This window comes from Narcine bancroftii, unplaced genomic scaffold, assembly GCF_036971445.1.
Source record: "Narcine bancroftii isolate sNarBan1 unplaced genomic scaffold, sNarBan1.hap1 Scaffold_229, whole genome shotgun sequence".
Classification (NCBI taxonomy): domain Eukaryota; kingdom Metazoa; phylum Chordata; class Chondrichthyes; order Torpediniformes; family Narcinidae; genus Narcine; species Narcine bancroftii.
In genome coordinates, this window is record NW_027211964.1 from 35,088 (window position 1) to 107,176 (window position 72,089).

Below are 72,089 nucleotides of genomic sequence, written 5' to 3' on the forward strand. Positions count from 1 at the left end.
CTCAGCATACTGGGTCCCCTTCCCCCCCTTAGCCTTCAGGGTCCCAGACCCGTCCCCCCTCAGCCTTTTGGGTCCCCGTCCCCCCTGAGCCTTCTGGGTCCCCGTCCCCCCTGAGCCTTCTGGGTCCCCGTCCCCCCTGAGCCTTCTGGGTCCCCGTCCCCCCTGAGCCTTCTGGGTCCCCGTCCCCCCTGAGCCTTCTGGGTCCCCGTCCCCCCTGAGCCTTCTGGGTCCCCGTCCCCCCGAGCCTTCTGGGTCCCCATCCCCCCTCAGCCTTCTGGGTCGCCGTCCCCCCTCAGCCGTCTGGGTCCCCGTCCTCCCTCAGCCTTCTGGATCCCCGTCCCTGCTCAGCCTTCTGGGTCCCCGTCCCCGCTCAGCCTTGTGGGTCCCCGTCCCCCCTCAGCCTTCTGGGTCCCCGTCCCCCCTCAGCCTTCTGGGTCCCCGTCCCCCCTCAGCCTTCTGGGTCCCCGTCCCCCCTCAGCCTTCTGGGTCCCCGTCGCCCCTCAGCCTTATGGGTCCCCGTCCCCCCTCAGCCTTCTGTGTCCCAGTCCCCCCTCAGCCTTCTGGGTCCCGGTCCCCGTCCCCCCTCAGCCTTCTGGGTCCCGGTCCCCGTCCACCCTCAGCCTTCTGGGTCCCTGTCCCCGTTCCTCCTCAGCCTTGTGGGTCCCGGTCCCCGTCACACCTCAGCCTTCTGGGTCCCCGTCCCCCATCAGCCTTCTGGGTCGCCGTCCCCCCTCAGCCTTCTGGGTCCCCGTCCCCCCTCAGCCTTCTGGGTCCCCGTCCCCCCTCAGCCGTCTGGTTCCCCGTCCCCCCTCAGCCTTCTGGGTCCCCGTCCCTGCCCTGCTCAGCCTTCTGGGTCCCTGTCCCTGCTCAGCCTTCTGAGTCCATGTCCCCACTCAGCCTTCTGGGTCCCCGTCCCCCCTCAGCCTTCTGGGTCCCCGTCGCCCCTCAGCCTAATGGGTCCCCGTCCCCCCTCAGCCTTCTGTGTCCCAGTCCCCCCTCAGCCTTCTGGGTCCCGGTCCCCGTCCCCCCTCAGCCTTCTGGGTCCCGGTCCCCGTCCACCCTCAGCCTTCTGGGTCCCGGTCCCCGTTCCTCCTCAGCCTTGTGGGTCCCGGTCCCCGTCACCCCTCAGCCTTCTGGGTCCCCGTCCCCCATCAGCCTTCTGGGTCGCCGTCCCCCCTCAGCCTTCTGGGTCCCCGTCCCCCCTCAGCCGTCTGGTTCCCCGTCCCCCCTCAGCCTTCTGGGTCCCCGTCCCTGTCCCTGCTCAGCCTTCTGGGTCCCTGTCCCTGCTCAGCCTTCTGGGTCCCCGTCCCCCCTGAGCCTTCTGGGTCCCCGTCCCCCCTCAGCCTTCTGGGACCCGTCCCCCCTCAGCCTTCTGGGTCCCCGTCCCCGCTGAGCCTTCTGGATCCCCGTCCCCCCTCAGCCTTCTGGGTCCCCCCCTCAGCCTTCTGGGTCCCCGTCCCCCAACAGCCTTCTGAGTCCATGTCCCCCCTCAGCCTTCTGGGTCCCCGTCCCCCCTCAGCCTTCTGGGTCCACGTCCCCCCTCAGCCTTCTGGGTTCCCGTCCCCCCTCAGGCTTCTGGGTCCCCGTCCCCCCTCAGCCTTCTGGGTCCCCGTCACCCCTCAGCCTTCTGGGTCCCGGTCCCCGTCCCCCCTCAGCCTTCTGGGTCCCGGTCCCCGTCCCCCCTCAGCCTTCTGTGTCCCGGTCCCCGTCCCCCCTCAGCCTTGTGGGTCCCCGTCCCCCCTCAGCCTTGTGGGTCCCCGTCGCCCCTCAGCCTTGTGGGTCCCCGTCCCCCCTCAGCCTTGTGGGTCCCCGTCCCCCCTCAGCCTTGTGGGTCCCCGTCCCCCCTCAGCCTTCTGGGTCCCCGTCCCCCCTCAACCTTCTGGGTCCCGGTCCCCCCTCAGCCTTCTGGGTCCCCGTCCCCCCTCAGCCTTGTGGGTCCCCGTCCCCCCTCAGCCTTGTGGGTCCCCGTCCCCCCTCAGCCTTCTGGGTCCCCGTCCCCCCTCAGCCTTCTGGGTCCCGTCCCCCCTCAGCCTTCTGGGTCCCCGTCCCCCCTCAGCCTCGCGGGCCCCGCCCCCCCCACCTCAGGCTCGCCGCCCCCGACCCCCCTTCAGCCTCGCCGCCCCCGACCCCCCCACCTCAGGCCCGCGGCCACCGCCCCCCCCACCTCAGGCTCCCGGGCCCCGACCCCCCCTCAGCCTCGCGGGCCCCGCCCCCCCCACCTCAGGCTCGCGGGCCCCGACCCCCTCTCAGGCTCGCGGGCCCCGATCCCCCCTTCAGCCTCGCGGCCCCCGACCCCCCTTCAGCCTCGCCGCCCCCGACCCCCCCACCTCAGGCCCGCGGCCCCGCCCCCCCCACCTCAGGCTCCCGGGCCCCGACCCCCCCCTCAGCCTCGCGGGCCTCGACCCGCCCCTCCCCAGCCTCAGCCTCGCGGGCCCCGCCCCCCTCAGCTTCGCGGGCCCCGACCCCCTCCCCAGCCTCGCGGGCCCCGACCCCCCTCAGCCTCACGGACCCCGACCCCGCTCAACCTCGCGGGCCCCGACCCCCCCTTCAGCCTCTCGGGCCGCGACCCCCCCCCCCTCAGCCTCGCGGGTCCCCGACTACCACACACCCTAACGCCACCCCGACCCAAACTCCCTCACGGTTCCCCGGCCCCACCTCACAACCATCTCCCCGCCCGTTCCCCTCCGAGCTCCGGCCGCCCCAGACCCAAAGGGCGACCCGTGGAAACTCCCTCCTCCCTGGTCTCGCTCCCAAAATGCCCCGATTCCCGCCCGTGAAGCACCGACACGAACCTCTCCCGCTCGCGACCAACTGCTCCAAAGGCGGGAAAGATCAACAACATGGCGGCCCCCAGCGGTCGCTCTCGCGAGAGCTTGAGCCACCCCTCCACGGGATCTCTTCGCCAGCCCAGTCCCACTGGGGAAGGGGCCGAGAGCTGCCTCGGGCCTCCAGTCCATCTCCCCTTCAGGCTGCACATTTCCACACCAGGACCTGCCCCACATTCCCCCCCAAGATTCCAGTCCATCCCACCTCCACCACCTTGGCCCAAAACTCATTCCACGCTCCCACCCCCCTCTGAGGGAAGAAAATCCCCCTTCAATCTCAATCCATGTCCTCCTCTTTGAATCTCTCCCAATCTCCTTGGAAACAGCCTGTCCCCATGGACACGATCCGTCCCCCCTCACAATTTTCAAATCTTCCTCAATCTTCTACGCTCCAGGGAATAAAGTCCCAGCCTGTCCAACCTTCCCCTGGAACTCAAACCCCGAAAGCCAGACCACCTTCTTGTCCCTCTCCTCGACGCGCTGTCTCATTCCTATCCTTCCTCTCCTCCGGCCACCCAAACGGCACACAATGTTCCCAAGTTAGCCTCGCCCAGGCCTTGTCCAACTTCCTCGTGGCCTCCCACCTCCTGCACTCAATCCTCTCATTTCTGAAGGCCTAAATACCAGAAGCTTTCTTCACTCCCCCCCACCCCCCCAATCTCTACATGGGACTCCACTTTCAGGCAGTTCTGTACCACAGTTCCTCAATCCCTTTCTTTGACAACATTCCTCAATGGTCTGCCATTTAACATTCAAACTCTTACGTTTTAAGAATCAATTGCAGAGATCCATGGATGTGGGAAGTCAGGAGGGTTAGGGACTGGGTGCAGGTCGATGAGACTGGCAGAATGATATTTCACCATGGATGAGAAGGGCCGAAGGGTCCCTTTTCTTTGCTGTGGGGTTTCTAGGGTAGAGTTCACACCATTCTCAGGAAGGAGGATGAGCAGACAGATGTCATGGTCCACGGGTAGGAAAGGTGATGAGATCCTGCCAGGAGAGATGAGGGAGTTAAGTGCGAAGGTGAAGGGCACAACCAAGGGGTCTCTGTCTGTCTGTGTGCGTGTGTCACTACGTCTGTGTGTTTCTCTCTATGTCTCTGTGTGTCTCTCTGTGTCTGTGTGTGATTCTCTGTGTCTGTGTGTGATTCTCTGTGTCTGTGTGTGATTCTCTGTGTCTGTGTGTCTCTCTCTCTGTCTGTCTATCGGTCTGTGTGTGTATCTGTGACTGTGTGATTCTCTGTGTCTGTGTGTCTCTCTGTGTCTGTGTGTGTCTCTCTGTGTCTGTGTGTGTCTCTCTGTGTCTGTGTGTCTCTGTGTCTGAGTGTCTCTCTGTCTGTGTTTCTCTCTGTGTCTGTGTCTCTCTCTGTGTCTATCTCTCTCTCTGCGTCTCTCTGTGTGTATCTCACTCTGTGTGTGTGTGTCTCTGTGTCTGTTTGTGTGTCTCTGTCTGTGTGTGTCTCTCTCTCCCTGTGTCACAATGTGTGTCTCTCTGTGTCTGTATGTGTGTGTCTCTCTCTCTCTGTCTGTGTCTCTTTCTGTGTCTCTGTATCTGTGTGTGTCCGTGTGTGTGTCTCTCTGTCTGTGTCTCTCTCTCTCTGTTTGTGTGTGTCTCTCTCTCTCTGTCACTGTCTGTGTGTCTCTCTGTCTGTGTCTCTGTGTGTGTCTCTATATCTGTGTGTCTATGTCTCTGTGTGTGTCTCTCTCTATCTATGTCTGTGTGTATGTATCTGTGTGTGTGTGTCTGTCTCTCTGTGTCGTGTGTTTGTCTCTGTCTCTGGCTGTGTGTGTGTGTCTGTCTCTTTGTGTCGTGTGTGTGTCTCTCTCTGTCTCTATGTGTGCCTCTCTGTCTCTTTCTGTGTGCGTGTCTCTCTCTCTGTCTGTGTGTGTGTCTCTCTATCTGTCTGTCTGTGTCTGTCTGTGTGTGTCTCTGTCTGTGTGTGTCTCTGTCTGTGTGTGTCTCTGTCTGTGTGTGTCTCTGTCTGTGTGTGTCTCTGTCTGTCTCTCTCTCGCTGTCAGTGTTTCTCTCTCTGTCTCAGTCTGTGTGTGTTTCTCTGTGTGTCTGTGTGTGTGTATCTGTCTCTCTGTGTCTGTGTGTGTGTGTCTGTCTGTCTGGGTATGTGTGTGTCGCTCTCTCTCGGTGTCTCTAATATATGCTTATTCATTACCCACCATTATCCATCCCTACTGGTGTTGCGGGCTTTGTTCCCCAAGGCGTCCGTATTGGCTGCCCGTAGACCATCTCCGCCCCAATGCATTCCTCGTTGTCACCTGCATTAAAATCAAGATGACATCAGCACCTTTTTGGACACTTTTAGCTGTGATTCCTCAGTTCTTCTGGCCAGTTTTGTGTTTCGTTCACACATTCCTGCTTCCTGGGGTTCACGGCACTCGTGGAAGATCGCCAGTTCCTGAAACAATTCTTCATTCATCTTATTTGAAACATTTTTACATTTAATTTAACATATGCATTAAAAAAACTTAAATTTCTTATTTGAAAATAAGATAAAATTAATGCATAGTGATTTAAAAAGTAACCCCTCCCACAGCTGCCCAATAGAAAACAATAAAGAGAGAAAACATCTAGATAGTATTTATAAAAATTGACCAAAACTCTCAAATAAAATCATGGTTTTCTTGGTTTTAGGAGTCAGAAAGTTCGTGTTGGGTGGTTAAAACTTAATTCCGACAATTGGTAAATACACATCCCAAATCTTCAAAAGAGAAATTCAAATTTGTTCCGTGAATTCGATGCAATTATTTCAAGTGGGAATCAACGGCCTATTTCAGTGTGGCCATCGACCCATTCCCAAATACGCATCGGACTTCCAAGTTACTGCCACACATTTTAACCCTATAACAATTACAGCACAGAAACAGGTCACTTGGCCCTTCTTGTCTGCACTGAACTAAATACTCTCCTCTCGTACCACCTCTCTGCATTCCCCTCCCCTCCAATTTTCCCTGAAATGACAAAATGGACCCTGCCGCCACTATTTCTCCCGGAAGCTCACTCCACTCAGCCACCACTCTGAGTAAAGAAGTTCCCCCTCATGTTACTTCCAAACTTTTACCTCCTGATTCAATCTCTGCTCCCGCAATGAAAAAAGTCTATCCACATCAATTTGTTCTATCCTCCTAGTAATTTTAAAGACCTCGATCAAATCCCCTCTCAACCATCTACAATCCATAGAATAAAGACTTCATTTGCTGAATCTTTCTTTGTAATCTAGTTGCTGATATCCAGGTAACATTGACTTAAATCTTCTCTGCACCCTCTCTACTTTGTTGATAGCTTTCCTCTCATTTGGTGACCAGAACTGCACACAGTACTCTCAACAGGGCCTCACCAATATCTTGTCTAGTCTCAACCTCACTGCCCGACTCCCGTATTCTAAGCTATGGTTGATCAAGGCCAGCTATTTGAACAGATTCTTTTCGAGGTACTCTCTGATTACCCACCAATAATTTACCTATTTTGTCCGGCTCACCTGGTTGGCTTTTGAAGCCGTTTTTAAACAAAGGAACATTAGATTACCTCCATTCCTCTGGCACCTCACCCGTGGATAAACAGGTTTTAAATATTTCTGTCAGAGCCCTTGCAATTTCTACTCTTCTTTCCCTCAAGGCCAAGGGAATATCATGTCAGACCTCCATCCACCATCAGACAAAAATCAGCCATCACAAGGTGAAGGCAGGACAGTAGTCCCACCTCTCCAGCACGAGTCACCCCAGGATCAAGTCAGCACTGACTGCAAGAAGTTTCTACATCCTCTTGGTGTCTGTGTGGATTTCCTCCCACACTCCACAGCTCAAGGGGGCCGTAAGTTCATTGGCGATTTGGGAAGCTCAAGACCATGGGGTGGAAGTGCACATTCTGGACCTGGGGGAATCAATTCAATTCAACAGCACGGATGAACCTTTGGGCACGACCTGATCTTTTTCTGGTTTCAAACTCATTATTTTTGAAAATTGTATGTGCACCTCTAATACAACACGACTGCTGCAAAACAGGCTTCTTGATGCATATCCATGACAAGAACTCGGGAGAATCTGATTTGGTTACTAGACTTTTGAACAGAACAGTGTCTGGACATTTTATCCCTAAACTGAAACTTTATAGACATACAGAACAAAATGAGGGCAAAACAAGCTTGTGTCTCACCAATACCACAATTCACGGACACTTTTTAAGTTCTCAAGGGTGGCAGAAAACACAAAGAACAGACAAACTCCTTCCACACTGTCACTTTGAGAGCTTTGGACTCACCATGCTATAAATATTGCCAAGCCATCACTCTCTCTCCAAATCAATGACCAACAGTACTGGCTGAGTGATAGATTTGAGACATTTTACCCGCGATGTAGCAATCAGGCACAAGGAAAAGTGCTGCTTCCATTGTAAAGTATTTAGGAATCTCAGACCACAAACAACCTTCACCCCGAAAAACAAGCAATTCTCCACAATAAAACTAGGTTTCCTTCCTGTCTGCAAGCATCTGCTCTCTTGAGTCTGAATGGCACAACTGGGGAAACCGTTTCAAACCCATGACCTGAAACAGCATATTCTCTTCCCCTAATTGGAGCTGTCTTGAATTGGCCACCACTGCCCGAGCAAGAATGAACTGGGAGATCTCACACTTGCTCCTTCACAGGTGAGACCTCCCTGTTCATTGGAGCTCCATATTATCCATCTTGCTCTATTTTGTTAACCTTAATCAAGTCTCCTCTCATTCTCCAACACTCCCATGAAAAATAAAAATAATGTATCCTGTAGTTCGCGAGTCCGGACACCAGGTGGTGGTATTATACCTAGATCTCTCTCTCTCTCTCTCTCTCTCCCTCTCGCTTCATGCATGCAGTACTCGGTGTGAACAGGCGGTGGCAGCACTTTACAGCCCTTGCAATCTGCAGCTTGGACAGGAGATGGTTGCTTTGTACCTCGTGGGCTCTTGCACCAAGATTGAAGATTTGGAGATTTCCCATTGATTGGCAGAGAATATACACGACATCACATCCAACCCTTAGATTCCCTTTTTCCTGTGGACACGACCGAATTCCCACAAATGGTTTGGGAAATCAATGTTCCCGGGTACACGTCCTATAGAAAAGACAGAAACTTGGGAAGAGGGGGTGGGGTAGCTCTGTTGGTAAGAAATGAAATTCAGGCGTTTGAAAGGAAAGACATTGAAACAGGTGGGTAGAGTCTGTTTGGATAGAATTAAGAAATTGTAAAGGCGTGAGGAGCATAATGGGGGTCATTTACAGGCCTCCGAAAAGTAGCTCAGATATCGGTGGCAGTATAAATCAGGAATTAAGAGTGGCATGTCAAAGTGGTAGCAATACGGTAGTTATGGGGGACTTCAACATGAAGGTGGACTGGGATAATCAGACGGGGGCAGGAACACAAGACAGTGAGTTTATTGAATGTCTACGAGATACTTTCTTGGAGCAGCTAGTGGAGGAACCTACCAGGGGGAAGTCGATTCTGGACTTGGTGCTGTGCAGCGACGCAGAGTTAATAAGTGACCTCGATGTAGGGGAGCCATAGGGAATAGTGACCATGGTATGGTTACTTTTGAGCTGCAATTAGAAAGGGAAAAGGAAAGGAAGTCGGAAGCATCTGTACTGCAGTTAAATAAAGGGGATTATGCAGCTATGAGGGAGGAGCTAGCCAAAATAAAATGGAAAGTTACACTAGCTGGGAGGACAACTGGGGAAAATGGCAGGTATTTTTGGACATTTTTTACAGGATTCAAGACAAATTTATTCCAAAGTGGAGGAAAGGCTCTAGGAGATGCAAATGGCAGCCGTGGCTAACTAATGAAATCAAGTGCACTATCAAATCCAAAGGGAGTAAGTATAAGAGAGCGAAGCGGAGTGGGAAGCTAGAGGATTGGGAAACCTTCAAAGAGCATCAGAGGGTAACTAAGAAAGTCATAAGAGAGGGGAAAATGAAGTACGAGAGGAAATTAGCAAATAATATAATGGAGGATAGCAAAAGCTTTTTTAAATATGTGAAGAGGAAGAAATTGGTTCGGTTTAAAATTGGTCCATTAAGAATGGAAAAGGCTGGAATTATTACCGGAAACAAGGAGTTGGCTGAGGAATTTAACAAATACTTTGCATCTGTCTTCACCAAGGAGGATATAAGTCAAGAGACTTGGGGATCTTTACTGGGGTAGTAGGGGATCTAATGGATATCCGGATCTAGAAGCAGGAGGTTGTGAGTAAATTGTTGGGACTGAGGGCTGATAAATCCCCAGGGCCTGATGGGCTGCATCCCAGAAGTTGCTATGGGAATTGTGGAGGCACTGGTCGACATTTTCCAAAGTTCCATAGATTCGGGGGAGGTCCCTGAGGATTGGAGAGTGGCTGATGTGGTGCCGATTTTTAAGAAGGGAGGGAGGGAGAAAACGGGAAATTATAGACTGGTCAGCCTGAATTCAGTGGTGGGGAAGATATTGGAATCTATCATAAAAGGAGTAATAGCAGAACACTTAGGCAGAAATAATAGTATAAGGGCTAGTCAGCATGGATTCCTTAAGGGTAAGTCATGCTTGACTAACCTTCTGGAATTTTTCGAGGATGTGACAAAGTGGGTGGACTTGGGAGAGCCAGTGGATGTGGTGTATTTGGACTTCCAGAAGGCCTTTAATAAGGTACCACACGGGAGACTAGTGGGCAAGATCAGGGAGCATGGTATTGGAGGTAAGGTGCTGACATGGATAGGAAATTGGTTAAGAAATAGGAAATAAAGGGTTGGAGTAAGCGGGTCTTTTTCAGGATGGCAGCATGTGACGAGTGGAGTGCCGCAGGGATCGGTATTGGGTCCTCAGTTGTTTGTAATTTATGTAAATGATTTGGATGAGCGGATTATTAATAACATGAGCAGATTTGCAGATGACACTAAACTGGGTGGCGGTGTGGGGTGTGAGGAGGATGTCAGGAAAATGCAGAGGGACTTGGACTGGTTGGGGGTGTGGGCTGCTGAATGGAAGATGACGTTCAATGTGAGCAAATGTGAGGTTATCCATTTTGGGGGCAATAATAGGAAAGGTGAGTATTATTTAAATGGAGACAGGCTAGGGAATGGGAAGGAGCAAATGGATCTGGGTGTACTTGTTCACCGGTCACTGAAGGCTAACATGCACATTCAGAAAGCTGTGAAGAAGGAAAATGGCATGTTGGCTTTCATAAAGAGGGGATTGGAGTATAGGAACAGAGACGCCCTTCTGCAGTTCTGCAGGGCCCTGGTGAGACCCCACCTGGAGTATTGTGTCCAGTTCTGGTCTCCAATTTTGAGGAAGGACATACTAGCTATAGAGGATGTGCAGAGCAGATTTACAAGGTTAGTTCCAGGGATGGCGGGGTTGACATATGCTGAAAGGCTAGAAAATTGGACTTGTATCCGATGGAGTTTAGAAGGATGAGGGGGGACATGATTGAGGTATACAAAATTATCAGGGGCACAGACAGGGTGAAGTCGGATTACTTGTTCCCAGTGATGGGGGAGACGAGGACTAGAGGGCATAGTTTAAGAATACAGGGTAGGTCCTTTAGGACGGAGATGAGAAAACATTTTTTTACCCAGAGAGGTGTGAATCTGTGGAATGCTCTGCCACAGAGGGTGGTAGAGGCAGATTCGCTAATTATGTTCAAAAGAGAGTTAGAAAAGACTCTAGTGGGCAAAGGAGTTAAGGGTTATGGGGATAAGGCTGGAAAGGGGTACTGATAGTAGTGATCAGCCATGATCTGTAAAATGGCGGTGCTGGCTCGACAGGCCGAAGGGCCTACTCCAACTCTTATTGTCTATTGAACCATTCCTCCAAGATCCCTCTGTTACTCAATGCCCTCCCCTTCACTGCATACGTTTTGGCTATTCTTCCCAACATAAAGCACCTCACACTTACCTACATTAAACTCCATCTGCCATCTTTCCAAACAGTCCAAATCCTTTTGTAATCCATGAAAACCCTCCTCACTCTCCACAACTTGAAAATAAGCAAAATGTATAACGTTATGTTAAGCTTTTCTTTGAAAATTTTAATTTCACATGCATTAAATGCGTACGTAAATTTCTCATTCAAAGATAATGAAAAATTAATACATAGCATTTTTTTTATTCCCCCTGCCCAACAACCCAATAGAAAAGAAAGATAACATCTGGAAAGTATTTATAAAAAAATTACTAAAAAACTATCAAATAAAATCTAACAAATTTTCTTGATTTTAGGAGTCAGAAGGTTCAGGTTGGGCGTTTACAACTTAATTCCTACAGTTTATAAATAGGATTCCCAAATCTTTCCAAAAATTTCAAATTTGTTACGTAAATTACATGTAATTATTTCAAGTGTCAAGGGACTTGGGGGGGTTCTCGTTCAGGAAAACATAGTGAGTTGGTAACCACCAGGTTGGATCGGCAGGAAAAGAAAGCAAATTCTATGTTGGCCTTTGTTTCAAGGGTAGGGAGGTGTTGATGGGGCATGGGAGAGACCTCATTTGGAGAACTGCGAAGTCTATCTTAAAAAGGATGCGCTGATGTTGGAGAGAGAGCAGAGATTTACCAGGATGATATATCTCCACTCTTCATTGGAGTATAGAAGAAGGAGAGGAGATTTCAGAAACATTTCCAACGCTGAAAGGATTGGACAGTAGATGTGAATAATGTTTCCCTTGGATAAAAAGACATTGTCTTAGAATTGGAAGGTACCTATTTAAAGCAGATGAGAAATTTATTTCACCAGAAGGTCATGGAATTTGTTGCTGGATTGTTGAGAGAGTTTAAGTGGTGGGGGGGGGGGGCGGAATTAATAGATGTTTAATGAGTCAGGGTATCAAGGGATCAGGGGAAAAAGCCGTAACTTGGAATGAGAGGCGAGAACTGTTTAGATCAGGGGATAGCAGACACAGTGGGCTGAATGGCCAACTTCTGTTCCTTGTGATTTGACACCATTTTAACTAATGTACCTTTGAGAATTTTAACATCCATCCATATGTCCTCTGTATTTTGGATGTGAAACAACGGCTGTGCAGGAGAAGCCAGTGAGTTGGTGAGACCAATTGCTCTTCAGACTGGAGGCCTGTGATGAGAGATGTGCCTCAGGGATAGGTGCTGGAACAATAATGTGGTGAATTGGATTAACAAGTTGGCAGGTGACACCAAGAACGGAGGAGTTGTGGACAGCCAGGAAATCTTGCAGAAGGATCTGGACCAGCTGGAGAAAGGGCAGATGGAATTTAATGCAGACAAGTGTGAGGTGTCACATTTTGAAGGGCAAACCAAGAAAAGATAGACACGGTGAACGGTCGGGCACTGAGGAGTGAGGTTGAACAGAGGGACATGGTAAACGGGTGTCATTCCATGTAAGTGCTGTCACAGGTGGATTTGGGCGAGAATTGAAGATACCCAAGTTAACTAAAATTGAAAATTGTAAATGGGGCAAAAAAAGGGATCTATTTCAGAAATGATTGTGACAACAGAAAATGGCTAAACCAACTTTAGATTAAATGAGAGATTCTTCTTTAGAATTAACCCAAGAAGAACGGACTACTTACTATGTGTGAAGATGGTGGATTAAATTGATGAATGTGTGATATAATTGGGTGAATTATAATTTTTTTTTACATCAGTTGTATTTAACTCCAGGAAAAAAAGATAAGGATTTAGTAATTCAGACTAATGTTTTCATTGTGGGATTCAAATTAATACTTTTTTTTGTCTGTCTGGTTGTGTGATAAAGTTAAGCCTTTGAGGATTTATTTGAAACTACTTTAAAGAAACTCTTTTTATGTTCGATCCACTGCTTTTTCTAATGCGGTATATTACAACTTGATCAACGGGATTAAGAATGGATAAACCTCAAATTGAGGTTATTCAGTTAGTATTAGCAGTGGCCAGTAAATGCATTGCGATGACGTGGAAAATTAGGTTTGGTGTTTTCATTCTGCCGCAACGAATTGATATGATTTTTCTCTCCCTCAGTCGAGGGAGTTTGGGGGGGGGTAATTATGGGGAGGGGGGATGGAATATAGTTTTTTTTGGGAGGTTGGTTTATTTTGTTTACTATGTATTTTATATGTTCATAAATAAAGTTTAAAAAAAGATACACAACCAGTGTTTCAGGCTTGTGCCTTTTAACAGGGCTACGAGTATCTGTACTCTATAAAGGTTCACTGCTTGATCAGATGAGCTTCTCCAGCATTTGTGTCCTTACAGAATTTGGTTGAGTTACTATATGTGGACATCAGGTCATTTTTTCACCCTTAAACTGTCCATCCAAACAGACAGGAACTTCTTTTTCCCACAACTAGCCTCATTTGGTGAAGTGTGTGGAATATTAGCTGTAGAATATCTTCTTCTGGGAATTATGATGAAGAAACCATCACACAGACTTTGCCAGAAAGCTGGGAAAGAGAGTTAAAAAGCACATTCCAGACAGGGATCAATTCTCACCTCCTCTACTGAGCCATACATATCCAAATGCCTGCCTGATCTTCAAAACAATGGTGCAAATTGTTAGACCTGATCCAAAGGCTGCAATAAGCCCCCAGCACCACTCAGACCCTGAATGGTATTGTTTCTGCTTTGAAGTGAAGAATTTAAGACTGCTATGAAATTAAGACATTTGGGTAAATTGGAAACCAGAAATCAGGCAGGGAGAGAATGATTACTAACGTGAACTGTGAGCAACTCTCCCAGACTCCTGTTGATTTTTTTGTGTTCCCTCACCCTAACTGGTACATGAGATTAGATGACCAACAAGAAGTCCTTTCCTTGTCTTTAGGAAGAGGATATGCAAAATGTAAAATACAGTGGCAGATAGAACAGTAACAGGACATAACAAGCCCTGACCATCTGAAACAGGTCATGGGAATATCAATTTATTCAGTAATGTAGAAATGACTGCAAAAGCTGAGAAATTAGGAATTCATAAACTGAGGCAAAGATGGGATGGAGATTTGAACATAGAAAATGGACTGATCGTTATAAATGAGATAGACTGGTTCAATACAATTTTATTCACCAGACACCTCAAAAGAAAATACATGGAATCGGATTTGTTTCAAATGTTACCAAGTCATTTGTACTTTTCTGCATTTGACTTGGCAATGTCCTAAAGTTGGGCAGCTTGGTTGAAATAAGTATTTTTTTAAAAATTCCCACAGGATCCATGAGAAAGAGATGTTAAGGAATTAAATTTAAATTAGAACTGAATATTTACCAGGTTTAAATTGCTGCAAATTGTACAGCTAGAAAGTGCGTGGCCATATCTTGCAAACTGGCTGAGGTTCGGAACTGTTCACCACAAGAAAATAATGTATCGTTCACGAGATGAACATTCTATCGTTGGAGCCCACATTTCCTAAAGGTGGGTTGAAGTGAGGTTTTGAAATATTCACAATATTATGGTTAAATAAAACATCTGTTGAAGATCTCTGGTCCCTCATATGGGATGTGGAGAGGGTGGGTCTGGGTAGATCTCAATTTGTATTAATCAACCACATGTATCGGGATTTGAATTATATTCTTGTAAAATTAACAAGAATATAACTAACTCTTAAAAATTAATTAAAAAAAAAACCCTGACCCACACAAATGCCTCTGTTCACCTTGCCATTTTGTAAAAGGTGATGGGGGGAAAATCCTGACACAAGGGGCAGATTTGAACCTGGGTCACTGTCATTTTCTGTTAAACATGCCAAGATCAAAATTCGACTGACTGTCCTGTAACATAGTGCAATATTACACACACGTAAGGTAAGATGGTTACATCAGTAAAAATTAAATGAAATGCTTCTTACAGTCAAGAGCAAAAGAATTCCCTGCAGCCTCCAAACCAGCCCTTGCCCACAAATAACACCCCCGCCCCCCTCCCCACCCCAATTCTGGGATCAAACCATCAGCAGCCTACACTTTGTTGGAATCTAGGGGTTCAAACATTATGAAAGAAATGATTAATTAATAAGTTGATATGTACTGCATGGTTCAGGGAAAAAGAGGAATGTGATTAAGTGGCAATCACAGCATGGAGCGAAGTTGGCTGAGCAAAATTGTCTGCTCCCAAATACAGGGAGAGGAAATTCATAAAATGATTTAGGAGGAAAGCTCCAACTGAAGGAGGTGGTGAGTAGCACAGGAGACACAGGCCAGACCAGAACAAAGAATGGCCTGCAAGAAACCAAGGGAATGGAAAACCAGTCTAGGAGGAAGATTAAGGCATGAGGAGGTGTTAAAGAGAACAGCAGAAATTGGCCAGACAGGAACAGATGGTGATTAGAAATATCTGGTGATGAATTAATTTCTGATCAAAACAACAGGATAGTCTGGCCTGGAGGATTAAGATGGGAGCGCTACACCCCAGATATCTGCAAAACAGGAGATGACTTGTGATAACCCTTATGCAAAAAGATCTAGCAAAGGAAGCCAACTTTTGTTCTGTATGATAAGGTTGATCTATATAAACTGAGCCAACTGGACAATAGGGGTCAGTCTTGGGGAATAGCTCACTGTGCAGGTGACCTATGAACTAACGACTGACCCAGAGCTCTGTTAAGTTTTATTCTTGTGCTGGGTAATAAATTGACTGTTGAACCGAATACCTTCTCCTATCACTTCATTCAAAGAACACGCTGGACTCAGACCACATACAGACTAAATTAAGAGTAAGGGAAAGCCAGAGTCCGACAACTTCAGAGCCAAACCTCAGGCACAAACATCCCAAAACCATCATCCCAAGACAAGAGCTAAAGTTGCAGGCACCGTAAACCACACACATTAAAACAACACATTTCTCTGGCTCAATACCCACGAACCACATGGAACACCAGTTTGCAAACGACCCACAAACACCGGATTCCTTTCACCCCAACAACTCAAAGAACCACCCCAGAAAAAGCAGCCACAGTAAAACCAGGCTTCCTACCTTCCTCTGATGGCAGCATCACCTCATCTCTGCCTGAAACCTGCAAGTGACTAGAGTGGGGCTGTTTTAAACCCTGAGCTGGAATCAGGAGGACAATTAATTCAGGTGTGAAATATCTCAGTAAATTGTGGATGGCCCTTTAAACAAGGCCCATCTCCGCCCTTCAAGAGAGCTGCAATTAAGGGAATAGCACCTTTTTAATTTGGAGTGGGAGTTAAAACAGTTTTCTCACCTGTGGCATTGAGATGTTTGAGGAGATGATACCTCTAGATAGGGGAGTGTTAGAGCTTTATGAGAGATTTGTTTGTTTGTGGGGCTTGTCTTTTGAATTTTGGTTTGGAAGCCTTTTGTGGTCTATGACAGCTGAAAACTAAGCAAACTAGGGTTTTCTTTGATCCTGATGGTTGTGCAGCAGTTCAAACTTCTCAAATGCAGAATTTGAGCTGTTTGCTCTCCCAGTGCCCTAGAGCATTGGTTTGGGAATATTTATGCCACAGGTGGTGTTATGGTCCTGTTAAGTCAATGACTCTGGATCAAATCTGGCCCCGTCTGTAAGGGGTTTGTGTGTTCACCCACTCTTCAGTGGAGGTGGCAGGTTAACAGGGGTTTGTGGGGGGGAAAATCGCAGGTGAATGAGGGGGAATGCACAGAGCTGGTGGGGTGAATAGGAGTGTGAGGCAGTTGTTGGCGAAGGAGAGTGTGTTGAAGGGATGTGTAGCTAAGGACTCACCATCCAATCTCAGACCAGAGTGAAACAGGATTCTTATCGTGCTCACAAATTCCTTCGTCACTCCTCAAACGATGATCAGTATTCTGACTCAAGCGTTTTCTGGCCTTGTGACGACAAGCGGGCCTAACGTTCCAATGGCAAATGAGGCAGGGAGGATGTTTCCTGTAATAGAGGTAGTAAAAGTTCCATTAGAGAGGAATACGTTGCCTTTAACTGATAACATGCGGTGGGGTCTCGGTACATTTGGTGATGTCTGGGATCTCTCTATCAATATAAAAAATGAAAATCAAGGCTGGGTCTCTCTGTGGGGGGGGGGGGGGTATCTAATATTTGCTTGTCATAATCTAATTCATCCCAACTGGCAGTGCGGGCTTTGTTCCCCAAGGCATCCGTATTGGCTGTCCATGGACCATCTCTGTCCCAATGCAGTCCTCAGTGTCTCTTGCATTTAAATCAATGATGGCATCAGCACCTTTTGGCCAATTTTAGCTGTGTTTACTCAGTCAATCTGGCCAGTTTAGTTTTTCATTCAGTACTGGTGTCTGGGGTTAATGGGAGTAGTGGATGATTGATAATTCCTGAAATAATTCTTCATTCATCTTATATTTTTTTTAAATTATTTAATTTCACATATGCATTAAAAACTAATTTTTTATTTGAAATAACATCAAATGAATGCATAGTGATTTAAAAAATTAACCCCTTGTCTTGGGATGATGGTTTTGGGATGTTTGTGCCTGAGGTTTGTCTCTGAAGTGGACGCTGCTGATGGGTTGATCCCAGAATGGGGGGGGGGGGGTGTTTGTGGGCAAGGGCTGGATTGGAGGAATTCTCTTGCTCTTGACTGCAAGAACCATTTCATTTAATTTTTCCTGATGTAAAGAAAAAAAGAAAAAACATCTGGATAGTATTTATAAAAATTTACCAAACCTTTCAAATAAAATCTAACATCTTAAATTTCTTGATTTTAGGAGTCGGAAGGTTCATGTTGAGCTTCCAAGTTACTGCCACACATTTTACCCCTAGAACAATTACAGCACAGAAACAGGTCATTTGGCCTTTCTCGTCTGCTCTGAACTAAATACTCTCCTCCAGTACCACCTCTCTGCATTCCCCACCCCTCCAATTTTCTCTTAAATGACAAAATGGACCCTGCTGCCACTATTTCTCCCGGAAGCTCACTCCACTCAGCCACCATTGAGTCAAGAAGTTCCCCCTCACGTTACTTCAAAACTTTTGCCTCTTAACTCAAGACCTCTTGTTTCAATCTCTCCCACTTGCAATGGAATTGCCTATCCGCATCAACTCTATCCATCCTTCTTGTAATTTTAAATACTCTACCAAATCCCCTCTCGGCTTTCGAGTTGACAGGAATGCACTCATGGATGGTTGGATGAATTCTCTTGGGGAACAGTTCATAGTGGCTCAAAAGTGCTTGATTAGATGCAAGGAGAGCTGCCACTGAATGCTGCATTTATTTGGTTCTGGGTTTCGAAGGTACCTCAGCTCTCTCTCTTTTGTACTCGGTCCAAAAGACATTGCTGATCTTATTTGGAATTAGACCAGTTTCAATGAAGCAATGCTGAAGATTTTTGCTGGGGGGGGGGGAATAAGCATTGCATTAAATTAAGCTGCGGCTGGTCATCCTTAAGTGTTGATCTGCAGTCCAAGTCTGGTGAGCTTTCTGGGATGGGCTAACGTTCCAGGCAACTCCTTCTTCACACAACAGGATTCAACATTTAATAGGACGGGGGGTGGGGGAATAATCTTGGGTTAAGTTCCATTTGTGTTTTAGTTCATAAAGCCCATTGGATTTTGACTTCTATCGGGAGCACAGTGGGATATGAACAACATTTCTTGTTGTTTTCAGAGTATATCTTTCCCCTGGTTTATAATTCTTTGTGTGAATCATTTTTTTACTCCTGTCCAAGTTAGTAACAGGAAACACTGTGGGAGTGGGACGCTGTTTCATCGCTGGTAAAGTCCAACAACTGGTGAAACATTGACATGATTGAAGCTCTCTGGAAGGCAGGTTTCCAATTACTGCAGGTAACTTTCAGTTCAAGATCTTTCACCCCATCTTCCTCACTCGTGCACAGTGTCATGGCCGTCAATGACGGAGGGAGGAAAGTTGGTTTAAAAATGAGCAAATTGTTTACGTCAGAGCCAAGTCTGAAACCACCTTTTATTGAACCAAGCGAGATGCAGGACTAGTCACGGTGGCTGCTGGGAAGCACATGCAGATAGCCTTGCCCACAAGGAATCTTTTGAGTCCTCATTCTCAACATAGGGTGGCAGTGTCCTAGGGTCTCCTTCTTTCGCCTCGTCTTCCTTAATCATCTGAAGCCTGATTTCTTTCCCCTCTCATTCAGCCTGCATTATTTTCTGCATCCTCTCCCTGTTACTCCCTTGCTTTATGTTCCCTTCATTTTCTCCCTCATCATTAATTTTAGCAAAGATGACTGGCTTGGTTTAGTCTGTAACATGTTTGAGTTTCAAGTGGAACATTTAACGTGGGATCAGTGCTGTTTTGAAATATTAGCAGAATAGAGGGCGACACCAGTCACTAATGGATAGAAGAGAAAAAGATCCCCCTCTCTCTGGTAAGGTCGTGGGCAAGAGACCTAAGAGAGGAACAAGTCTGAATAAACATCTTTCCTGATTAACTGTGTCCGGTGCATTGATTGAGTGGTGCTGTTGCAGCAGACCCCACTCTTATCCATAATTGATTGGAAACTAATCTATGGTCACTGGACCCAAAATGTTCACATACACGTTTTACCTCTCTAACTATTACAGCATCGAAATAGGCCAACTTGGCCCTTCGAGTCCACGCCGAACACTTTGTCCTACCTCATCCCATTGACCTACACTCACCCCTTGACCCTCCATTCTTTTCCTGTCCAAATACATATCCCACTTCTCCTTAAGTGCTAATATTGAGCCTGCCTCCTCCACTTCATCTGCAAGTCCATTCCACACACCCACCACTCTGAGTGAAAGTCCCCCCTCACATTTCCTCTAAACTTCTGCCCCTTTCTCTCAACCCACCTCAAATCTATACCCCAATAATTTTAAATACCTCAACCCAATCCAACCTCAACCTTTTATGCTCCGCAGAATAAAAATCTTGCTTAACCTTTCCCTATAACTTAGACCTGTGGTTTTCAAAATGCTCCCAAACTCAAATTCCACTTGAAGCAATCCCTACACCAGAAGTGCTCTGTGATTAGTCAGGGATTGATTCAGGTGCAATGAAAGGAACCACCTACATCCTACAGGATGGAGCGCCAGAATAGCGTACATAGTTGAAGAAATTAAATTCCAAGACTTTGCTCTGCAAAGTGTTTCAACTTCAAAAGTACAGCCCCTCATGCCCAATCCCGGGAATTTACTGGGACAGGGTCCAGTGGAAAAGGGACACTGTCCAAATGCCAGTGTCAAATGATGTCATTTCACGCCACCTCTAACCCTACTCATATCCTCGGCGTTTGCCGATGTCGGCCTGGTGGTAAAACCAGTGGAACAGAGACAGCAGAGAATCACCTGTTTCCAGTCGAAGGCAGAACACTCCGCTCCCCGGGGATGAGTTGTGTTCAGTGGAAAAGCAATCTTGTGTCCCAGTGGAAATGGGAGCAAGGGCTTCCTAACCTGAGACACTGCATGGCCAATGAACTGGGATTCCCGTGGAAAAAGGGTTTCAGACAGCTTTGTAAAATCTGCATGCAGTGCTTCAACCGAAATGAAGGCCAATGGGATGATGAGCTTCATTAAACTTTTCTACGTGGTCGTGCGTGAAAGTGAGGCCATTTTGGCAAGAAAGCGCAGAAAAATTAACCACGATCACAGGAGTGGCCTCCACGTGATACCTGGAGCAATATCTTCATGGAAACAAGCGACAACTTGACCAAATATCTAATCTCATTTATAAAAATAGCACTGGCCTTCGCGAAAAGATGTATCACGATCAACTGGATGTCCGATAGCACGCTGGGCTGTGGAAATGAACTGCTGTTACCTACGGGAAAAAAAAATCACATAAACGTGACCCTTTGGTAAAGGTCTGTCAACTGTACTTGGACCACATAGGGGCCCAGACACTAATATAAATGAACAATAAAAGGGGATGAATGTAACCATTATATAGACCAAAACCAAGTTTCCCCAACTGGACTCATCTACTTGTAATCTCTGAAAATGTGGATATGAAAACAAACTGCAATAGAGAGAGAAAAAATTCAAAGTGCAAAAGGAAGAGTCTTTAAATGGGTCCCTGAATGTGTGTTGAGTCTGGTGGTGAAGGGGAAGCAGCTGTTCCTGAACCCGGCTATACCTCTTTCCTGATGGGAGCAGTGAGAACAGAGCGGGTGATGTGGATCCTTGATTGCTGCTGCTCTCTGACAGCAGCGTTCCCTGCAAATGTTCTCAATGGTGGAGGGTTTTTACCTAAGATATCCTGGGTGGTGTCTTAACTTTTGCAGAGCTTTTTGCTCAGGGGTATTGGTGTCACAAGACAACTGATCAAACCTACTACAAACTGAACCTTTCACCCCTCACACCCGTAAACCCACTATTTTTCTTGCATCAATGTGCCTGTCTCAATGTTAAAGGTCCCTATTATTCCAGACTACACCATCCTGCCCGGCCATGCACTCCAGGCACCCGCAGCCTTCTGCACGTTCTCTTTCTACAAGTCCTTCAGCAGCCTTGTGTTTCCTCAGCACTGCCTGCTCCTCCACCAAGCTCTGCCTCAAATCCATTCACTCTATGAGCTTCCTGCATCACTCCAGAGAAAAGCCCAAGGTTTCTCTCTGGATATTGCATTTACTTCATTCTGATGGGCTGAATTCCTGCAGCTTCCCAATCAAACATCTGCAATCGCCTTTAAATTGTGCCCCTCTGCACAGATTTGTGCCACCTGCTTTTAAGCAGGTTAAATCCTATGGGCATTCTGACAGTATCCTTCCACTCTCTCTCTCTCTCTCTCTCTACCAGTGGATCTAAATCCTTCTGCCCAAATTGTTGCTTGGTCTGGGCTTCTGTCCTTTTGCCTGGATTCTCATCCTCTGCTATTTCAGTCTGAACCTTGCTGTCAGCCCGAGGAATAAAACCGAGGGGATATGGATTGGAATTCTTTCTGGCTAGAGCATCTCAAACACTGCTCTCATCCTCGTGTGTGCACAGCTAGAGACAAGAACAAATCTTGTCCTTAGTCACTGTGAAATCCATCTCCAGGATGCTGGCACTTTATTCCTGTGTGTTTTTTTTTGAACCTTGTTTAGTGCTAGTTTTTCCTTTTGATTTGAACATAACAATATATGTGAACGCACTTTCCAAATGGTTTTACAATGTAAACAATATTTTAAAGAAAAATCTGAAGACTTCACCATCTGAGATGCAGATTCTAATCTGTGGCTTCGGCGGGTCCGCGCCAAGGGGTATTTGGATTATTTTAAAGAGGACCGTCTTCCAATGTCTGCAGTGGAACTGGGAGAAAGAGGGTTGGGCTGTCGGTGTCATAGTTAATGACGTCTCATTACAGAACTGAAAGCTTACAGTCTGTGGTGAACTGATATTCTCGTCCCACTGACCAGCACCCCTTCCTGCTCATTCCCATCCATGGGGCCGGGACTCCCTCACCCTCACGGGTCCCCCTCACACTCGCAGTTCTCCGATCCCCTCAACCACACGGATCCCCTAAACCACGCGGGTTCCCACCCCCACCTTCAGCCTCGCAGGTGCCCTCAGCCTTCTGGGTCCACGTCCCGGTCCCCCCCTCCGCCCTCTGGGTCCCCGTACCTCCTCAACCTTCTGGGTCCCCGTCCCCTTCCCCCCTCAGCCTTCTGGGTCCCCACTTCCCCCTCAGCCTTCTGGGTCCCCGTCAGCCATCTGGGTCCCTGTCCTCTCTCAGCTTTTTGGGTCCCCGTCCCCCCTAACCTTTCTGGGTCCTGATCACCCTCACCCTTCTGGGTCCTGATCACCCTCACCCTTCTGGGTCCTGATCACCCTCACCCTTCTGGGTCCTGATCACCCTCACCCTTCTGGGTCCAGATCACCCTCACCCTTCTGGGTCCTGATCACCCTCACCCTTCTGGGTCCTGATCACCCTCACCCTTCTGGGTCCTGACCACCCTCACCCTTCTGTGTCCTGATCACCATTACCCTTCTGGGTCCTCATTCCCCTCACCCTTCTGGTTCCACGAGTACCTCAGCCTTGCGTGTCCCTCAACCTTCTGGATACCCGTCCCCCTCAGCCTCGCAGGATCCCCGCCCCCCACAGCCTTGCATGTCCCTCACTCCTCTTGCAGATATCCCACACCCCTCTGGCGGGTCCCCCTCACCCTTCTGGGTCCCCGACTCCCTCACCCTTCTGGGTCCCCGACCCCCTCATCCTTCTGGGTCCCCGACCCCCTCACCCTTCTGGGTCCCCGTCCCTCTCCCCCCTCTGCCTCGCGGGCCCCGAGCCCCCTCATCCTCGTGGGCCCCGAGCCCCCTCAGCCTCGCGGATCCCCCTCCCCCCCACAGCCTCACGGACCCCGACCCCCCCCCCCTTAAGCCTCGCGGGTCCCCGACTACCACACACCCTAACGCCACCCCGACCCAAACTTCCTCACGGTACCCCGGCCCCACCTCACAACCATCCCCCTGCCCGTTCCCCTCCGAGCTCCGGCCGCTCCAGACCCAAAGGGCGACCCGTGGAAACTCCGTCCTCCCTGGTCTCGCTCCCAAAATGCCCCGATTCCCGCCCGTGAGGAACCGACACGAACCTCTCTCCCCCTCCCGCTCGCGACCAACTCCTCCAAAGGCGGGAAAGATCAACAACATGGCAGCCACCAGGGGTCGCTCTCGCGAGAGCTTGATCCACCCCTCCTCGGGATCTCCTCTCCACCACCCCGAGCCCCTGGATGGAGCCCCAGGGCTCGAGGTCCAGCCCTTTGGAGCCCCCTCTCTCCTGAGAACCTCGTCCCACTGGGGAAGGGTCCGAGAGCTGGCTCGGGCCTCCAGTCCATCTCCCCTTCAGGCTGCACATTTCCACACCAGGATCTGCCCCACATTCCCCCCCAAGATTCCAGTCCATCCCACCTCCACCACCTTGGCCCAAAGCTCATTCCACGTTCCCACCCCCCTCTGAGGGAAGAAAATCCCCCTTCAATCTCAATCCATGTCCTCCTCTTTGAATCTCTCCCACTCTCCTTGGAAACAGCCTGTCCCCATGGACACGATCCGTCCCCCCTCACAATTTTCAAATCTTCCTCAATCTTCGACGCTCCAGGGAATAAAGTCCCAGCCTGTCCAACCTTCCCCTGGAACTCAAACCCCGAAAGCCAGACCACCTTCTTGTCACTCTCCTCGACGCGCTGTCTCATTCCTATCCTTCCTCTCCTCCGGCCACCCAAACGGCACACAATGTTCCCAAGTTGGCCTCACCCATGCCTCGTCCAACTTCCTCGTGGCCTCCCACCTCCTGCACTCAATCCTCTCACTTCTGAAGGCCAAAATACCAGAAGCTTTCTTCACTCCCCCCCACCTCTACAAGGGACTCCACTTTTGGGCAGTTCTGTACCACAGTTCCTCAATCCCTTTGTTTGACAACACTCCTCAATGGTCTGCCATTTAACATTCAAACTCTTACGTTTTAAGAATCAATTGCAGAGATCCATGGATGTGGGAAGTCAGGGTGCAGGTCGATGAAACTGGCAGAATGATATTTCACCATGGACGAGAAGGGCCGAAGGGTCCCTTTTCTTTGCTGTGGGGTTTCTAGGGTAGAGTTCACACCATTCTCAGGAAGGAGGATGAGCTGACAGATGTCATGGTCCACGGGTAGGAAAGGTGATGAGATCCTGCCAGGAGAGATGAGGGAGTTAAGTGCACAACCAAGGGGTCTCTCTCTGTCAGTCTGTGTGTGTCTCTATCTCTCTGTGTCTCTCTCTCTCTCTGTCTGTGTCTCTCTGTCTGTGTCTCTGTCTGTCTGTGTCTCTGTCTGTCTGTGTCTCTCTCTCTGTCTGTGTCTCTCTCTCTGTCTGTGTCTCTCTCTCTATCTGTGTCTCTCTTTGTGTCACTCTGTGTCTCTCTGTGTGTGTCTCTGTGTCTGTGTGTCTCTCTCTGTCTGTGTGTCTCTCTCTGTCTGTGTGTGTCTGTCTGTGTGTGTCTCTGTGTGTGTATGTCTGTGACTCTCTCTCTCTGTCTCTCTCTGTCTGTGTCTCTCTCTCTGTCTCTCTCTCGCTGTCAGTGTCTCTTTCTCTGTCTGTATGTGTCTCTCTGTGTGTCTGTGTCTGTATATCTGTCTCTCTTTGTCTATATATCTGTCTCTCTGTGTCTGTGTGTGAGTGTGTCTGTCTGTCTGGGTATGTGTGTGTGTCTCTCTCTGTCTGTGTCTCTGTATCTGTGTCTGTCTCTGTGTCTGTCTCTGTGTGTGTGTGTCTCTCTCTGTCTGTGTGTCTCTCTCTGTCTGTGTGTCTCTCTCTGTCTGTGTGTCTCTCTCTCGCTGTCAGTCTCTCTCTCTCTGTCTGTATGTGTCTCTCTGTGTGTCTGTGTCGGTATATCTGTCTCTCTGTGTCTATATATCTGTCTCTCTGTGTCTATATATCTGTCTCTCTGTGTCTCTGTGTGAGTGTGTCTGTCTGTCTGGGTATGTGTGTGTGTCTCTCTGTCTGTGTCTCTGTATCTGTCTCTGTGTCTGTCTCAGTGTGTGTGTGTGTCTCTCTGTGTCTGTGTCTCTCTCTGTGTCTGTGTGTCTGTGTGTGTGTGTGTCTGTGTGTGTGTGTGTTTCTCTGTCTGTGTCTCTCTGTCTGTGTCTCTCTGTCTGTTTCTCTGTGTCCATGTCTCTCTCTCTATCTCTCTCTCTCTGTCTGTGTCTCTCTCTGTGTGGGTCTGTGTGTGTGTGTCTCTCTCTCTCTCTCTGTGTGTCTCTCTCTCTGTCTGTTTGTGTGTCTTTCTCTCTCTGGGTGTGTCACTGTCTGTGTGTGTGTGTCTTTCTGTCTCTCCCTCTGTGTCTCAATGTGTGACTCTCTCTGTGTCTGTATGTGTGTGTGTCTCTCTCTCGTGTGTGTGTGTGTGTGTCTCTCTGTGTCGTGTGTGTGTGTTGTCTCTGTGTCGTGTGTGTGTGTGTCTCTCTCTGTCTCTATGTGTGTCTCTCTGTCTCTGTGTATCTCTCTCTCCATCTGTGTGTGTCTCTCTATCTGTCTGTGTGTGTCTGTGTGTGTATCCGTCTGTGTGTGTCTCTCTATCTGTCTGTGTGTGTCTGTGTGTGTATCCGTCTGTGTGTGTCTCTCTGTCTCTCTCTCGCTGTCAGAGTCTCTCTCTGTCTCTTCCTGTGTGTGTCTGTGTGTGTGTGTCTGTGTGTGTGTGTCTGTCTGTCTGGGTATGTGTGTCGCTCTCTATCAGTGTCTCTAATATTTGCTTATTCATTACCCACCATTATCCATCCCGACAGGTGGTGCGGGCTTTGTTCCCCAAGGCGTCCGTATTGGCTGTCCATGGACCATCTCTGCCCCAACGCATTCCTCGGTGTCACCTGCATTAAAATCAAGGTGGCATCAGCACCTTTTTGGGCACTTTTAGCCGTATTTCCTCAGTGGTTCTGGCCAGTTTTGTGTTTCGTTCACACATTCCTGCTGCCTGGGGTTCACGGCACTCGTGGAAAATCGCCAGTTCCTGAAACAATTCTTCATTTATCTTATTTGTAACATTTTTACATTTAATTTAACATATGCATTAAAAAACTTAAATTTCTTATTTGAAAATAAGATAAAATTAATGCATAGTGATTTAAAAAGTAACCCCTCTCACAGCTGCCCAATAGAAAACAATAAAGAGAGGAAACATCTAGATAGCATTCATAAAAATTGAGCAAAACTCTCAAATAAAATCTTGCTTTTCTTGGTTTTAGGAGTCAGAAAGTTCGTGTTGGGTGATGACAACTTAATTCCTACAATTGGTAAATACACATCCCAAATCTTCAAAAGAGAAATTCAAATTTGTTCCGTGAATTCAATGTAATTATTTCAAGTGGGATACAACGGCCTATTTCAGTGTGGCTATCGACCCATTCCCAAATACGCATCGGACTTCCAAGTTACTGCCACACATTTTAACCCGAAAACAATTACAGCACAGAAACAGGTCATTTGGCCCTTCTTGTCTGCACTGAACGAAATACTCTCCTCTTGTACCACCTCTCTGCATTCCCCTCCCCTCCAATTTTCCCTGAAATGAGAAAATGGACCCTGCCGCCACTACTTTTCCCAGAAGCTCACTCCACTCAGCCACCACTCTGAGTAAAGAAGTTCCCCCTCATGTTACTTCCAAACTTTTACCTCCTGTTTCAATCCCTGCTCCCCGCAATGAAAAAAGTCTATCCACATCAACTCGTTCTATCCTCCTAGTAATTTTAAAGACTTCGATCAAATCCCCTCTCAACCATCTACAATCCAAAGAATAAAGACTTCATTTGCTCAATCTTTCTTTGTAATCTAGTTGCTGATATCCAGGTAACATTGACGTAAATCTTCTCTGCACCCTCTCTACTTTATTGATAGCTTTCCTCTCATTTGGTGACCAGAACTGCACACAGTACTCACAAAAGAGCCTCACCAATATCTTGTCTAGTCTCAACCTCACTGCCCGACTCCTGTATTCTATGTGATGGTTGATCAACGCCAGCTATTTGAACAGATTCTTTTCGAGGTACTCTCTGATTACCCTCCAATAATTAACCTATCACTGTCAGGCTCACTTGGTTGGCTTTTGAAGCCGTTTTTCAACAAAGGAACATTAGATTACATCCATTCCTCTGGCACCTCACCCGTGGATAAACAGGTTTTAAATATTTCTGTCAGAGCCCTGGCAATTTCTACACTTCTTTCCCTCAAGGCCAAGGGAATATCATGTCAGACGTCCATCCACCATCAGACAAAAATTAGCCGACACAAGATGAAGGCAGGACAGTAGTCCCACCTCTCCAGCACGAGTCATGGATCAAGTGAGCACTGACTGCAAGAAGTTTCTACATCCTCTTGGTGTCTGTGTGGATTTCCTCCCACACTCCACAGCTCAAGGGGGCCGTAAGTTCATTGGCGAATTGGGAAGCTCAAGACCATGGGGTGGAAGTGCACATTCTGGACCTGGGGGCATCAATTCAATTCAACTGCACGGATGAACCTTTGGGCACGACCTGATCTTTTTCTGGTTTCAAACTCATTATTTTTGAAAATTGTATGTGCACCTCTAATGCAACACGACTGCTGCAAAACAGGCTTCTTGATACATATCCATGACAAGAACTCGGGAGAATCTGATTTAGTTACTAGACTTTTGAACAGAACAGTGTCTGGACATTTTATCCCTAAACTGAAACTTTATAGACATACAGAACAAAAAGAGGGCAAAACAAGCTTGTGTCTCACCAATACCACAATTCACGGACACTTTTTAAGTTCTCAAGGGTGGCAGAAAACACAAAGAACAGACAAACTCCTTCCACACTGTCACTTTGAGAGCTTTGGACTCACCATGCTATAAATATTGCCAAGCCATCACTCTCTCTCCAAATCAATGACCCAAAGTCCTGGCTGAGCGATAGATTTGAGACATTTTACCCGCTATGTAGCAATCGGGCACAAGGAAAATTGCTGCTTCCATTGTGAAGTATTTAGGAATCTCAGACCACAAACAACCTTCACCCCGAAAAACAAGCAATTCTCCACAATAAAACTAGGTTTCCTTCCTGTCTGCAAGCATCTGCTCTCTTGAGTCTGAATGGCACAACTGGGGAAACCGTTTCAAATCCATGACCTGAAACAGCATATTCTCTTCCCCTAATTGGAGCTGTCTTGCAATTGGCCACCACTGCCCGAGCAAGAATGAACTGGGAGATCTCACACTTGCTCCTTCACAGGTGAGACCTCCCTGTTCACTGGAGCTCCATATTATCCATCTTGCTCAATTTTGTTAACCTTAATCAAGTCTCCTCTCATTCTCCAACACTCCCATGAAAAATAAAAATCATGTATCCTGTAGTTCGCGAGTCTGGACACCAGGTGGTGGTATTATACCTAGATCTCTCTCTCTCTCTCTCCCCCTCTCGCTTCATGCATGCAGTACTCGGTGTGAACAGGCGGTGGCAGCACTTTACAGCTCTTGCAATCTGCAGCTTGGACAGGAGATGTCGGAGTTACAGAGACATGGCTGCGGGAAGGGCAGGATTGGGAAATCAATGTTCCCGGGTACACGTCCTATAGAAAAGACAGAAAGTTGGGAAGAGGAGGTGGGGTAGCTCTGTTGGTAAGAAATAAAATTCAGGCATTTGAAAGGAAAGACATTGAAACAGGTGGGTAGAGTCTGTTTTGATAGAATTAAGAAATTGTAAAGGCATGAGGACCATAATGGGGGTCATTTACAGGCCTCCGAAAAGTAGCTCAGATATTAAAGTATAAATCAGGAATTAAGAGTGGCATGTCAAAGTGGTAGCAATACGGTAGTTATGGGGGACTTCAACATGAAAGTGGACTGGGATAATCAGACGGGGGCAGGAACACAAGAGAGTGAGTTTATTGAATGTCTACGAGATACTTTCATCCATTGATTTAATTATAAATTTGGTTACTTTGTTCTTTATGTTAATTTTTTTCCCCAGTTTTATCCATATTTGAATCCAAATTCAGGTTGAAATCCCCTCCTATTAATATGTTCCCTTGCGTATCTGCTACCTTCAAAAAGATATCTTGCATAAACTTTTGATCTTCTTCGTTAGGTGAATATACATTGAGTAGATTCCAAAACTCCGAATATATCTGACATTTTATCATTACATATCTCCCTGCTGGATCTATTATTTCCTCTTCTATTTTAAATGGCACATTTTTACTAATTAATATAGCTACTCCTCTTGCTTTTGAATTATACGATGCTGCTGTTACGTGTCCTACCCAATACGAGATACTTTCTTGGAGCAGCTAGTGGAGGAACCTACCAGGGGGAAGTCAATTCTGGACTTGGTGCTGTGCAGCGACGCAGAGTTAATAAGTGACCTCGATGTAGGGGAGCCATTAGGGAATAGTGACCATGGTATGGTTATTTTTGAGCGGCAATTAGAAAGGGAAAAAGAAAGGAAGTCGGAAGCATCTGTACTGCAGTTAAATAAAGGGGATTATGCAGCTATGATGGAGGAGCTAGCCAAAATAAAATGGAAAGATACACTAGCTGGGAGGACAACTCGGGAAAAATGGCAGGTGCTTTTGGACATTTTCCACAGGATTCAGGACAAATTTATTCCAAAGTGGCGGAAAGGCTCTAGGAGATGCAAATGGCAGTCGTGGCTAACTAATGAAATCAAGTGCAATATCAAATCCAAAGGGAGTAAGTATAAGATAGAGAAGTGGAAGACTAGTGGGCAAGATCAGGGAGCATGGAATTGGAGGTAAGGTGCTGACATGGATAGGAAATTGGTTAAGAAATAGGAAACAAAGGGTTGGAGTAAGCCGGTCCTTTTCAGGATGGCAGGATGTGACGAGTAGAGTGCCGCAGGGATCGGTATTGGGTCCTCAGTTGTTTGTAATTTCTGTAAATGATTTGGATGAGGGGATTAATAACATGAGCAAATTTGCAGATGACACTAAACTGCGTGGCGGTGTGGGGTGTGAGGGTGATATCAGGAAAATGCAGAGGGACTTGGACAGGTTGGGGGTGTGGGCTGCTGAATGGAAGATGACGTTCAATGTGAGCAAATGAGAGGTTATCCATTTTGGGGGCAATAATAGGAAAGCTGAGTATTCTCTAAATGGAGACAAGCTAGGGAGTGGGGAGGAGCAAATGGATCTGGGTGTACTTGTTCACCGGTCACTGAAGGCTAACATGCAGGTTCAGAAAGCTGTGAAGAAGGCAAATAGCATGTTGGCTTTCATAAAGAGGGGATTGAAGCATAGGAACAGAGACGCCCTTCTGCAGTTGTGCAGGGCCCTGGTGAGACCCCACCTGGAGTATTGCGTCCAGTACTGGTCTCCAATTTTGAGGAAGGACATACTAGCTATAGTGGGTGTGCAGCGCAGATTTACAAGGTTAGTTCCAGCGATGGCGGGGTTGACATATGCTGAAAGGCTAGAAAAACTGAACTTATATCCGATGGAGTTTAGAAGGATGAGGGGGGACATGATTGAGGTATACAAAATTATCAGGGGGATGGACAGGGTGAAGTCGGATTACTTGTTCCCAGTGATGGGGGAGACGAGGACTAGAGGGCATAGTTTAAGAATACAGGGTAGGCCCTTTAGGACGGAGATGAGAAAACATTTTTTTACCCAGAGAAGTGTGAATCTGTGGAATGCTCTGCCACAGAGGGTGGAAGAGGCAGATTCGCTGATTATGTTCAAAAGAGCGTTAGATAAGACTCTAGTGGGCAAAGGAGTAAAGGGTTATGGGGATAAGGCTGGAATGGGGTACTGATAGTAGTGATCAGCCATGATCTGTAAAATGGCGGTCACTGAAGGCTCGACAGGCCGAAGGGCCTACTCCTGCTCCTATTGTCTATTGAACCATTCCTCCAAGGTCCCTCTGTTCCTCAATGCCCTCCCCTTCACTGCATACGTCTTGGTTATTCTTACCAAAATAAAGTACCTCACACTTACCTACATTAAACTCCATCTGCCATCTTTCCAAACAGTCCAAATCCTTTTGTAGTCCATGAAAACCCTCCTCACTCTCCACAACTTGAAAATAAGCAAAATGTATTACGTTATGTTAAGCTTTTTTTTGAACATTTTAATAAAATTTAATAGAATATTTCAGGCCAATGGGACGCCAGGCATCATTAATCTTTCCATGTACGGCGTGGTCGTGCGTGAAAGTGTGGCCATTTTGGCCAAAAAAGCGCAGTAAAACGAACCGCGATCACAGGAGTGGCCTCCACAGTCGACCCGCAGCAATATCTTTGAGATAATTTCATGGAAACAAACGACAACTTAAGCAAATATTACGTGTGTGTCTGTGTGTGTCTCTGTGTGTGTCTGTGTGTGTGTATATGTCTCTCTGTGTCTGTGTGTGTGTGTCTGTCTGTCTGGGTATGTGTGTGTCGCTCTCTCTCGGTGTCTCTAATATATGCTTATTCATTACCCACCATTATCCATCCCTACTGGTGGTGCGGGCTTTGTTCCCCAAGGCGTCCGTATTGGCTGCCCATAGACCATCTTTGCCCCAACTCATTCCTCGGTGTCACCTGCATTAAAATCAAGATGGCATCAGCACCTTTTTGGACACTTTTAGCTGTGTTTCCTCAGTTCTTCTGGCCAGTTTTGTGTTTCGTTCACACATTCCTGCTTCCTGGGGTTGACGGCACTCGTGGAAGATCGCCAGTTCCTGAAACAATTCTTCATTCATCTTATTTGTAACATTTTTACATTTAATTTAACATATGCATTAAAAAACTTAAATTTCTTATTTGAAAATAAGATAAAATTAATGCATAGTGATTTCAAAAGTAACCCCTCCCACAGCTACCCAATAGAAAACAATAAAGAGAGAAAACATCTAGATAGTATTTATAAAAATTGACCAAAACTCTCAAATAAAATCTTGGTTTTCTTGGTTTTAGGAGTCAGAAAGTTCGTGTTGGGTGGTTAACACTTAATTCCGACAATTGGTAAATACACATCCCAAATCTTCAAAAGAGAAATTCAAATTTGTTCCGTGAATTCGATGTAATTATTTCAAGTGGGAATCAACGGCCTATTTCAGTGTGGCCATCGACCCATTCCCAAATACGCATCGGACTTCCAAGTTACTGCCACACATTTTAACCCTATAACAATTACAGCACAGAAACAGGTCACTTGGCCCTTCTTGTCTGCACTGAACTAAATACTCTCCTCTCGTACCACCTCTCTGCATTCCCCTCCCCTCCAATTTTCCCTGAAATGACAAAATGGACCCTGCCGCCACTATTTCTCCCGGAAGCTCACTCCACTCAGCCACCACTCTGAGTAAAGAAGTTCCCCCTCATGTTACTTCCAAACTTTTACCTCCTGTTTCAATCTCTGCTCCCGCAATGAAAAAAGTCTATCCACATCAACTCGTTCTATCCTCCTAGTAATTTTAAAGACCTCGATCAAATCCCCTCTCAACCATCTACAATCCAAAGAATAAAGACTTCATTTGCTCAATCTTTCTTTGTAATCTAGTTGCTGATATCCAGGTAACATTGACGTAAATCTTCTCTCCACCCTCTCTACTTTGTTGATAGCTTTCCTCTCATTTGGTGACCAGAAGTGTACACAGTATCTCAACAGGGCCTCACCAATATCTTGTCTAGTCTCAACCTCACTGCCCAACTCCCGTATTCTATGCTATGGTTGATCAAGGCCAGCTATTTGAACAGATTCTTTTCGAGGTACTCTCTGATTACCCTCCAATAATTAACCTATCACTGTCAGGCTCACCTGGTTGGCTTTTGAAGCCGTTTTTCAACAAAGGAACATTAGATTACATCCATTCCTCTGGCACCTCACCCGTGGATAAACAGGTTTTAAACATTTCTGTCAGAGCCCTTGCAATTTCTACTCTTCTTTCCCTCAAGGCCAAGGGAATATCATGTCAGACGTCCATCCACCAACAGACAAAAATCAGCCATCACAAGGTGAAGGCAGGACAGTAGTCCCACCTCTCCAGCACGAGTCACCCCAGGATCAAGTCAGCACTGACTGCAAGAAGTTTCTACATCCTCTCGGTGTCTGTGTGGATTTCCTCCCACACTCCACAGCTCAAGGGGGCCGTAAGTTCATTGGCGATTTGGGAAGCTCAAGACCATGGGGTGGAAGTGCACATTCTGGACCTGGGGGCATCAATTCAATTCAACAGCACAGATGAACCTTTGGGCACGACCTGATCTTTTTCTGGTTTCAAACTCATTATTTTTGAAAATTGTATGTGCACCTCTAATGCAACACGACTGCTGCAAAACAGGCTTCTTGATACATATCCATGACAAGAACTCGGGAGAATCTGATTTGGTTACTAGACTTTTGAACAGAACAGTGTCTGGACATTTTATCCCTAAACTGAAACTTTATAGACATACAGTACAAAAAGAGGGCAAAACAAGCTTGTGTCTCACCAATACCACAATTCACGGACACTTTTTAAGTTCTCAAGGGTGGCAGAAAACACAAACAACAGACAAACTCCTTCCACACTGTCACTTTGAGAGCTTTGGACTCACCATGCTATAAATATTGCCAAGCCATCACTCTCTCTCCAAATCAATGACCCAAAGTCCTGGCTGAGCGATAGATTTGAGACATTTTACCCGCTATGTAGCAATCAGGCACAAGGAAAAGTGCTGCTTCCATTGTAAAGTATTTAGGAATCTCAGACCACAAACAACCTTCACCCCGAAAAACAAGCAATTCTCCACAATAAAACTAGGTTTCCTTCCTGTCTGCAAGCATCTGCTCTCTTGAGTCTGAATGGCACAACTGGGGAAACCGTTTCAAACCCATGACCTGAAACAGCATATTCTCTTCCCCTAATTGGAGCTGTCTTGAATTGGCCACCACTGCCCGAGCAAGAATGAACTGGGAGATCTCACACTTGCTCCTTCACAGGTGAGACCTCCCTGTTCATTGGAGCTCCATATTATCCATCTTGCTCTATTTTGTTAACCTTAATCAAGTCTCCTCTCATTCTCCAACACTCCCATGAAAAATAAAAATCATGTATCCTGTAGTTCGCGAGTCCGGACACCAGGTGGTGGTATTATACCTCTCTCTCTCTCTCTCTCTCTCCCTAGCTTCATGCATGCAGTACTCGGTGTGAACAGGCGGTGGCAGCACTTTACAGCTCTTGCAATCTGCAGCTTGGACAGGAGATGTCGGAGTTACAGAGACATGGCTGCGGGAAGGGCAGGATTGGGAAATCAATGTTCCTGGGTACACGTCCTATAGAAAAGACAGAAAGTTGGGAAGAGGGGGTGGGGTAGCTCTGTTGGTAAGAAATGAAATTCAGGCGTTTGAAAGGAAAGACACTGAAAGAGGTGGGTCGAGTCTGTTTGGATAGAATTAAGAAATTGTAAAGGCATGAGGACCATAATGGGGGTCATTTACAGGCCTCCGAAAAGTAGCTCAGATATAGAAGTATAAATCAGGAATTAAGAGTGGCATGTCAAAGTGGTAGCAATACGGTAGTTATGGGGGACTTCAACATGAAAGTGGACTGGGATAATCAGACGGGGGCAGGAACACAAGAGAGTGAGTTTATTGAATGTCTACGAGATACTTTCTTCCATTGATTTAATTATAATTTGGTTACTTTGTTCTTTCTGTTAATTTTTTTCCCCAGTTTTATCCATATTTGAATCCAAATTCAGGTTGAAATCCCCTCCTATTAATATGTTCCCTTGCGTATCTGCTACCTTCAAAAAGATATCTTCCATCAACTTTTGATCTTCTTCGTTAGGTGAATATACATTGAGTAGATTCCAAAACTCCGAATATATCTGACATTTTATCATTACATATCTCCCTGCTGGATCTATTATTTCCTCTTCTATTTTAAATGGCACATTTTTACTAATTAATATAGCTACTCCTCTTGCTTTTGAATTATACGATGCTGGTGTTACATGTCCTACCCAATACGAGATACTTTCTTGGAGCAGCAAGTGGAAGAACCTACCAGGGGGAAGTCGATTCTGGACTTGGTGCTGTGCAGCGACGCAGAGTTAATAAGTGACCTCGATGTAGGGGAGCCATTAGGGAATAGTGACCATGGTATGGTTATTTTTGAGCTGCAATTAGAAAGGGAAAAAGAAAGGAAGTCGGAAGCATCTGTACTGCAGTTAAATAAAGGGGATTATGCAGCTATGAGGGAGGAGCTAGCCAAAATAAAATGGAAAGATACACTAGCTGGGAGGACAACTGGGGAAAATGGCAGGTATTTTTGGACATTTTTTACAGGATTCAAGACAAATTTATTCCAAAGTGGAGGAAAGGCTCTAGGAGATGCAAATGGCAGCCATGGCTAACTAATGAAATCAAGTGCACTATCAAATCCAAAGGGAGTAAGTATAAGATAGCGAAGCAGAGTGGTAAGTTAGAGGATTGGGAAACCTTCAAAGAGCATCAGAGGGTAACTAAGAAATTCATGAGAGGGGAAAATGAAGTACGAGAGGAAATTAGCAAATAATATAATGGAGGATAGCAAAAGCTTTTTTCAATATGTGAAGAGGAAGAAATTGGTTCTGTCTACAATTGGTCCATTAAGAATGGAAAAGGGTGGAATTATTACCGGAAACAAGGAGTTGGCTGTGGAATTTAACAAATACTTTGCATCTGTCTTCACCAAGGAGGATATAGGTTGTGGACAGTTAGGGGGTAGTGGTCATGCGGTATCAAGAGACTTGGGGAACTTTCCTGGGGAAGTAGGGGATCTAATGGATATCCGGATCTAGAAGCAGGAGGTTGTGAGTAAATTGTTGGGACTGAGGGCTGATAAAACCCCAGGGCCTGATGGGCTGCATCCCAGGGTGCTTAAAGAAGTTGCTATGGAAATTGTGGAGGCACTGGTCGACATTTTCCAAAGTTCCATAGATTCGGGGGAGGTCCCTGAGGATTGGAGAGTGGCTGATGTGGTGCCGATTTTTAAGAAGGGAGGGAGGGAGAAAACGGGAAATTATAGACCGGTCAGCCTGATGTCAGTGGTGGGGAAGATACTGGAATCTATCATAAAAGGAGTAATAGCAGAACACTTAGGCAGAAATAATAGTATAAGGGCTAGTCAGCATGGATTCCTTAAGGGTAAGTCATGCTTGACTAACCTTCTGGAATTTTTCGAGGATGGGACAAAGAGGGTGGACTTGGGAGAGCCAGTGGATGTGGTGTATTTGGACTTCCAGAAGGCCTTTGATAAGGTACCGCACGGGAGACTAGTGGGCAAGATCAGGGAGCATGGAATTGGAGGTAAGGTGCTGACATGGATAGGAAATTGGTTAAGAAATAGGAAACAAAGGGTTGGAGTAAGCGGGTCTTTTTCAGGATGGCAGGATGTGACGAGTGGAGTGCCGCAGGAATCGGTATTGGGTCCTCAGTTGTTTGTAATTTATGTAAATGATTTGGATGAGGGGATTATTAATAACATGAGCAAATTTGCAGATGACACTAAACGGGGTGGCGGTGTGGGGTGTGAGGAGGATGTCAGGAAAATGCAGAGGGACTTGGACAGGTTGGGGGTGTGGGCTGCTGAATGGAAGATGACGTTCAATGTGAGCAAATGTGAGGTTATCCATTTCGGGGGCAATAATAGGAAAGCTGAGTATTATTTAAATGGAGACAAGCTAGGGAGTGGGGAGGAGCAAATGGATCTGGGTGTACTTGTTCACCGGTCACTGAAGGCTAACATGCACGTTCAGAAAGCTGTGAAATGGGCAAATGGCATGTTGGCTTTCATAAAGAGGGGATTGGAGTATAGGAACAGAGACGCCCTTCTGCAGTTGTACAGGGCCCTGGTGAGACCCCACCTGGAGTATTGCACCCAGTACTGGTCTCCAATTTTGAGGAAGGACATACTAGCAATAGAGGATGTGCAGCGCAGATTTACAAGGTTAGTTCCAGCGATGGCGGGGTTGACATATGCTGAAAGGCTAGAAAAACTAGACTTGTATCCGATGGAGTTTAGAAGAATGAGGGGGGACATGATTGAGGTATACAAAATTATCAGGGGGATGGACAGGGTGAAGTCGGATTACATGTTCCCAGTGATGGGGAAGACGAGGACTAGAGGGCATAGTTTAAGAATACAGGGTAGGCCCTTTAGGACGGAGATGAGAAAACATTGTTTTACTCAGAGAAGTGTGAATCTGTGGAATGCTCTGCCATAGAGGGTGGTAGAGGCAGATTCGCTGATTATGTTCAAAAGAGAGTTAGATAAGACTCTTGTGGGCAAAGGAGTTCAGGGTTATGGGGATAAGGCTGGAAAGGGGTACTGATAGTAGTGATCAGCCATGATCTGTGAAATGGCGGTCACTGAAGGCTCGACAGGCAGAAGGGCCTACTCCTGCTCCTATTGTCTATTGAACCATTCTTCCAAGATCCCTCTGTTCCTCAATGCCCTCCCCTTCACTGCATACGTCTTGGTTATTCTTACCAAAATAAAGCCCCTCACACTTACCTATATTAAACTCCATCTGCCATCTTTCCAAACAGTCCAAATCCTTTTGTACTCCATGAAAACCCTCCTCACTCTCCACAACTCTTGAAAATAAGCCAAATGTATTACGTTATGTTAAGCTTCTCTTTGAAAATTTTAATTTCACATGCATTAAATGCGTACGTAAATTTCTCATTCAAAGATAATGAAAAATTAATACATAGTATTTTTTTTAATTCCCCCTGCCCAACAACCCAATAGAAAAGATAGATAACGTCTGGAAAGTATTTATAAAAAAATTACTAAAAAACTATCAAATAAAATCTAACAAATTTTCTTGATTTTAGGAGTCAGAAGGTTCAGGTTGGGCGATTACAACTTAATTCCTACAGTTTATAAATAGGATTCCCAAATCTTTCCAAAAATTTCAAATTTGTTACAGAAATTACATGTAATTATTTCAAGTGTCAAGGGACTTGGGGGGTTCTCGTTCAGGAAAACATAGTGAGTGGGTAACCACCAGGTTGGATCGGCAGGAAAAGAAAGCAAATTCTATGTTGGCCTTTGTTTCTAGGGTAGGGAGGTGTTGATAGGGCATGGGAGAGACCTCATTTGGAGAACTGCGAAGTTTATCTTAAAAAGGATGTGCTGTTGTTGGAGAGAGAGCAGAGATTTACCAGGATGATATATCTCCACTCTTCATTGGAGTATAGAAGAAGGAGAGGAGATTTCAGAAACCTTTCCAATGCTGAAAGGATTGGACAGTAGATGTGAATAATGTTTCCCTTGGATAAAAAGACATTGTCTTAGAATTGGAAGGTACCTATTTAAAGCAGATGAGAAATTTATTTCACCAGAAGGTCATGGAATTTGTTGCTGGATTGTTAAGAGAGTTTAAGTGGTGGGGGGGGGGGGGGGGGCGGAATTAATAAATGGTTAATGAGTCAGGGTATCAAGGGATCAGGGGAAAAAGCCATAACTTGGAATGAGAGGCGAGAACTGTTTAGATCAGGGGATAGCAGACACAGTGGCATGAATGGCCAACTTCTGTTCCTTGTGATTTGACACCATTTTAACTAATGTACCTTTTAGAATTTTAACATCCATCCATATGTCCTCTGTATTTTGGATGTGAAACAACGGCTGTGCAGGAGAAGCCAGTGAGTTGGTGAGACCAATTGCTCTTCAGACTGGAGGCCTGTGATGAGAGATGTGCCTCAGGGATAGGTGCTGGAACAATAATGTGGTGAATTGGATTAGCAAGTTGGCAGATGACACCAAGAACGGAGGAGTTGTGGACAGCCAGGAAATCTTGCAGAAGGATCTGGACCAGCTGGAGAAAGGGCAGATGGAATTTAATGCAGACAAGTGTGAGGTGTCACATTTTGAAGGGCAAACCAAGAAAAGATAGACACGGTGAACGGTCGGGCACTGAGGAGTGAGGTTGAACAGAGGGACATGGTAAACGGGTGTCATTCCATGCAAGTGCTGTCACAGGTGGATTTGGGCGGGAATTGAAGATACCCAAGTTAACTAAAATTGAAAATTGTAAATGGGGCAAAAAAAGGGATCTATTTCAGAAATGTTTGTGACAACAGAAAATGGCTAAACCAACTTTAGATTAAATGGGAGATTCTTCTTTTGAATTAACCCAAGAAGAACGGACTACTTACTATGTGTGAAGATGGTGGATTAAATTGATGAATGTGCGATATAATTGGGTGAATTATAATTTTTTTTTACATCAGTTGTATTTAACTCCAGGAAAAAAAGATAAGGATTTAGTCATTCAGACTAATGTTTTCATTGTGGGATTCAAATTAATACTTTTTTTTGTCTATCTGGTTGTGTGATAAAGTTAAGCCTTTGAGGATTTATTTGAAACTACTTTAAAGAAACTCTTTTTATGTTCGATCCACTGCTTTTTCTAATGCGGTATATTACAACTTGAACAACGGGATTAAGAATGGATAAACCTCAAATTGAGTTTATTCAGTTAGTATTAGCAGTGGCCAGTAAATGCATTGCGATGACGTGGAAAATTAGGTTTGGTGTTTTCATTCTGCCGCAACGAATTGATATGATTTTTCTCTCCCTCAGTCGAGGGAGTTTGGGGGGGGTTAATTATGGGGAGGGGGGATGGAATATAGTTTTTTTTGGGAGGTTGGTTTATTTTGTTTACTATGTATTTTATATGTTCATAAATAAAGTTTAAAAAAAGATACACAACCAGTGTTTCAGGCTTGTGCCTTTTAACAGGGCTACGAGTATCTGTACTCTATAAAGGTTCACTGCTTGATCAGATGAGCTTCTCCAGCATTTGTGTCCTTACAGAATTTGGTTGAGTTACTATATGTGGACATCAGGTCATTTTTTCACCCTTAAATTGTCCATCCACACAGACAGGAACTTCTTTTTCCCACAACTAGCCTCATTTGGTGAAGTGTGTGGAATATTAGCTGTAGAATATCTTCTTCTGGGAATTATGATGAAGAAACCACTTTGGCAGAAAGCTGGGAAAGAGAGTTAAAAAGCACATTCCAGACAGGGATCAATTCTCACCTCCTCTACTGAGCCATACATATCCAAATGCCTGCCTGATCTTCAAAACAATGGTGCAAATTGTTAGACCTGATCCAAAGGCTGCAATAAGCCCCCAGCACCACTCAGACCCTGAATGGCATTGTTTCTGCTTTGAAGTGAAGAATTTAAGACTGCTATGAAATTAAGACATTTGGGTAAATTGGAAACCAGAAATCAGGCAGGCAGAGAATGATTACTAACGAGAACTGTGAGCAACTCTTCCAGACTCCTGTTGATTTTTTTGTGTTCCCTAACCCTAACTGGTACATGAGATTAGATGACCAACAAGAAGTCCTTTCCTTGTCTTTAGGAAGAGGATATGCAAAATGTAAAATACAGTGGCAGATAGAACAGTAACAGGTCATAACAAGCCCTGACCATCTGAAACAGGTCATGGGAATATAAATTTATTCAGTAATGTAGAAATGACTGCAAAAGCTGAGAAATTAGGAATTCATAAACTGAGGCAAAGATGGGATGGAGATTTGAACATAGAAAATGGACTGATCGTTATAAATGAGATAGACTGGTTCAATACAATTTTATTCACCAGACACCTCAAAAGAAAATACATGGAATCGGATTTGTTTCAAATGTTAACAAGTCATTTGTACTTTTCTGCATTTGACTTGGCAATGTCCTAAAGTTGGGCAGCTTGGTTGAAATAAGTATTTTTTTTAAAATTCCCACAGGATCCATGAGAAAGAAATGTTAAGGAATTAAATTTAAATTAGAACTGAATATTTACCAGGTGTAAATTGCTGCAAATTGTACAGCTAGAAAGTGCGTGGCCATATCTTGCAAACTGGCTGAGGTTCGGAACTGTTCACCACAAGAAAATAATGTATCGTTCACGAGATGAACATTCTATCTTTGGAGCCCACATTTCCTAAAGGTGGGTTGAAGTGAAGTTTTGAAATATTCACAATATTATGGTTAAATAAAACATCTGTTGAAGATCTCTGGTCCCTCATATGGGATGTGGAGAGGGTGGGTCTGGGTAGATCTCAATTTGTATTAATCAACCACATGTATCGGGATTTGAATTATATTCTTGTAAAATTAACAAGAATATAACTAACTCTTAAAAATTAATTAAAAAAAAACCCTGACCCACACAAATGCCCCTGTTCACCTTGCCATTTTGTAAAAGGTGATGGGGGGAAAATCCTGACACAAGGGACAGATTTGAACCTGGGTCACTGTCATTTTCTGTTAAACATGCCAAGATCAAAATTCGACTGACTGTCCTGTAACATAGTGCAATATTACACACACGTAAGGTAAGATGGTTACATCAGTAAAAATGAAATGAAATGCTTCTTACAGTCAAGAGCAAAAGAATTCCCTGCAGCCTCCAAACCAGCCCTTGCCCAAAAATAACACCCCCCGCCCCCCTCCCCACCCCAATTCTGGGATCAAACCATCAGCAGCCTACACTTTGTTGGAATCTAGGGGTTAAAACATTATGAAAGAAATGATTAATTAATAAGTTGATATGTACTGCATGGTTCAGGGAAAAAGAGGAATGTGATTAAGTGGCAATCACAGCATGGAGCGAAGTTGGCTGAGCAAAATTGTCTGCTCCCAAATACAGGGAGAGGAAATTCATAAAACGATTTAGGAAGAAAGCTCCAACTGAAGGAGGTGGTGAGTAGCACAGGAGACACAGGCCAGACCAGAACAAAGAATGGCCTGCAAGAAACCAAGGAAATGGAAAACCAGTCTAGGAGGAAGATTAAGGCATGAGGAGGTGTTAAAGAGAACAGCAGAAATTGGCCAGACAGGAACAGAATGGTGATTAGAAATATCTGGTGATGAATTAATTTCTGATCAAAACAACAGGATAGTCTGGCCTGGAGGATTAAGATGGGAGCGCAACACCCCAGATATCTGCAAAACAGGAGATGACTTGTGATAACCCATATGCAAAAAGATCTAGCAAAGGAAGCCAACTTTTGTTCTGTATGATAAGGTTGATCTATATAAACTGAGCCAACTGGACAATAGGGGTCAGTCTTGGGGAATAGCTCACTGTGCAGGTGACCTATGAACTAACGACTGACCCAGAGCTCTGTTAAGTTTTATTCTTGTGCTGGGTAATAAATTGACTGTTGAACCGAATACCTTCTCCTATCACTTCATTCAAAGAACACGCTGGACTCAGACCACATACAGACTAAATTAAGAGTAAGGGAAAGCCAGAGTCCGACAACTTCAGAGCCAAACCTCAGGCACAAACATCCCAAAACCATCATCCCAAGACAAGAGCTAAAGTTGCAGGCACCGTAAACCACACACATTAAAACAACACATTTCTCTGGCTCAATACCCACGAACCACATGGAACACCAGTTTGCAAACTACCCACAAACAGGGGCTTCCACAAACACCGGATTCCTTTCACCCCAACAACTCAAAGAACCACCCCAGAAAAAGCAGCCACAGTAAAACCAGGCTTCCTACCTTCCACTGATGGCAGCATCACCTCATCTCTGCCTGAAAGCTGCAAGTGACGAGAGTGGGGAAACTCTCCTGTTTGAAACCCTGAGCTGGAATCAGGAGGACAATTAATTCAGGTGTGAAATATCTCAGTAAATTGTGGCTGGCCCTTTAAACAAGGCCCATCTCCGCCCTTCAAGAGAGCTGCAATTAAGGGAATAGCACCTTTTTAATTTGGAGTGGGAGTTAAAACAGTTTTCTCACCTGTGGCATTGAGATGTTTGAGGAGATGATACCTCTCGATAGGGGAGTGTTAGAGCTTTATGAGAGATTTGTTTGTTTGTGGGGCTTGTCTTATGAATTTTGGTTTGGAAGCCTTTTGTGGTCTATGACAGCTGAAAACTAAGCAAACTAGGGTTTTCTTTGATCCTGATGGTTGTGCAGCAGTTCAAACTTCTCAAATGCAGAATTTGAGCTGTTTGCTCTCCCAGTGCCCTAGAGCATTGGTTTGGGAATATTTATGCCACAGGTGGTGTTATGGTCCTGTTAAGTCCATGACTCTGGATCAAATCTGGCCCCGTCTGCAAGGGATTTGTGTGTTCACCCACTCTTCAGTGGAGGTGGCAGGTTAACAGGTGTTTGTGGGGGGGAAAATCGCAGGTGAATGGGGGGAATGCACGGAGCTGGTGGGGTGAATAGGAGTGTGAGGCAGTTGTTGGCGAAGGAGAGTGTGTTGCAGGGATGTGTAGCTGAGGACTCACCATCCAATCTCAGACCAGAGTGAAACAGGATTCTTATCGTGCTCACAAATTCCTTCGTCACTCCTCAAACGATGATCAGTATTCTGACTCAAGCGTTTTCTGGCCTTGTGACGACAAGCGGGCCTAACGTTCCAATGGCAAATGAGGCAGGGAGGATGTTTCCTGTAATAGAGGTAGTAAAAGTTCCATTAGAGAGGAATACGTTGCCTTTAACTGATAACATGCGGTGGGGTCTCGGTACATTTGGTGATGTCTGGGATCTCTCTATCAATATAAAAAATGAAAATCAAGGCTGGGTCTCTCTGTGGGGGGGGGGGGGGGGTATCTAATATTTGCTTATGTCATAATCTAATTCATCCCAACTGGCAGTGCGGGCTTTGTTCCCCAAGGCATCCGTATTGGCTGTCCATGGACCATCTCTGTCCCAATGCAGTCCTCAGTGTCTCTTGCATTTAAATCAATGATGGCATCAGCACCTTTTGGCCAATTTTAGCTGTGTTTACTCAGTCAATCTGGCCAGTTTAGTTTTTCATTCAGTACTGGTGTCTGGGGTTAATGGGAGTAGTGGATGATTGATAATTCCTGAAATAATTCTTCATTCATCTTATTTTTTTTAAATTATTTAATTTCACATATGCATTAAAAACTAATTTTTTATTTGAAATAACATCAAATGAATGCATAGTGATTAAAAAAAATTAACCCCTTGTCTTGGGATGATGGTTTTGGGATGTTCGTGCCTGAGGTTTGTCTCTGAAGTGGACGCTGCTGATGGGTTGATCCCAGAATGGGGGGGGGGGGGGGGGGGGTGTTTGTGGGCAAGGGCTGGATTGGAGGAATTCTCTTGCTCTTGACTGCAAAAACCATTTCATTTAATTTTTCCTGATGTAAAGAAAAAAAGAAAAAAACATCTGGATAGTATTTATAAAAATTTACCAAACCTTTCAAATAAAATCTAACATCTTAAATTTCTTGATTTTAGGAGTCGGAAGGTTCATGTTGAGCTTCCAAGTTACTGCCACACATTTTACCCCAAGAACAATTACAGCACAGAAACAGGTCATTTGGCCCTTCTCGTCTGCTCTGAACTAAATACTCTCCTCCAGTACCACCTCTCTGCATTCCCCACCCCTCCAATTTTCTCTTAAATGACAAAATGGACCCTGCTTTCACTATTTCTCCCGGAAGCTCACTCCACTCAGCCACCATTGAGTCAAGAAGTTCCCCCTCACGTTACTTCAAAACTTTTGCCTCTTAACTCAAGACCTCTTGTTTCAATCTCTCCCACTTGCAATGGAATTGCCTATCCACATCAACTCTATCCATCCTTCTTGTAATTTTAAATACTCTACCAAATCCCCTCTCGGCTTTCGAGTTGACAGGAATGCACTCATGGATGGTTGGATGAATTCTCTTGGGGAACAGTTCATAGTGGCTCAAAAGTGCTTGATTAGATGCAAGGAGAGCTGCCACTGAATGTTGCATGTATTTGGTTCTGGGTTTCGAAGGTACCTCAGCTCTCTCTCTTTTGTACTCGGTCCAAAAGACATTGCTGATCTTATTTGGAATTAGACCAGTTTCAATGAAGCAATGCTGAAGATTTTTGCTGGGGGGGGGGGGGGGAATAAGCATTGCATTAAATTAAGCTGCGGCTGGTCATCCTTAAGTGTTGATCTGCAGTCCAAGTCTGGTGAGCTTTCTGGGATGGGCTAACGTTCCAGGCAACTCCTTCTTCACACAACAGGATTCAACATTTAATAGGACGGGGGGTGGGGGAATAATCTTGGGTTAAGTTCCATTTGTGTTTTAGTTCATAAAGCCCATTGGATTTTGACTTCTATCGGGAGCACAGTGGGATATGAACAACATTTCTTGTTGTTTTCAGAGTATATCTTTCCCCTGGTTTATAATTCTTTGTGTGAATCATTTTTTTACTCCTGTCCAAGTTAGTAACAGGAAACACTGTGGGAGTGGGACGCTGTTTCATCGCTGGTAAAGTCCAACAACTGGTGAAACATTGACATGATTGAAGCTCTCTGGAAGGCAGCTTTCCAATTACTGCAGGTAACTTTCAGTTCAAGATCTTTCACCCCATCTTCCTCACTCGTGCACAGTGTCACGGCCGTCAATGACGGAGGGAGGAAAGTTGGTTTGAAAATGAGCAAATTGTTTACGTCAGAGCCAAGTCTGAAACCACCTTTTATTGAATCAAGTGAGATGCAGGACTGGTCACGGTGGCTGCTGGGAAGCACATGGAGATAGCCTTGCCCACAAGGAATCTTTTGAGTCCTCATTCTCAACATAGGGTGGCAGTGTCCTAGGGTCTCCTTCTTTCGCCTCGTCTTCCTTAATCATCTGAAGCCTGATTTCTTTCCCCTCTCATTCAGCCTGCATTATTTTCTGCATCCTCTCCCTGTTACTCCCTTGCTTTCTATTCCCTTCATTTTCTCCTTCATCATTAATTTTAGCAAAGATGACTGGCTTGGTTTAGTCTGTAACATGTTTGAGTTTCAAGTGGAACATTTAACGTGGGCTCAGTGCTGTTTTGAAATATTAGCAGAACAGAGGATGACACCAGTCACTGATGGATAGAAGAGAAAAAGATCCCCCTCTCTCTGGTAAGGTCGTGGGCAAGAGACCTAAGAGAGGAACAAGTCTGAATAAACATCTTTCCTGATTAACTGTGTCCGGTGCATTGATTGAGTGGTGCTGTTGCAGCAGACCCCACTCTTATCCATAATTGATTGGAAACTAATCTATGGTCACTGGACCCAAAATGTTCACATACACGTTTTACCTCTCCAACTATTACAGCATCGAAATAGGCCAACTTTGCCCTTCGAGTCCACGCCGAACACTTTGTCCTACCTAATCCCATTGACCTACACTCGCCCCTTGACCCTCCATTCCTTTCCTGTCCAAATACATATCCAACTTCTCCTTAAGAGCTAATATTGAGCCTGCCTCCTCCACTTCATCTGCAAGTCCATTCCACACACCCACCACTCTGAGTGAAAGTCCCCCCCTCACATTTCCTCGAAACTTCTGCCCCTTTCTCTCAACCCACGTCAAATCTATACCCCAATAATTTTAAATACCTCAACCCAATCCAACCTCAACCTTTTATGCTCCGCAGAATAAAAATCTTGCTTAACCTTTCCCTATAACTTAGACCTGTGGTTTTCAAAATGCTCTCAAACTCAAATTCCACTTGAAGCAATCCCTACACCGAAATGCTCTGTGATTAGTCAGGAATTGATTCAGGTGCTATGAAAGGAACCATCTACATCCTACAGGATGGAGCGCCAGAATAGCGTACATAGTTGAAGAAATTAAATTCCAAGACTTTGCTCTGCAAAGTGTTTCAACTTCAAAAGTACAGCCCCTCATGGCCAATCCCAGGAATTTACTGGGACAGGGTCCAGTGGAAAAGGGACACTGTCCAAATGCCAGTGTCAAACGATGTCATTTCACGCCACCTCTAACCCTACTCATATCCTCGGCGTTTGCCGACGTCGGCCTGATGGTAAAACCAGTGGAAGAGAGACAGCAGAGAATCACCTGTTTCCAGTCGAAGGCAGAACACTCCGCTCCCCGGGGATGAGTTGTGTTCAGTGGAAAAGCAATCTTGTGTCCCAGTGGAAATGGCACCAAGGGCTTCCTAACCTGAGACACTGCATGGCCAATGAACTGGGATTCCCGTGGAAAAAGGGTTTCAGACTGCTTTGTAAAATCTGCATGCAGTGCTTCAACCAAAATGAAGGCCAATGGGATGATGAGCTTCATTAAACTTTTCTACGTGGTCGTGCGTGAAAGTGAGGCCATTTTGGCAAGAAAGCACAGAAAAATTAACCACGATCACAGGAGTGGCCTCCACGTGAGACCTGGAGCAATATCTTCATGGAAACAAGCAACAACTTGACCAAATATCTAATCTCATTTATAAAAATAGCACTGGCCTTCGCGAAAAGATGTATCACGATCAACTGGATGTCCGATAGCACGCTGGGCTGTGGAAATGAACTGCTGTTACCTACGGGAAAAAAAAATCACATAAACGTGACCCTTTAGTAAAGGTCTGTCAGCTGTACCTGGACCACATAGGGGCCCAGACACTAATATAAATGAACAATAAAAGGGGATGAATGTAACCATTATATATACGAAAACCAAGTTTCCCCAACTGGACTCATCTACTTGTAATCTCTGAAAATGTGGATATGAAAACAAACTGCAATAGAGAGAGAAAAAATTCAAAGTGCAAAAGGGAGAGTCTTTAAATGAGTCCCTGAATGTGTGTTGAGTCTCGTGATGAAGGGGGAGCTGCTGTTCCTGAACCTGGCTATACCTCTTTCCTGATGGGAGCAGTGCGAACAGAGCGGGTGATGTGGATCCTTGATTGCTGCTGCTCTCTGACAGCAGCGTTCCCTGCAAATGTTCTCAAATGTGGCGGGTTTTTACCTGAGATGTCCTGGGCGGTGTCCATACTTTTGTAGAGATTTTTGCTCAGGGGTATTGGTGTCACAAGACAACTGATCAAACCTACTACAAACTGAACCTTTCACCCCTCACACCCGTAAACCCACTATTTTTCTTGCATCAATGTGCCTGTCTAAATGTTAAAGGTCCCTATTATTCCAGACCACACCATCCTGCCCGGCCATGCACTCCAGGCACCTGCAGCCTTCTGCACGTCCTCTTTCTACAAGTCCTTCAGCAGCCTTGTGTTTCCTCAGCACTGCCTGCTCCTCCACCAAGCTCTGCCTGAAATCCAACACTCTATGAGCTTCCTGCATCACTCCAGAGAAAAGCCCAAGGTTTCTCTCTCTGGATATTGCATTTACTTCATTCTGATGGGCTGAATTCCTGCAGCTTCCCAATCAAACATCTGCAATCGCCTTTAAATTGTGCCCCTCTGCACAGATTTGTGCCACCTGCTTTTAAACAGGTTAAATCCTATGGGCATTCTGACAGTATCCTTCCACTCTCTCTCTCTCTCTCTACCGGTGGAACTAAATCCTTCTGCTCAAATTGTTGCTTGGTCTGGGCTTCTGTCCTTTTGCCTGGATTCTCATTCTCTGCTATTTCAATCTGAAATACGAGGAATAAAACCGTGGGAATATGGATCGGAATTCTTTCTGGCTAGAGCATCTCAAACACTGCTCTCATCCTCGTGTGTGCACAGGTAGAGACAAGAACAAATCTTGTCCTTAGTCACTGTGAAATCCATCTCCAAGATGATGGCACTTGATTCCTGTGTGTTTTTTTTTAACCTTGCTTAGTGCTAGTTTTTCCTTTTGAATTGAACATTGCAATATATGTTAATGCACTTTCCAAATGGTTTTACAATGTAAACAATATTTTAAAGAAAAATCTGAAGACTTCACCATCTGAGATGCAGATTCTAATCTGTGGCTTCGGCGGGTCCGCGCCCAGGGGTATTTGAATTATTTTAAAGAGGACCGTCTTCCAATGTCTGCAGTGAAACTGGGAGAAAGAGGGTTGGGCTGTCGGTGTCATAGTTAATGACGTCTCATTACAGAACTGAAAGTTTACAGTCTGTGGTGAACTGATATTCTCGTCCCACTGAGCAGCACCCCTTCCTGCTCATTCCCATCCATGGGGCCGGGACTCCCTCAACCTCACGGGTCCCCCTCACACTCGCAGTTCTCCGATCCCCTCAACCATACGGATCCCCCAAAGCAACCGGGTTCCCACCCCCACCTTCAGCCTCGCAGGTGCCCTCAGCCTTCTGGGTCCACGTCCCGGTCCCCCCTCCGCCCTCTGGGTCACCATACCTCCTCAACCTTCTGGGTCCCCGTCCCCTCCCCCCCTCAGCCTTCTGGGTCCCCATCCCCGTCCCCCCTCAGCCTTCTGGGTCACCGTACCTCCTCAACCTTCTGGGTTCCCGTCCCCGTCCCCCCTCAGCCTTCTGGGTCCCCGTCCCCCCTCAGCCTTCTGGGTCCCCGTCCCCCCTCAGCCTTCTGGGTCCCTGTCCCCCCTCAGCCTTCTGGGTCGCCTTCCCCCCTCAGCCTTCTGGGTCCCCGTCTCAGTCCCCCCTCAGCCTTGTGAGTTCCCGTCCCCGTCCCCCCTCATCCTTCTGGGTCCCCGTTCCCCCTCAGCCTTCTGGGTCCCCGTTCACGTCCCCACTCAGCCCACTGGGTCACCGTCCCCGTCGGCGTCCCCCCTCAGCCTTCTGGGTCCCCGTCCACCCTCAGCCTTCTGGGTCCCCGTCCCCGTCCCCCCTCAGCCTTCTGGGTCGCCGTCCCCATTCCCCCTAAGCCTTCTGGGTCCCCGTCCCCGTCCACCCTCAGCCTTCTGGGTTCTCGTCCCCCCTCAGCCTTCTGGATCGCCGTCACCGTCCCCCCTCAGCCTTCTGGGTCCCCGTCCCCCCTCAGCCTTCTGGGTTCCCGTCCCCGTCCCCCTTCAGCCTTCTGGGTCCCCGTCTCAGTCTCCGTCCCCCCTCAGCCTTCTGGGTCCCCGTTTCCCCCCCAGCCTTCTGGGTCCCCGTCCCCCCTCAGCCTTCTGTGTCCCCGTCCCCCCTCAGCCTTCTGGGTCCCCGTCCCCCATCAGCTTTTTGGGTCCCCGTCCCCCCTCACCTTTCTGGGTCCTGATCACCCTCACCCTTCTGGGTCCTGATCACCCTCACCCTTCTGGGTCCTGATCACCCTCACCCTTCTGGGTCATGATCACCCTCACCCTTCTGAGTCCTGAACACCCTCACCCTTCTGTGTCCTGATCACCATTACCCTTCTGGGTCCTCATTCCCCTCACCCTTTTGGTTCCACGAGTACCTCAGCCTTGCGTGTCCCTCAACCTTCTGGATCCCCGCCCCCCACAGCCTTGCGTGTCCCTCACTCCTCTGGCAGATCTCCCACACCCCTCTGGCGGGTCCCCCTCACCCTTCTGGGTCCCCGACCCCCTCACCCTTCTGGGTCCCCGAACCCCTCACCCTTCTGGGTCCCCGACCCCCTCACCTTTCTGGGTCCCCGTCCCTCTCCCCCCTCTGCCTCGCGGGCCCCAACCCCCCCCTCTGCCTCGCGGGCCCCGACACCCATCTGCCTCGCGGGCCCCGACACCGCTCAGCCTCGTTGGAGCGTTCCCCCCTCAGCCTCGTGGGCCCCGACCCCCCACAGACTCGCGGGCCGCGACGCCCTTCAGCCTAGCGGGCTACGACTCCCCTCAACCTCGCGGGCCGCAACCCTCCTCAGCCTCGCGGGTCCCCGATCCCCCTCAGCCTCGCGGATCCCCCTCCCCCCCACAGCCTCACGGACCCCGACCGCCCCCTTCAGCCTCGCGGGTCCCCGACTACCACAAACCCTAACGCCACCCCGACCCAAACTCCCTCACGGTTCCCCGGCCCCACCTCACAACCATCCCCCTGCCCGTTCCCCTCCGAGCTCCGGCCACCCCCGACCCAAAGGGCGACCCGTGGAATCTCTGTCCTCCCTGGTCTCGCTCCCAAAATGCCCCGATTCCCGCCCGTGAGGAACCGACATGAACCTCTCTCCCCCTCCCGCTCGCCACCAACTCCTCCAAACGCGGCAAAGATCAACAACATGGCAGCCACCAGGGGTCGCTCTCGCGAGAGCTTGGGCCACCCCTCCACGGGATCTCCTCTCCACCACCCGAGCCCCTGGATGGAGCCCCAGGGCTCGAGGTCCAGCCCTTTGGAGCCCCCTCTCTCCTGAGAACCTCGTCCCACTGGGGAAGGGTCCGAGAGCTGCCTCGGGCCTCCAGTCCATCTCCCCTTCAGGGTGCACATTTCCACACCAGGACCTGCCCCACATTCCCCCCCCCAAGAGTCCAGTCCATCCCACCTCCACCACCTTGGCCCAAAGCTCATTCCACGCTCCCACCCTCCTCTGAGGGAAAAAAATCCCCCTTCAATCTCAATCCATGTCCTCCTCTTTGAATCTCTCCCACTCTCCTTGGAAACAGCCTGTCCCCATGGACACGATCCGTCCCCCCTCACAATTTTCAAATCTTCCTCAATCTTCTACGCTCCAGGGAATAAAGTCCCAGCCTGTCCAACCTTCCCCTGGAACTCAAACCCCGAAAGCCAGACCACTTTCTTGTCCATCTCCTCGACGCGCTGTCTCATTCCTATCCTTCCTCTCCTCCGGCCACCCAAACGGCACACAACGTTCCCAAGTTGGCCTCACCAATGCCTCGTCCAACTTCCTCGTGGCCTCCCACCTCCTGCACTCAATCCTCTCATTTCTGAAGGCCAAAATACCAGAATCTTTCTTCACTCCCCCCCACCCCCCCATCTCTACAAGGGACTCCACTTTCGGGCAGTTCTGTACCACAGTTCCTCAATCCCTTTGTTTGACAACACTCCTCAATGGTCTGCCATTTAACATTCAAACTCTTACGTTTTAAGAATCAATTGCAGAGATCCATGGATGTGAGAAGTCAGGAGGGTTAGGGACTGGGTGCAGGTCGATGAGACTGGCAGAATGATATTTCACCATGGACGAGAAGGGCAGAAGGGTCTCTTTTCTTTGCTGTGGTGTTTCTAGGGTAGAGTTCACACCATTCTCAGGAAGGAGGATGAGCAGACAGATGTCATGGTCCACGGGTAGATCCTGCCAGGAGAGATGAGGAAGTTAAGTGCACAACCAAGGGGTCTCTCTCTGTCAGTCTGTGTGTGTCTCTATCTCTCTGTGTCTCTCTCTCTCTGTCTGTGTCTGTCTGTCTGTGTCTCTGTCTGTCTGTGTCTCTCTCTCTCTGTCTGTGTCTCTCTCTCAGTCTGTGTCTCTGTCTCTCTATCTGTGTCTCTCTTTGTGTCACTCTGTGTTTGTCTCTGTGTCTGTCTCTGTCTGTGTGTGTCTCTTTGTGTGTATGTCTGTGACTCTCTCGCTGTGTCTCTCTCTGTCTGTGTCTCTCTCTCTGTCTCTCTCTCGCTGTCAGTGTCTCTCTCGCTGTCAGTGTCTCTCTCTCTGTATGTGTCTCTCTGTGTGTCTGTATATCTGTCTCTCTGTGTCTGTGTGTCAGTGTGTCTGTCTGTCTGGGTATGTGTGTGTGTGTCTCTCTCTGTCTCTGTCTCTGTTTCTGTGTCTGTCTCTGTGTGTCTGTCTCTGTGTGTGTGTCTCTCTCTCTCTGTGTGTCTCTCTCTGTGTCTGTGTGTCTGTGTCCGTGTGTCTGTCTCTCTCTGTCTGTGTCTCTCTGTCTGTGTCTCTCTGTCTGTGTCTCTCTGTCTGTGTCTCTCTGTCTGTGTCTCTCTGTCTGTGTCTCTCTGTCTGTGTCTCTCTGTCCATGTCTCTCTCTCTGTCTATCTCTCTCTCTCTGTCTGTGTCTCTCTCTGTGTGGGTCTGTGTGTGTGTGTCTCTCTCTCTCTCTCTCTGTCTGTTTGTGTGTGTTTCCCTCTCTGTGTCTCTGTGTGTCTCGCTGTCTGTGTGTGTGTCTCTCTCTCTGTCTCTCCCTCTGTGTCTCAATGTGTGACTCTCTCTGTGTCTGTATGTGTGTGTCTGTGTGTGTGTGTGTGTGTGTGTGTGTATCTGTCTCTCTGTGTCGTGTGTGTGTCTCTCTCTGTCTCTATGTGTGTCTCTCTGTGTCTGTCTGTGTGTATGTCTGTCTCTGTGTCGTGTGTGTGTCTCTCTGTCTCTATGTGTGTCTCCCTGTCTCTGTCTGTGTGTATCTCTCTCTCCATCTGTGTGTGTCTCCGTCTGTGTGTATCTCTCTGACTCTCTCTCGCTGTCAGAGTCTCTCTCTGTCTCTGCCTGTGTGTGTGTGTGTGTGTGTGTGTGTGTGTGTGTGTCTCTGTCTGTCTGTCTGTCTGGGTATGTGGTTCGCTCTCTATCGGTGTCTCTAATATTTGCTAATTCATTACCCACCATTATCCATCCCGACTGGTGGTGCGGGCTTTGTTCCCCAAGGCGTCCGTATTGGCTGTCCATGTACCATCTCTGCCCCAACGCATTCCTCGGTGTCACCTGCATTAAAATCAAGGTGGCATCAGCACCTTTTTGGACACTTTTAGCCGTATTTCCTCAGTTGTTCTGGCCAGTTTTGTGTTTCGTTCACACATTCCTGCTGCCTGGGGTTAATGGCACTCGAGGAAAATCGCCAGTTCCTGAAACAATTCTTCATTTATCTTATTTGTAACATTTTTACATTTAATTTAACATATGCATGAAAAAACCTAAATTTCTGATTTGAATATAAGATAAAATTAATGCATAGTGATTTAAAAAGTAACCCCTCCCACAGCTGCCCAATAGAAAACAATAAAGAGAGGAAACATCTAGATAGTATTCATAAAAATTGAGCAAAACTCTCAAATAAAATCTTGCTTTTCTTGGTTTTAGGAGTCAGAAAATTCGTGTTGGGTGAGTACAACTTAATTCCTACAATTGGAAAATACACATCCCAAATCTTCAAAAGAGAAATTCAAATTTGTTCCGTGCATTCAATGTAATTATTTCAAGTGGGATACAACGGCCTATTTCAGTGTGGCTATCGACCCATTCCCAAATACGCATCGGACTTCCAAGTTACTGCCACACATTTTAACCCTATCACAATTACAGCACAGAAACAGGTCATTTGGCCCTTCTTGTCTACACTGAACGAAATATTCTCCTCTCGTACCACCTCTCTGCATTCCCCTCCCCTCCAATTTTCCCTGAAATGACAAAATGGACCCTGCCGCCACTACTTTTCCCGGAAGCTCACTCCACTCAGCCACCACTCTGAGTAAAGAAGTTCCCCCTCATGTTACTTCCAAACTTTTACCTCCTGTTTCAATCCCTGCTCCCCGCAATGAAAAAAGTCTCTCCACATCAACTCGTTCTATCCTCCTAGTAATTTTAAAGACTTCGATCAAATCCCATCTCAACCATCTACAATCCAAAGAATAAAGACTTCATTTGCTGAATCTTTCTTTGTAATCTAGTTGCTGATATCCAGGTAACATTGACGTAAATCTTCTCTGCACCCTCTCTACTTTGTTGATAGCTTTCCTCTCATTTGGTGACCAGAAGTGTACACAGTATCTCAACAGGGCCTCACCAATATCTTGTCTAGTCTCAACCTCACTGCCCAACTCCCGTATTCTATGCTATGGTTGATCAAGGCCAGCTATTTGAACAGATTCTTTTCGAGGGACTCTCTGATTACCCTCCAATAATTAACCTATCACTGTCAGGCTCACCTGGTTGGCTTTTGAAGCCGTTTTTAAACAAGGGAACATTAGATTACATCCATTCCTCTGGCACCTCAACCGTGGATAAACAGGTTTTAAACATTTCTGTCAGAGCCCTTGCAATTTCTACTCTTCTTTCCCTCAAGGCCAAGGGAATATCATGTCAGACCTCCATCCACCATCAGATAAAAATCAGCCATCACAAGGTGAAGGCAGGACAGTAGTCTCACCTCTCCAGCACGAGTCACCCCAGGATCAAGTCAGCACTGACTGCAAGAAGTTTCTACATCCTCTTGGTGTCTGTGTGGATTTCCTCCCACACTCCACAGCTCAAGGGGGCCGTAAGTTCATTGGCGATTTGGAAAGCTCAAGACCATGGGGTGGAAGTGCACATTCTGGACCTGGGGGCATCAATTCAATTCAACTGCACGGATGAACCTTTGGGCACGACCTGATCTTTTTCTGGTTTCAAACTCATTATTTTTGAAAATTGTATGTGCACCTCTAATGCAACACGACTGCTGCAAAACAGGCTTCTTGATGCATATCCATGACAAGAACTCGGGAGAATCTGATTTGGTTACTAGACTTTTGAACAGAACAGTGTCTGGACATTTTATCCCTAAACTGAAACTTTATAGACATACAGAACAAAAAGAGGACAAAACAAGCTTGTGTCTCACCAATACCACAATTCACGGACATTTTTAAAGTTCTCAAGGGTGGCAGAAAACACAAACAACAGACAAACTCCTTCCACACTGTCACTTTGAGAGCTTTGGACTCACCATGCTATAAATATTGCCAAGCCATCACTCTCTCTCCAAATCAATGACCAAAAGTCCTGGCTGAGCGATAGATTTGAGACATTTTACCCGCTATGTAGCAATCGGGCACAAGGAAAATTGCTGCTTCCATTGTGAAGTATTTAGGAATCTCAGACCACAAACAACCTTCACCCCGAAAAACAAGCAATTCTCCACAATAAAACTAGGTTTCCTTCCTGTCTGCAAGCATCTGCTCTCTTGAGTCTGAATGGCACAACTGGGGAAACCGTTTCAAACCCATGACCTGAAACAGCATATTCTCTTCCCCTAATTGGAGCTGTCTTGAATTGGCCACCACTGCCCGAGCAAGAATGAACTGGGAGATCTCACACTTGCTCCTTCACAGGTGAGACCTCCCTGTTCATTGGAGCTCCATATTATCCATCTTGCTCTATTTTGTTAACCTTAATCAAGTCTCCTCTCATACTCCAACACTCCCATGAAAAATAAAAATCATGTATCCTGTAGTTCGCGAGTCCGGACACCAGGTGGTGGTATTATACCTCTCTCTCTCTCTCTCTCTCTCTCTCCCTAGCTTCATGCATGCAGTACTCGGTGTGAACAGGCGGTGGCAGCACTTTACAGCTCTTGCAATCTGCAGCTTGGACAGGAGATGTCGGAGTTACAGAGACATGGCTGCGGGAAGGGCAGGATTGGGAAATCAATGTTCCCGGGTACACGTCCTATAGAAAAGACAGAAAGTTGGGAAGAGGAGGTGGGGTAGCTCTGTTGGTAAGAAATGAAATTCAGGCGTTTGAAAGGAAAGACACTGAAAGAGGTGGGTCGAGTCTGTTTGGATAGAATTAAGAAATTGTAAAGGCATGAGGACCATAATGGGGGTCATTTACAGGCCTCCGAAAAGTAGCTCAGATATCGGTAGCAGTATAAATCAGGAATTAAGAGTGGCATGTCAAAGTGGTAGCAATACGGTAGTTATGGGGGACTTCAACATGAAAGTGGACTGGGATAATCAGACGGGGGCAGGAACACAAGAGAGTGAGTTTATTGAATGTCTACGAGATACTTTCTTCCATTGATTTAATTATAATTTGGTTACTTTGTTCTTTCTGTTAATTTTTTTCCCCAGTTTTATCCATATTTGAATCCAAATTCAGGTTGAAATCCCCTCCTATTAATATGTTCCCTTGCGTATCTGCTACCTTCAAAAAGATATCTTCCATCAACTTTTGATCTTCTTCGTTAGGTGAATATACATTGAGTAGATTCCAAAACTCTGAATATATCTGACATTTTATCATTACATATCTCCCTGCTGGATTTATTATTTCCTCTTCTATTTTAAATGGCACATTTTTACTAATTAATATAGCTACTCCTCTTGCTTTTGAATTATACGATGCTGGTGTTACATGTCCTACCCAATACGAGATACTTTCTTGGAGCAGCAAGTGGAAGAACCTACCAGGGGGAAGTCGATTCTGGACTTGGTGCTGTGCAGCGACGCAGAGTTAATAAGTGACCTCGATGTAGGGGAGCCATTAGGGAATAGTGACCATGGTATGGTTATTTTTGAGCTGCAATTAGAAAGGGAAAAAGAAAGGAAGTCGGAAGCATCTGTACTGCAGTTAAATAAAGGGGATTATGCAGCTATGAGGGAGGAGCTAGCCAAAATAAAATGGAAAGATACCCTAGCTGGGAGGACAACTCGGGAAAAATGGCAGGTGCTTTTGGACATTTTCCACAGGATTCAGGACAAATTTATTCCAAAGTGGAGGAAAGGCTCTAGGAGATGCAAATGGCAGTCGTGGCTAACTAATGAAATCAAGTGCAATATCAAATCCAAAGGGAGTAAGTATAAGATAGCGAAGTGGAGTGGGAAGCTAGAGTATTGGAAAACCTTCAAAGAGCATCAGAGGGTAACTAAGAAAGTCATAAGATAGGGGAAAATGAAGTACGAGAGGAAATTAGCAAATAATATCATGCAGGATAGCAAAAGCTTTTTTAAATATGTGAAGAGGAAGAAATTGGTTCGGTCTAAAATTGGTCCATTAAGAATGGAAAAGGCTGGAATTATTACCGGAAACAAGGAGATGGCTGAGGAATTTAACAAATACTTTGCATCGGTCTTTACCAAGGAGGATATAGGTTATGGTCAGTTAGGGGGTAGTGGTCATGCGGTATCAAGAGACTTGGGGAACTTTCTTGTGGAAGTAGGGGATCTAATGGATATCCGGATCTAGAAGCAGGAGGTTGTGAATAAATTGTTGGGACTGAGGGCTGATAAATGCCCAGGGCCTGATGGGCTGCATCCCAGAAGTTGCTATGGAAATTGTGGAGGCACTGGTCGACATTTTCCAAAGTTCCATAGATTCGGGGGAGGTCCCTGAGGATTGGAGAGTGGCTGATGTGGTGCCGATTTTTAAGAAGGGAGGGAGGGAGAAAACGGGAAATTATAGACCGGTCAGCCTGATGTCAGTGGTGGGGAAGATACTGGAATCTATCATAAAAGGAGTAATAGCAGAACACTTAGGCAGAAATAGTATAAGGGCTAGTCAGCATGGATTCCTTAAGGGTAAGTGATGCTTGACTAAACTTCTAGAATTTTTAGAGGATGTGACAAAGAGGGTGGACTTGGGAGAGCCAGTGGATGTGGTGTATTTGGACTTCCAGAAGGCCTTTGATAAGGTACCACACGGGAGACTAGTGGGCAAGATCAGGGAGCATGGTTTTGGAGTTAAGGTGCTGACATGGATAGGAAATTGGTTAAGAAATAGGAAACAAAGGGTTGGAGAAAGCGGGTCTTTTTCAGGATGGCAGCATGTGATGAGTGGAGTGCCGCAGGGATCGGTATTGGGACCTCAGTTGTTTGTAATTTATGTAAATGATTTGGATGAGGGGATTATTAATAACATGAGCAGATTTGCAGATGACACTAAACTGGGTGGCGGTGTGGGGTGTGAGGAGGATGTCAGGAAAATGCAGAGGGACTTGGACAGGTTGGGGGTGTGGGCTGCTGAATGGAAGATGACGTTCAATGTGAGCAAATGTGAGGTTATCCATTTTGGGGGCAATAATAGGAAAGCTGAGTATTATTTAAATGGAGACAGGCTAGGGAGTGGGGAGGAGCAAATGGATCTGGGTGTACTTGTTCACCGGTCACTGAAGGCGAACATGCACGTTCAGAAAGCTGTGAAGAAGGCAAATGGCATGTTGGCTTTCATAAAGAGGGGATTGGAGTATAGGAACAGAGACGCCCTTCTGCACTTGTGCAGGGCCCTGGTGAGACCCCACCTGGAGTATTGTGTCCAGTTCTGGTCTCCAATTTTGAGGAAGGACATACTAGCTATAGAGGGTGTGCAGAGCAGATTTACAAGGTTAGTTCCAGGGATGGCGGGGTTGACATATGCTGAAAGGCTAGAAAATTGGACTTGTATCCGATGGAGTTTAGATGGATGAGGGGGGACATGATTGATGAATACAAAATTATCAGGGGCACAGACAGGGTGAAGTCGGATTACTTGTTCCCAGTGATGGGGGAGACGAGGACTAAAGGGCATAGTTTAAGAATACAGGGTAGGTCCTTTAGGACGGAGATGGGAAAACATTTTTTTACACAGAGAAGTGTGAATCTGTGGAATGCTCTGCCACAGAGGGTGGTAGAGGCAGATTCGCTGATTATGTTCAAAAGAGAGTTAGATAAGACTCTAGTAGGCAAAGGAGTTAAGCGTTATGGGGATAAGGCTGGAAAGGGGTACTGATAGTAGTGATCAGCCATGATCTGTAAAATGGCGGTGCTGGCTCGACAGGCCGAAGGGCCTACTCCAGCTCTTATTGTCTATTGAACCATTCCTCCAAGATCCCTCTGTTCCTCAATGCCCTCCCCTTCACTGCATATGTCTTGGTTATTCTTCCCAACATAAAGCACCTCACACTTACCTTCATTAAACTCCATCTGCCATCTTTCCAAACAGTCCAAATCCTTTTGTAATCCATGAAAACCCTCCTCACTCTCCACAACTTGAAAATAAGCAAAATGTATTACGTTATGTTAAGCTTTTCTTTGAAAATTTTAATAAAATTTAATAGAATATTTCAGGCCAATGGGACGCTAGGCATCATTAATCTTTCTATGTACCGCGTGGTCGTGTGTGAAAGTGTGGCCATTTTGGCCAAAAAAGCGCAGTAAAACGAACCGCGATCACAGGAGTGGCCTCCACAGGCGACCCGCAGCAATATGTTTGAGGTAATTTCATAGAAACAAACAACAACTTAAGCAAATATCAAATCTCATTTATAAAAATGGCACTGGCCTTGTCCTTTGACTGTTGGTTCCGTGATTAGTCAGGGATGTCTCAAGAATGGGGGGGGAAAGAAAGTGTTTGAAAACAATGAAATAACAAATGAAGGGCAGGGGAGTGGATGTGGGGTGTGTGGATTTTAGTGAGGCCTTTGACAGGGTTGCCCAGGGTAGATTCATTCTGATTGTCATGAGCCAAAGGATCTGTGGAACCTTGGCTGTGTGGATTCAGAATTAGTTTGCCTGCAGAAAGAGGTTCTCAACCTTCATCTTCTCACTCACCTACCACCTTAAGTAATCTCTGAACATTTAGGGATTGCTTCATGTGGTAGGTGAGTGGGAAGGGAAGGTTGAGGATGACGGTTCTAGATTGTTCATAAGATTATTTTAAAATAGGGTTTGAACTTTCTTTCCACACACTTACCACTAAAAGTGGTATGTGAGTGCAAGGAAAAAGGTTGAGAACCATTGGTTTAGTACGTTATATTTAAGGAATGAATATATGGGCTAGAACAACATCAAGGCCTGAAGGGCCTGTACTGTGCTGTGTTCTCTGGATCTGCTGATCAATGGCCAGGGTTACCCATCCAGTATGGACACTGCAACTGAGTAAGGCAAGAGGAAACTTCTTCAGTATTTCCAGCCCATCTGTAACCATGACCTAAACGTCAATATTGGTCTCAGCTCAGAAAAGAACGGGGAGGCCACAACTACAATTCAGAGGTTCAGAGATTGTGGTGGATTGAGAGACAGGATCGCCCTCGCTGGACGGTAAGGCACCTGAATGATGATATTTGGTGTCCAAAATAGGAACTTCTCTTATTTTTGATCATTGAGCCCGTGGTAAAACCTTCATTTCACTTCAAGTCACACTTTCCAAGAATGTGTCGACAACATTGAGGACCAGCTGTAGGCCCTGGTATGTTCACCTTCAAGTCCCAGCAACAACCTAACCAATCTCTGCACTTCTTCAATCACATGGATTCTGCAATTTGGTGACTTGGTCCTCCAAATATGAAACAGCTAAAGCAACCTGTAAAAATCCCATTTAATCCAAATATTTTTAGTCTCTTCCAGGAAAAATATTCTAGGATCCATTGGGAGTGTTCAAAATTTTAATTTTGGACCAAAATGTATATATTTTGGACAAACCCAAGTAGAATATATAAACATAGTAAAATAGGTGCAGCATTCGGCCATTTGGCCCTTCAAACCTACCCTGCCATTCAATACGATCATGGCTGATCAGTACCCAGTTCCTGCCTTCTCTCCATACCTCCTGATCCCCTTAGCCACAAGGGCCAATTCTAACCTACTCTTGAACATTGACAAGGAACCAGCCTCAACTACTTTCTGTAGCAAAGAATTCCATAGATCCATCATCCTCCAAGAGAGGAAATCTTTCCTCATCTCGGTCCTGAAAACCTTCCCCCAATGCCTGAAGAGGGCGCATAAAATCAGTGAACTGGTGCGGACTCGAAAGGCCAACATGGCCTGTTTCCGCTCCGTAAATGGTTATATGGTTATAGTATGGTTATCCTTAAACTGTAACCCCTGGTTCTGTATTTCCCAGCATTGCAAACAACCTACCCGCATCTAGTCTGTCTAAACCCTTTAGAATTTTGTTTCTATAAGATCCCCCTTCAATTTCCTAAATTCCAGAGAATACAAGCCTAGTCTATCCAACCTTTCTTCATCTGCAAGTCCTTCCATCCCTGGTATCAGTCTAGTGAATCTTCTCTGCACCCACTCCACGGCGAGGATGTGCTTCCTCGGATTAAAGAGGCCAAAATGGCACGCAGTACTCCAGGTGTGGTCTCACCAAGGCTGTGTACGGCTGCAGCAGGATCTCTGTACTCAAATCCTATTGCTATGAATGCCTTCCTCACCGCCTGTTGGACCTGCACACCCACTTTCAACGACTAATGCACAGCAACACCCAAGTCTCTCTGCATTTCCTGAACAGATACCGTTGAGGTAATAGTCCTCTTTCCTGTTCTTGCCTCCAAAGTGGTTCACCTCACATTTATCCACACAAAAAGAACCTACTTTATTACATGCAAGACAAATCTGATAACGTCAAATTAAATTTATTTTAATTGGGTGTCAAGTATAATCGATGTAAAAAAGATTATATTGTACCAGTCTCGACCTGACATTAATAATTTTAGTTGTACTTAATCATTTTCATATTTTAACTTTCAAATCAGATTCCCATTTTAATCTTGATTTATGAATTTCTAATTTAGGAGCTTTTTATCTGTACATTTCTGAAGTAACTCCATTAGTGATCACAGACAAAGGAACAGAACCAGGCCACTAGGCCCATCGAGTCTGTTCCATAAATCTACACTAAGCTACTCTACACTAGTTCTCATTTTTGGCCTTTCCCCCATAAACCCTTGATGCCCTCACTAATGAGATATTTGTCGTTCTTTTTAAAATACTCCCAGCGATCTGGCTTCCACTGCTGTATGCCGCAGTGAGTTCCACACATCCACGACCCTCTGGCTAAAGAAGTTCTTCCTGATCTCTTTTATACGGATAACCTCTCATTTTCAGACTATGAATAGTATTCTGCCTGTTTAATATTTCCACTGGTAGACGAGGCTTGTATTATACGTTATCTTTTCCAATGGAATACAAGACCTCCTTTCTGAATGCCACCATTGAATACTCATCATTTTCTAGCCCCAGCTAAAGCCAATCTCAAAGAGCAATTTGAGACTCATCTAATTTTAATTCTAAACTCAATTTCTTCATATAACCCAATAACAATACCTTAGGATCAAGTGAAAGTTTAAATTTTAATAAGTTCCTTGATTCTAACCCAGAAAGGTTTCACGTAATCAAGTCGAGTGCAAGAAAGAGCCAACTTGCTCATGGCACCTAAAGCACCGATTTACGTGAAACTCCACGAGTTCCACCTACCTACTTCCCTTTCCCATAACCCTCCCACCCCCTCGCATTCATGTACTCATATAACCTCATCTTAAATGACAGAATTGACCCTGGCGCAACTTCTTCCAGTAGATCATTCCACTCAGCCACCACTCTGAGTGAAGCATCCTCTTGTATTACTTCTCAAGTTTTGCCCCTTAACTTATGACCCCTTGTTCCAATCTCTGCTCCCCTTAGGGGAAAGAGCCTATTCACAGCTACTCTATCTATTCCCTTGATAATTTTAAATACCTCTATCAAATCCCCGCTCAACCCTCTCTGCTCCACTGAATGAAGTTCCAGTCTACTCAATCTTTCTACGTATTCAAAATACTGCAATCCAGGCAACATTTTCGTCAAACTTCTTTGCACTCTCTCTACCTTATTGATATCCTTCCTATAATTTGGAGACCAGAATGGCATACAATACTCCAAAGTTGGCCTCACCAACACTCTGAACATCACCTCCCCAGATCCTATATTCCATGCTATGATTTATAAAGGCCAGCGTACCCAAAGCCTTCTATCTCCATTGGAATCCACCTTCAAATTTAAAACGAATTTGGTAGGGGGAAGTGAACTGGACTGATAGGGAAGCAGATAGGAGAGTGAATATTGGAGTGGTTCTGTTAGACGGTGAAACAGTAAGGAAAAAGGGAACTAAAAGTGATAGGAGAGTAGGGGCAAGTGCATCGAGAACAAAGATGGAGGGAGAAAGGAGATATGGTATCAAGGTATTGTGTATGAATGCACTGAGTGTAAGGAATAAAAGGGATGAGCTTGAGGCGCGAATGGCAATGGGAGGTTATGACGTTGTCGGAGTTACGGAGACATGGCTGCGGGAAAGGCGGGATTGGGAAATCAATGTTCCCGGGTACACGTCCTTGTAATGGAGGGTTAAAACCATGTGCTCAGATGCTTCCTTGCTTATGTGAAACTGACAACACTGGGGCCACACTCAGGTCACCTTACTTTCAGAATTAGCAGATGTAATTAAACTCAGCCATGGGGATTTATCTGAAGATACACTTTGAAATGGAATTCCACCGTGAGGCCCAGGGAAAGCAGTTGTCAAATACGACACTCTGAAATTGACGTTTTGGTCACAACCTGTCTTGCTCAAGAAGTTGTAATGAGTCCTTGTATCTACGAGATAAACCAGGAAATCATAGCATCCTGGTTCCATAATAATCAATCTTCTAAATTGTAGAATAGTATGCTCAGCTTTGATTTTGACTGACAAATGTTAGAGGGAGTGGGTGCATGATTAATTGTTCTTTCCGAAATACAGGATGGCACGGTATTGCTAAAGCCTTAAAAGTTTCAATAAGTCTTTGTATCTACGAGATAAACCAGGATATCATAGCATCCTTCTCCATAATAATTCATCTTCTAACTTGTAGAATAGTATGCTCAGCTTTGATTTTGAATGACAAATGTTAGAGGGAGTGGGTGCATGATTAATTGTTTTTGGGGTATAAAAGTCTGTGGTCCTGCTGCTGAAGTTTAGACTCTCCGAGGGATGGGAACATCCTTTGTCAAGAAGGAAGAACAGCTAGAGTCCGAGCAACGTCCCGGTCGGGGGAGGTGAAGGAGCTGCTACCGGCGCCCCGGCAGCCTACTACAAGTGTGCCGTCATTGCCTCGCTTCGGCAGTTGGGACCAGTCCAGGCGTTGTTAAGTATGATTAGGCAGGCTTGCATATTGTAGTTTGAAACCTGCTTTATATTTGGAATAAACATTTGTGTAGACTGAACTGCTCTCGGTGTGTGTTTCTATTTTCTTTCGGTAGCTCAAACACTGTGACCAATCTAAAACGAACAAAGTGAAAGGTACAAGTTTACCCAAGATAGTCCTACAGAAAAGACAGAAAGTTAGGAAGAGGAGGTGGGGTAGCTCTGTTGGTAAGAAATGAAATTCAGGCGTTTGAAAGGAAAGACATTGAAACAGGTGGGTAGAGTCTGTTTGGATAGAATTAAGAAATTGTAAAGGCATGAGACCATAATGGGGGTGATTTACAGGCCTCCGAAAATTGACTCAGATATCGGTAGAAGTATAAATCAGGAATTAAGAGTGGCATGTCAAAGTGGTAGCAATACAGTAGTTATGGGGGACTTCAACATGAAGGTGGACTGGGATAATCAGATGGGGGCAGGAACACAAGAGTGAGTTTATTGAATGTCTAGGAGATACTTTCTTGGAGCAGCTAGTGGAGGAACATACCATGAGGAAGTCGATTCAGGACTTGGTACATGGCAGCAACGCAGAGTTAATAAGTGACCTCGATGTAGGAGAGCCATTAGGGAATAGTGAGCATGGTATGGTTACTTTTGAGCTGCAATTAGAAAGGGAAAAAGAAAGGAAGTCGGAAGCATCTGTACTGCAGTTAAATAAAGGGGATTATGCAGCTATGAGGGAGGATCTAGCCAAAATAAAATGGAAAGATACACTAGCTGGGAGGACAACTCGGGAAAAATGGCAGGTGCTTTTGGACATTTTCCACAGGATTCAGGACAAATTTATTCCAAAGTGGAGGAAATGCCCTAGGAGATGCAAATGACAGCCGTGACTAACTAATGAAATCAAGTGCAATATCAAATCCAAAGGGAGTAAGTATAAGATAGCGAAGTGGAGTTGGAAGCTAGAGGATTGGGAAACCTTCAAAGAGCATCAGAGGGTAACTAAGAAAGTCATAAGAGAGGGGAAAATGAAGTATGAGAAGAAATTAGCAAATAATATCATGGAGGATAGCAAAAGCTTTTTTAAATATGTGAAGAGGAAGAAATTGGTTCGGTCTAAAATTGGTCCATTAAGAATGGAAAAGGCTGGAATTATTACCGGAAACAAGGAGATGGCTGAGGAATTTAACAAATACTTTGCATCGGTCTTCACCAAGGAGGATATAGGTTATGGTCAGTTAGGGGGTAGTGGTCATGCGGTATCAAGAGACTTTTGGAACTTTCCTGGGGAAGTAGGGGATCTAATGGATATCCGGATCTAGAAGCAGGAAGTTGTGAGTAAATTGTTGGGACTGAGGGCTGATAAAACCCCAGGGCCTGATGGGCTGCATCCCAGGGTGCTTAATGAAGTTGCTATGGAAATTGTGGAGGCACTGGTCGACATTTTCCAAAGTTCCATAGATTCGGGGGAGGTCCCTGAGGATTGGAGAATGGCTGATGTGGTGCCGATTTTTAAGAAGGGAGGGAGGGAGAAAACGGGAAATTATAGACCGGTCAGCCTGACGTCAGTGGTGGGGAAGATATTGGAATCTATCATAAAAGGAGTAATAGCAGAACACTTAGGCAGAAATAATAGTATAAGGGCTCGTCAGCATGGATTCCTTACGGGTAAGTGATGCTTGACTAACCTTCTAGAATTTTTCGAGGATGTGACAAAGAGGGTGGACTTGGGAGAGCCAGTGGATGTGGTGTATTTGGACTTCCAGAAGGCCTTTGATAAGGTACCACACGGGAGACTAGTGGGCAAGATCAGGGAGCATGGTATTGGAGGTAAGGTGCTGACATGGATAGGAAATTGGTAAAGAAATAGGAAACAAAGGGTTGGAGTAAGCCGGTCCTTTTCAGGATGGCAGGATGTGACGAGTGGAGTGCCGCAGGGATCGGTATTGGGTCCTCAGTTGTTTGTAATTTATGTAAATGATTTGGATGAGGGGATTATTAATAACATGACAAAATTTGCAGATGACACTAAACTGGGTGGCGGTGTGGGGTGTGAGGAGGATGTCAGGAAAATGCAGAGGGACTTGGACAGGTTGGGGGTGTGGGCTGCTGAATGGAAGATGACGTTCAATGTGAGCAAATGTGAGGTTATCCATTTCGGGGGCAATAATAGGAAAGCTGAGTATTATTTAAATGGAGACAAGCTTGGGAGTGGGGAGGAGCAAATGGATCTGGGTGTACTTGTTCACCGGTCACTGAAGGCTAACATGCAGGTTCAGAAAGCTGTGAAGAAGGCAAATGGCATGTTGGCTTTCATAAAGAGGGGATTGGAGTATAGGAACAGAGACGCCCTTCTGCAGTTGTACAGGGCCATGGTGAGACCCCACCTGGAGTAATGCGTCCAGTACTGGTCTCCAGTTTTGAGGAAGGACATACTAGCTATAGAGGGTATGCAGCGCAGATTTACAAGGTTAGTTCCAGGGATGGCGGGGTTGACATATGCTGAAAGGATAGAGAAACTGGACTTGTATCCGATGGAGTTTAGAAGGATTGAGGTGTACAAAATTATCAGGAGGATGGACAGGGTGAAGTCAGATTACTTGTTCCCAGTGATGGGGGAGACGAGGACTAGAGGGCATAGTTTAAGAATACAGGGTAGGCCCTTTAGGACGGAGATGAGAAAACATTTTTTTACCCAGAGAAGTGTGAATCTGTGGAATGCTCTGCCACAGAGGGTGGTAGAGGCAGATTCGCTGATTATGTTCAAAAGAGATTAGATAAGACTCTAGTGGGCAAAGGAGTTAAGGGTTATGGGGATAAGGCTGGAAAGGAGTACTGATAGTAGTGATCAGCCATGATCTGTAAAATGGTGGTGCTGGCTCGACAGGCCAAAGGGCCTACTCCTGCTCCTATTGTCTATTGAACCATTCCTCCAAGATCCCTCTGTTCCTCAATGCCCTCCCCTTCACTGCATACGTCTTGGTTATTCTTACCAAAATAAAGTACCTCACACTTACCTACATTAAACTCCATCTGCCATCTTTCCAAACAGTCCAAATCCTTTTGTAGTCCATGAAAACCTTCCTCACTCTCCACAACTTGAAAATAAGCAAAATGTATTACGTTATGTTAAGCTTTTTTTTGAAAATTTTAATAAAATTTAATAGAATATTTCAGGCCAATGGGACGCCAGGCATCATTAATCTTTCCATGTACGGCGTGGTCGTGCGTGAAAGTGTGGCCATTTTGGCCAAAAAAGCGCAGTAAAACGAACCGCGATCACAGGAGTGGCCTCCACAGTCGACCCGCAGCAATATCTTTGAGATAATTTCATGGAAACAAACGACAACTTAAGCAAATATTACGTGTGTGTCTGTGTGTGTCTCTGTGTGTGTCTGTGTGTGTGTATATGTCTCTCTGTGTCTGTGTGTGTGTGTCTGTCTGTCTGGGTATGTGTGTGTCGCTCTCTCTCGGTGTCTCTAATATATGCTTATTCATTACCCACCATTATCCATCCCTACTGGTGGTGCGGGCTTTGTTCCCCAAGGCGTCCGTATTGGCTGCCCATAGACCATCTTTGCCCCAACGCATTCCTCGGTGTCACCTGCATTAAAATCAAGATGGCATCAGCACCTTTTTGGACACTTTTAGCTGTGTTTCCTCAGTTCTTCTGGCCAGTTTTGTGTTTCGTTCACACATTCCTGCTTCCTGGGGTTGACGGCACTCGTGGAAGATCGCCAGTTCCTGAAACAATTCTTCATTCATCTTATTTGTAACATTTTTACATTTAATTTAACATATGCATTAAAAAACTTAAATTTCTTATTTGAAAATAAGATAAAATTAATGCATAGTGATTTCAAAAGTAACCCCTCCCACAGCTACCCAATAGAAAACAATAAAGAGAGAAAACATCTAGATAGTATTTATAAAAATTGACCAAAACTCTCAAATAAAATCTTGGTTTTCTTGGTTTTAGGAGTCAGAAAGTTCGTGTTGGGTGGTTAAAACTTAATTCCGACAATTGGTAAATACACATCCCAAATCTTCAAAAGAGAAATTCAAATTTGTTCCGTGAATTCGATGTAATTATTTCAAGTGGGAATCAACGGCCTATTTCAGTGTGGCCATCGACCCATTCCAAAATACGCATCGGACTTCCAAGTTACTGCCACACATTTTAACCCTATAACAATTACAGCACAGAAACAGGTCACTTGGCCCTTCTTGTCTGCACTGAACTAAATACTCTCCTCTCGTACCACCTCTCTGCATTCCCCTCCCCTCCAATTTTCCCTGAAATGACAAAATGGACCCTGCCGCCACTATTTCTCCCGGAAGCTCACTCCACTCAGCCACCACTCTGAGTAAAGAAGTTCCCCCTCATGTTACTTCCAAACTTTTACCTCCTGTTTCAATCTCTGCTCCCGCAATGAAAAAAGTCTATACACATCAACTCGTTCTATCCTCCTAGTAATTTTAAAGACCTCGATCAAATCCCCTCTCAACCATCTACAATCCAAAGAATAAAGACTTCATTTGCTCAATCTTTCTTTGTAATCTAGTTGCTGATATCCAGGTAACATTGACGTAAATCTTCTCTGCACCCTCTCGACTTTGTTGATAGCTTTCCTCTCATTTGGTGACCAGAAGTGTGCACAGTATCTCAACAGGGCCTCACCAATATCTTGTCTAGTCTCAACCTCACTGCCCAACTCCCGTATTCTATGCTATGGTTGATCAAGGCCAGCTATTTGAACAGATTCTTTTCGAGGTACTCTCTGATTACCCTCCAATAATTAACCTATCACTGTCAGGCTCACCTGGTTGGCTTTTGAAGCCGTTTTTCAACAAAGGAACATTAGATTACATCCATTCCTCTGGCACCTCACCCGTGGATAAACAGGTTTTAAATATTTCTGTCAGAGCCCTTGCAATTTCTACTCTTCTTTCCCTCAAGGCCAAGGGAATATCATGTCAGACCTCCATCCACCAACAGACAAAAATCAGCCATCACAAGGTGAAGGCAGGACAGTAGTCCCACCTCTCCAGCACGAGTCACCCCAGGATCAAGTCAGCACTGACTGCAAGAAGTTTCTACATCCTCTCGGTGTCTGTGTGGATTTCCTCCCACACTCCACAGCTCAAGGGGGCCGTAAGTTCATTGGCGATTTGGGAAGCTCAAAACCATGGGGTGGAAGTGCACATTCTGGTCCTGGGGGCATCAATTCAATTGAACAGCACAGATGAACCTTTGGGCACGACCTGATCTTTTTCTGGTTTCAAACTCATTATTTTTGAAAATTGTATGTGCACCTCTAATGCAACACGACTGCTGCAAAACAGGCTTCTTGATGCATATCCATGACAAGAACTCGGGAGAATCTGATTTGGTTACTAGACTTTTGAACAGAACAGTGTCTGGACATTTTATCCCTAAACTGAAACTTTATAGACATACAGAACAAAAAGAGGGCAAAACAAGCTTGTGTCTCACCAATACCACAATTCACGGACACTTTTTAAGTTCTCAAGGGTGGCAGGAAACACAAAGAACAGACAAACTCCTTCCACACTGTCACTTTGAGAGCTTTGGACTCACCATGCTATAAATATTGCCAAGCCATCACTCTCTCTCCAAATCAATGACCAAAAGTACTGGCTGAGCGATAGATTTGAGACATTTTACCCGCTATGTAGCAATCAGGCACAAGGAAAAGTGCTGCTTCCATTGTAAAATATTTAGGAATCTCAGACCACAAACAACCTTCACCCCAAAAAACAAGCAATTCTCCACAATAAAACTAGGTTTCCTTCCTGTCTGCAAGCATCTGCTCTCTTGAGTCTGAATAGCACAACTGGGGAAACCGTTTCAAACCCATGACCTGAAACAGCATATTCTCTTCCCCTAATTGGAGCTGTCTTGAATTGGCCACCACTGCCCGAGCAAGAATGAACTGGGAGATATCACACTTGCTCCTTCACAGGTGAGACCTCCCTGTTCATTGGAGCTCCATATTATCCATCTTGCTCTATTTTGTTAACCTTAATCAAGTCTCCTCTCATTCTCCAACACTCCCATGAAAAATAAAAATCATGTATCCTGTAGTTCGCGAGTCCGGACACCAGGTGGTGGTATTATACCTCTCTCTCTCTCTCTCTCTCCCTAGCTTCATGCATGCAGTACTCGGTGTGAACAGGCGGTGGCAGCACTTTACAGCCCTTGCAATCTGCAGCTTGGACAGGAGATGGTTGGTTTGTACCTCGTGGGCTCTTGCACCAAGATTGAAGATTTGGAGATTTCCCATTGATTGGCAGAGAACATACACGACATCACATCCAACCCTGAGATTCCCTTTTTCCTGTGGACACGACCGAATTCCCACGAATGGATTGGGAAATCAATGTTCCCGGGTACACGTCCTATAGAAAAGACAGAAAGTTGGGAAGGGGGGGTGGGGTAGCTCTGTTGGTAAGAAATGAAATTCAGGCGTTTGAAAGGAAAGACATTGAAACACGTGGGTAGAGTCTGTTTGGATAGAATTAAGAAATTGTAAAGGCATGAGGACCATAATGGGGGTCATTTACAGGCCTCCGAAAAGTAGCTCAGATATCGGTGGCAGTATAAATCAGGAATTAAGGGTGGCATGTCAAAGTGGTAGCAATACGGTAGTTATGGGGGACTTCAACATGAAGGTGGACTGGGATAATCAGACGGGGGCAGGAACACAAGAGAGTGAGTTTATTGAATGTCTACGAGATACTTTCTTGGAGCAGCTAGTGGAGGAACATACCAGGGGGAAGTCGATTCTGGACTTGGTGCTGTGCAGCGACGCAGAGTTAATAAGTGACCTCGATGTAGGGGTGCCATAGGGAATAGTGACCATGGTATGGTTACTTTTGAGCTGCAATTAGAAAGGGAAAAGGAAAGGAAGTCGGAAGCATCTGTACTGCAGTTAAATAAAGGGGATTATGCAGCTATGAGGGAGGAGCTAGCCAAAATAAAATGGAAAGATACACTAGCTGGGAGGACAACTGGGGAAAATGGCAGGTATTTTTGGACATTTTCCACAGGATTCAGGACAAATTTATTCCAAAGTGGAGGAAAGGCTCTAGGAGATGCAAATGGCAGTCGTGGCTAACTAATGAAATCAAGTGCAATATCAAATCCAAAGGGAGTAAGTATAAGATAGAGAAGTGGAGTTGGAAGCTAGAGGATTGGGAAACCTTCAAAGAGCATCAGAGGGTAACTAAGAAAGTCATAAGAGAGGGGAAAATGAAGTATGAGAGGAAATTAGCAAATAATATAATGGAGGATAGCAAAAGCTTTTTTAAATATGTGAAGAGGAAGAAATTGGTTCGGTCTAAAATTGGTCCATTAAGAATGGAAAAGGATGGAATTATTACCGGAAACAAGGAGATGGCTGAGGAATTTAACAAATACTTTGCATCGGTCTTCACCAAGGAGGATATAGGTTATGGTCAGTTAGGGGGTAGTGGTCATGCGGTATCAAGAGACTTGGGGAACTTTCCTGGGGAAGTAGGGGATCTAATGGATATCCGGATCTAGAAGCAGGAGGTTGTGAGAAAATTGTTGGGACTGAGGGCTGATAAAACCCCAGGGCCTGATGGGCTGCATCCCAGGGTGCTTAAACAAGTTGCTATGGAAATTGTGGAGGCACTGGTCGACATTTTCCAAAGTTCCATAGATTCGGGGGAGGTCCCTGAGGATTGGAGAGTGGCTGATGTGGTGCCGATTTTTAAGAAGGGAGGGAGGGAGAAAACGGGAAATTATAGACCGGTCAGCCTGATGTCAGTGGTGGGGAAGATACTGGAATC

General features: G+C 45.9%; 1 long non-coding RNA gene across 1 annotated transcript; it reads right to left on the bottom strand.

Moving 5' to 3' along the window:
• Window positions 1-21,890: 21,890 nt before the first annotated feature.
• Window positions 21,891-26,001, bottom strand: LOC138750694 (uncharacterized). Its single transcript, XR_011349473.1, has 3 exons — window positions 25,899-26,001; window positions 24,114-24,324; window positions 21,891-21,967 (listed from the first exon to the last, which is right to left on the bottom strand). It is a non-coding gene; the product is annotated as an uncharacterized lncRNA (long non-coding RNA).
• Between the last annotated feature and the right edge of the window lie 46,088 nt (window positions 26,002-72,089).